The following is a 60948-nucleotide window of genomic DNA, read 5'->3' as shown; positions in this document are numbered from 1 at the left end:
AATGGAAATATACCACCCGTTTTGACTGGGTCTTTAATAGCACCCACAGAAAGATTAAGTCTAACGTCGGTCTTTGATCGTTTGCAGTCCTTGAAGTGCTTGTGTTGACCTTCTGTCGGTGGTAGTTTATTTGGGCCACCTGCGATCTGTTCTGATTTCAGTAATATTTTTTTCCACAGATCCTTTTTGATACTGATTGTAGCATTTTAATCTTACCAGGAGTCAGAGTAACACTAACATGATGATATGACATTATACTATTATGAGTGATTTAATTATATATTTTCTACTGGGGCATCAATGACTCTCCTTCGTCCACCAACACCTTAAAGCGGCATTGTTTTGTCTGAGAGTATAACAGCGATTGCTCTGTAAATAGCTATAGGTCCTCTTGCCACACGAGCTCGAAAGTGTATATCAACAACATATCGTGTAAAAAAAATCCATGCGTTTCAGCGAAAAGTAATAGATCGGATACAGCGTTGTAAAATCTAGTGGTGATATTTGCAGACCAGAATCAACATTTTAATCACGTCCCATGAATGTCATCAAACGATGATATGCACGTGAAACATGATTATTCTCAAAGTTCAGTATTATGTCCTCAGCTGGTTCTTGATGCCCGTTTATCCTTAATGGAACTTTAGTAACACCAAGTTTGTCAAATACCAATGAGTTCTGTGTTTGTGAGTTTACTCGTTCAGTATTTTGGAAAGCAACGAATATATGTCGCAGTGCAGAGAAACCTTGCTGCGACGCTATCTGCCATGAGAATAAGACATTAGTGTTACTTTGAACACTATCTGTGGTCATCGTTAACCATGATAATGTTGAATTACCACCTGAGTCCATAAAAGAGAGCAACCTTTGTTCTTCGGCGAGTGATGGTATTATTGTTGGCATCCGCAATGAAAGTTTTGTCAGCATTACTTTACCTGCATCACCGATAGGGCGCCAGATTTCATAATTTTTGGTAGCCTTTCTTACAAGTACAACTGTGTGCTTGGCTCCAAAAATAACCTTTCTGACAATTTCTGCAAAATCCAAAAATATGTGACAGTGGAATTACACATGAAAATCTTCTGCTTCCATCCTTCAGCATTGATCGACGTGCTGCGAATCCTAAGTTGAATTCTGGATTAGCACCATGAATCACCGGCCACACATCAGCGTCAGCGACGTCGGCATTGTTTGGTTGTCTTATATTTTTCTGTCTGTTGTCACTGTAGCCAGAAGAGTCTTTGGCAAACATCAATGACGGACCAGCTGATCTTGAATAATAATCGGAATATCTTGATAGACCCAATATCGTTGTGGCAACGTCGACGTCGTTCTGCCATATTTAAATTTTTCTTCCGTCAGTCGTGTATGTAGCACTGTTGAATAACGCCATAATGCCATTATTAATAAAACCAACTCTAACATCAGCTCCATATTCAGTATCATATGTTTTTACAATTTCACCTTCTACTTTAACAAATGCTTCAGTGGGTAAGAAATATCTACTTGTATCATGAACATGCAGTTCGATTCGTCCACGCTGATTTGGCTCTCATGCGTCATAAGACTAATATTGATAATCGCGCACCGATTCATCCTTGCGAACTGGCGAAAACTGGCGAACCCATGTAAAATGCTGGATTAGATACACGTTTAAACATTATTAATATTCATTATCATCTGACAAGAAGACCACTTCCTGCTATTAGACTAGCAGCTATATTAGTTTCTGTTTGTGACGGAGGTACACAAGTCAACTCTGCTAGTTTTTGATTAGCAGCTTGATTTATTATTTTGCTGACATTTGCAGGCATAGCTTCAGTGCTGGGTAATTTTACTGGCTACGAGTTTACTAGTGGCGGTCTGCCTATTAATCGTGCTAGTCTATCCTTGATTGCTGAGAATGCTTTACCAGCAACATCACTAACAGCACCAATACCTTTATCACGAACAGCGTCAATAGCCTTCATTACCAGTTGCTTCGCAATTGGTATTGCTATTTTGACTATCCTTTTAGATAGACCCTGAACAACATCACTGAGTCCCTCTCCATAGATCGCTTTGTATGTTGGTAATCGCGAATTTATCACCCTGACCATGATCGGTCCACGTTGATCATTATGTATAATCATCTTTTTTTCTTGTCACTGATTTAATTGCATACCCTCAATCACTGCGGTAATCATGAACGACTTCATCGATGAGAGACCGATAATTATTAATGTTCATGATACCGCCTGTAAATAATCTTTGACAAATAGCAGCTATGGTTTTTGGGAATTATTGCTGGCTCGTCTTCCGCCAATCAGAATTTCAAGTCTGTCCACGTCGGCAAGGACGTTATTGGGAAATGGAGTAATAAGACCACTCCCCCTGGTACCTGTACCAGGAGTGGCGATACCACTTCCAGTGGCACCGGGAATAGAACTTGCATCTTGCAATTTTTCTTTCTCACTTGTTGTTTTACCTGCGTTTTTAACTGGTTGTTGTGATTGTTGTTTTTGTTGTTGTAATAGTGGCGGTGGTTGTTGTAATACTGGCTGTGGTTGTTGTAGTTGTTGTTTTTGTTGTTGTTGAAACCGTGCAAGATATTATTTATTCCATCATCAAATGCAATAAATCTTGTATCATTAATTCCGGCCTGATCAACTCCATAGTGTATGCGAAATATCCATTTGTACCATGCTTCTCGATCTACAGCATCATCAGCGTTATTGGATTTCAAAACTCTTCCTCTTGGATCAAAACTTTGCACGTCAAACGCAGATAATTTTTTCACGCTGACAATTTTTTATGAAGGTAATACTTTCTTCGGTAAATTTATCATTCACTTTAGTTCTGACTCTTGTTTGTTCTTGATGTAGTTCTGGTTCTGGTATATGATCCTTTATATCACCTATTTCAGCACGAGCTTGGTCAGTACCTTCAAGTGCTTCTTTCAATGGTTGAAAGCAGCCAGCTATTTCAGCTGGAAGTTCTCTTAGAATCCTTTTTTCTTAGTTCTTTGTGCTATTTTTCCAGTTGCGTTAGCGGTTTGATCCAACGTGGGAAGAAGACTCACGGTAGCCTTCGTAACCTGTTTAAATAACTGTTCTCCTCCTTCTGTAAATTCCACCTGAGACTTCTGACGCTCTAGTAATTTTTGTTTGACAGAATCACGATATGGAAGATACTTTTTAATTGCATCTAGTCGCTGTCGAGCTAGTTTAGCTGTACGAGATTCCATGGTTAGCGTATATGATATAAAAATAATTTAATGACACCACCTTTTTTACACCCTTAACTTTGTCAGGTCACATACACGGTGACGACCCAGATAAATATATTTGACGCACAAAAAATAACCCGGTTAAGGGTGTCAGTGACGCTTATATTTTTTCACCCGTTGTAGGAAGGCTCTATCGCGCAAGTAAATCTGGTCTATTTTCCCTCCCTACTTTAGCGTATTTGACGCTTGTATTTTTTTTAACCTCCGTAGGAAGCTTTATTTTGGTCTGAAATTCTGGTATGTTCACCTGCTGCAACATGATAATTTGTGTTACATTTTAATAGGTCATGATTTTATCAGTGATTAGCTAAAGTCATTGATAATGTTTTTGAAAATATTTTCAGTAACATTATGGAAAGAAAAAGGACAGAGAGATACCTTTCATGACACGATGGATATAATCATAACCTGTGGCCTGTATATAGAGTAAACAGACATGCTTAATGTTGGGAAACTAACACCATCAATCAGTTTATATAGTTGATTGTCTTAGAGGTGATTAAAAGGCAAAGTTGGTCAGAGATTTAACAAATAGCACAGATAACTTTATTAACTGACATTAGCTACATTGAATTTGTGTTGAGAGTCCTTTCAGCTATGCTATGGGAGTGCCAATTAGGCTAGTTTGCATAGGTTAGGTGCACATAGAACAATCCAATTTGTCTTGGTTAAAGAGTTTTGTGTTGAAGAAATTTTTGTTGCTATCAGTGAGAATGTTTAAGTAATCCTTGTTAAAAGATATTTCTAGCTTGTGATCAGTAACGTTGTTTCTTTGAAGTCAAATTTGACTCCATATGTAATATAAAATGAACAACATGATCATTTCAGTAGCTGCAAAAGTGTGGAGAGTGAAAAGAAACATGCCTTGTAAAAGTCAACAAAGTGTTTATTTCTCTAGAACACAAAGTGAAATTAAAAAAAAAAACTTATGGTGTTGTGAACTAAATTCCAAAATAATCTAGAACGACAGACACAGGTCCTAATAATTTAATGTTCCGAATAAACTTTAGTAGAAATCCAAATGAAGTCCAATGTTGAAGGTGTTGATGTGCCTGTGGCAGTCTGTATTGTGTTGTTGTACCGACAGTCTTTTTGTTAAAACACAGTAATACAGTCCAAGAAGAAATCCTTGTTTGAAATTTCAGTCTAAATTCAAGTCTCTATTTCCAAGAATTTTATCAGAGTACTTTTGTATTTCCTGACAAGAAACATTTTTGAATAATACCAAATCAAATACTGTACACAACAATAACTTGATTCTGCTCGGTTTTTAAAGCACGAATGAATATTCTTTCCAGTGACAAGATTATATAGTCCTCTACTTGGCCTCAGGTAAAAACTAACATTTTCAAAAAATGTTACTTAACGGAAAATAACCTTATAGAAAGTTCTTAATGTTTACAGAAACAAATGTTAGTTATTATTAGAAATTCTGTTACTAAAATTATAATATATAACCAGATAATGTCAGGTACACCGGCTAAATTCTAAGGGAATCTCAATAACATAGACCCTGAACCAAATAAACATAATTCTATTAATAATGATCCTGATATTAAACCCTTACACATAGTGAATATTTTAGCTATGTATTAGTTGTCTACATAATAAAATAGAAAAATCATTCTGGTCAAGTAAACAATAAACTTGACTTTGTGTTATAGCATATAACGAAAAATAAAATAAATATAAAGCTAACAAACAAACAATGCAAATTAAATATACATAGCAACCTAACGATTGTTTGACTATAAAACAAAACAAAATAAAAAACAAATAAAAATACAAATTCGATATTTTCTGAATGTTGTGGGCAGACGGTGTTTAATTGTATTCATTGGTAACAATATTATATATCATGATCATTTAGACTTTCTCTCCTATTATTTTGAGTGCCTACTGCACAGGGACTAAAATATATTAATGACTACCTTTGGTTGATGTTTATTTCATTAATGACTACCTTTGGGTGATGTTTATTTCAATAATGACTACCTTTGGATTATGTTTATTTCAATAATGACTACCTTTGGGTGATGTTTATTTCATCAATGACTTCCTTTGGATGATGGTTATTTCATTAATGACTACATTTGGGTGATGTTTATTTCATTAATGACTACCTTTGGGTGATGTTTATTTCAATAATGACTACCTTTGGATGATGTTTATTTCAATAATGACTACCTTTGGATGATGTTTATTTCATTAATGACTACCTTCGGATGATGTTCATTTCATTAATGACTACCTTCGGATGATGTTTATTTCATTAATGACTACCTTTGGATGATGTTTATTTCATTAATGACTACCTTTGGATGATGTTTATTTCATTAATGACTACCTTTGGGTGATGTTTATTTCATTAATGACTACCTTTGGATGATGTTTATTTCATTAATGACTACCTTCGGATGATGTTTATTTCATTAATGACTACCTTCGGATGATGTTTATTTCATTAATGACTACCTTCGGATGATGTTTATTTCATTAATGACTACCTTTGGATATGTTTATTTCAATAATGACTACCTTTGGATGATGTTTATTTCATTAATGACTACCTTTAGCTGATGTTTATTTCAATAATGACTACCTTTGGATGATGTTTATTTCATTAATGACTACTTTTGGATGATGTTTATTTCAATAATGACTACCTTTGGATGATGTGTATTTCAATAACGACTGCCTTTGGATGATGTTTATTTCATTAATGACTACCTTTGGATGATGTTTATTTCATTAATGACTACCTTCGGTTGATGTTTATTTCATTAATGACTACCTTTGGATATGTTTATTTCAACAATGACTACCTTTGGATGATGTTTATTTCATTAATGACTACCTTTGGATATGTTTATTTCAATAATGACTACCTTTGGATGATGTTTATTTCATTAATGACTACCTTTAGCTGATGTTTATTTCATTAATGACTACCTTTGGATAATGTTTATTTCATTAATGACTACCTTTGGATGATGTGTATTTCAATAATGACTACCTTTGGATGATGTTTATTTCAATAATGACTACCTTTGGATGATGTTTATTTCATTAATGACTACATTTGGATGATGTTTATTTCATTAATGACTACCTTCGGTTGATGTGTATTTCATTAATGAGTACCTTCGGATGATTTTTATTTCATTAATGACTACCTTTGGATATGTTTATTTCAACAATGACTACCTTTGGATATGTTTATTTCAACAATGACTACCTTTGGATAATGTTTATTTCATTAATGACTACCTTTGGATGATGTTTATTTCATTAATGACTACCTTTGGATGATGTTTATTTCATTAATGACTACATTTGGATGATGTTTATTTCATTAATGACTACATTTGGATGATGTTTATTTCATTAATGAATACCTTCGGTTGATGTTTATTTCATTAATGAGTACCTTCGGATGATGTTTATTTCATTAATGACTACCTTTGGATATGTTTATTTCATTAATGACTACCTTTGGATAATGTTTATTTCATTAATGACTACCTTTGGATGATGTTTATTTCATTAATGACTACCTTTGGATGATGTTTTGTTCTTTAATGACAACCTTTGGATGATGTTTATTTCATTAATGACTACATTTGGGTGATGTTTATTTCATTAATGACTAACTTTGGATGATGTTTATTTCATTAATGACTACCTTTAGCTGATGTTTATTTCAATAATGACTACCTCTGGATGATGTTTATTTCATTAGTGACTACTTTTGGATGATGTTTATATTTCAGTAATGACTACCTTTGGATGATGTTTATTTCAATAATGACTACCTTTGGATGATGTTTATTTCAATAATGACTGCCTCTGGATGATGTTTATTTCATTAATGACTACCTTTGGATGATGTTTATTTCATTAATGACTACCTTCGGTTGATATTTATTTCATTAATGACTACCTTTGGATGATGTTTATTTCATTAATGACTACCTTTGGATATGTTTATTTCAATAATGACTACCTTTGGATGATGTTTATTTCATTAATGACTACCTTTGGATGATGTTTATTTCATTAATGACTACCTATGGATGATGTGTATTTCAATAATGACTACCTTTGGATGATGTTTATTTCTTTAATGACTACCTTTGGATGATGTTTATTTCTTTAATGACTACCTTTGGATGATGTTTATTTCATTAATGACTACCTTTGGATGATGTTTATTTCATTAATGACTACCTTTGGATGATGTTTATTCCATTAATAACTACCTTTGGCTGATGTTTATTTCAATAATGACTACCTTTGGATGATGTTTTTTCGCTTTGGTCACTTCAAAGTTGAAGCAAGTTACATCAAAATGCAAGTTGTGTAAGTAATTATACAGAGATTGATTATCTAATAATCGCACAAATAATGGTGTTGCTGAGTAATACTTTCGGATAGGAATAAAATTGGGTCATGCAACCAGGGTGCATGGAGTGTGATTAATGAGCTTAAAAAGCTCGTAGAACAACCCATCAATCCAATTTTATTTGAGCATAAAACTGGAAACACTGATATTTTGTTTGGCCTAATAGTACGACCATTAATTAGGTCCTTCCTTCTCTACAGTTTCATTGCTTGTTTTGGTCTGGTTTGCTTTCTGTAGGTTTAACACCATTTGTCAGCATACGATAGGCTATACACAGCGATCAGTATATTTGGTGGAAGAAGAACCAATGATCCACAGGAAGCTACTGGCAAGCTTTCTCACATAATCACAATGGCTAAGCCAAAATCTGAACTCGCATGGATAGATGTGAGATGTCAGTGATCTGTAAGGCAAAGGTCTTAGAACACTCAGCCATCTGGCCCCTTTCATTAGATGTATAAATTTGCTTTTACATGCTTACATTTGTCACTTATTTAGATGAATGATAACAGACCCATTTTGACCTCTTACTTATTTGTTTTGTCTACACAGCTAGATTAAGCAGCTGTTAGTACCATCGTTACAAGTCTTTGGAACGATTCGAACCCGCGACCTCCCGTATCCGAGGCGAACGCTCTAACCACTAGGCTACCGGAGCGGTCCAATAAATAAATACGGCATGTTAGATTTTAAATATGTGCGACGTTACTACTTAACTATATTATGAGTTTGTATGTGTGATGTTGGATAATAATCAGTCTTTAATTGTAATTGTGTGTGATAGTTACTTCTTATCGTTTGTCCGGTTTAAAATGAGATTGTATGCACGTATATGAATGTTAGATAGTAAAGGGGTACGTGTTCATTTTTTTTTTACGTGTAGGTAAGATCGACACCGTTAATCTGTTTTATTTGTAGCGGTGTGTTGGATTGTAACTGTAACGGTGTGTAACTATGTAACTATGTATAGTAGTGACCATCACTCAACTCCAACTTCCCTTTTTTCTTTGTATGTGTGGATGTTAGGTAGCCAGGGTTGGTTATTGATGGTCATTAGGTTTCAGCTTGGTAGTTTGTTTAGTGCCGAGGCAATTGGACCACGTGTGTCAGTTCTCACAACTGTAAAAGGGTGATCAGAGGTGTGCAGCAGTGTTAACAACCTACACTTTTATTGACTTCAAAAAAGACCTTTTTCAGGAACGCCAACGTTTCTAGAAATATATATGTAAAACTTTGCAAATTCCTTTTTAAAAAATTAAAAGTTATTTTTGAAATTTGTATACGTGGTTTTCAAAATTTATAATTTCAATATATTCTAAATTTCACAAACGTCGTTATAATATATATATATATATATATATATATATATATATATATATATATATATATATATATATATATATATATATATATATATGTGTGTGTGTGTGTGTGTGTGTATGCATAAAAAAGAGGGGGAGAGAGAGAGCCCACTCATTTTTCAGATTCCGCCAAACACGTCTAATTTAGATTTAAGTACGACTTTTAGTCTAAGCTATTTCTTTGATTTTATGTTTCCGACTATTTCCAGTCTCCGTTCAAGTCCCTATTAATTTGGGAATTTTCGGATCAATATTAGTCCCGAAAATATTTTTAATTTTCCAATCTTTTCATTTAGTCTCTGCTAATTTTCATACCAGTTTCAGTTTATAGTACGACGTTTGGACCAAGCCACATTTATAGTTATGGTCACTGATCTTTTCAGAGCTCAGCATTAAGAGGTTAGTGTTAGGACTCGTCGGCCCGGTGTCAGGATAATGCGACTGGGTGGGACATCATGCTACATGTCTGAGGCATGATGCCCCAGTGCTAGACATCACTATAAACTGCCACATTGCAGACATCGTAGCAATATGACTGAAAAATTGTTAAAGCTACGCTAAAAATCAAAATCACTGATCTTTTCAGCGTCAGCTACATTCTGGATATTTATTATTACTTTTAGTCTCGGAAATTTTATTTTAATTTGGCATGGGGAGGGGGCTTGTGTCCACTAAATTCTGTTGCTCATAATTTCAGCATTACTTCGTCAGGTTCATTTTAGTATCATTATTAGCTGGATTCCTTATAATCAGTACAATATATGCAAATTTACTGACACCGCCAACAATCTTAGATATATGTCATGCTTAATATATAAATCTCGGATACAAGCGTATATCCACCATGCAGCATTCTATCCAACGGACATCCTTTCCCCTGTTTGTTTTGTGAAAAGGACGAGTGTCTAACATGGGTATGGCTATTACCTACCCCCCCCCCCCCATATTTTTACAAAACTATCTGATTGCAGGTGCGATTTTTAACGAGTAGATATGGGTGCAGGTCAGAAAGATTGTGTGTTGGTCAGTGCTGTGGTTGCTGGTCAATAAGACTGCATGTTGATAGCAAGAGTTGTGACAGCAGGTATTTTGTGCTGGTCGTAGATGTGGGTGCTGGTTAATAACACTGTTGGTTAATAAACATGGGTATTGGTTAATAAACATGGGTATTGGTTAATAAACATGGGTATTGGTTAATAAACATGGGTATTAGTAAGACTGATTGTGGAATAATCCGTAGTCCATGACAATGTGAATTGGTTAGTAAGCGTGAATGTTAGTTGATACTTGATGTCCAGAAATTCAATATTAATTTCCCAACTTGCACAATAAGTACTACTCAGATTTTAAAAAAAAAGAGCTAATGCAATTGCAGCTTTGCTTTTGGGTTAATGCACCCATCATTCATTGCATACTACAGATATTTGGATTCTCATATTACGATAGTAGTTGTTGTTGTTGTAGGGTTTAACGCCATTTTTCAGCACAAGATAGGCTATACATGGCGGCCAGTATAATTGGTGAAGGAAGAACCCTGGAAAACCCCGGGAAGAACCACCGATCCACGAGAAGCTACTGGCAGGCTTTCTCACGTACCAACGTTAGCCGAGCCTGAGACTCGAACTCACGCAGACAGAGGTGAGATGGCAGTGATCCGTAACGGTGAGCGCTTTAGACCACTCGGCCACTCGGGGCCCCCATATTACGAATAGTTTATGTATCCCGTCAAACTATGCTGTACAGTTGTTATACTTTGTACTTTTTTAATTTGCAACATTGGCCGGTGGGCCATATTACTAATAAACTTGACATCTACGAGGTTCTTTTTGTATAAATATACCTAGTGTTACCATAGTATTTCTTAATTGCATATTACAAATGTATGGATTCTCATTACATTACGATAGTTTGTGTATCCTGTCAAATGATGATGCACATTTGTTATACTTTGTACGTTTATAATTTGCAACATTGGCCGGTGGGCCATATTACTAATAAACTTGACATTTACCTGGTTCTTTTTATATAAATATACCTGGTGTTACCACAGTATTTCTTAATTGCATATTACAAATGTATGGATTCTCATTATATTACGACAGTTTGTGTATCCTGTCAAATGATGATGCACATTTGTTATACTTTGTACGTTTATAATTTGCAACATTGGCCGGTGGGCCATATTACTAATAAACTTGACATTTACCTGGTTCTTTTTATATAAATATACCTGGTGTTACCACAGTATTTCTTAATTGCATATTACAAATGTATGGATTCTCATTATATTACGACAGTTTGTGTATCCTGTCAAATGATGATGCACATTTGTTATACTTTGTACGTTTATAATTTGCAACATTGGCCGGTGGGCCATATTACTAATAAACTTGACATTTACCTGGTTCTTTTTATATAAATATACCTGGTGTTACCACAGTATTTCTTAATTGCATATTACAAATGTATGGATTCTCATTATATTACGACAGTTTGTGTATCCTGTCAAATGATGATGCACATTTGTTATACTTTGTACGTTTATAATTTGCAACATTGGCCGGTGGGCCATATTACTAATAAACTTGACATTTACCTGGTTCTTTTTATATAAATATACCTGGTGTTACCACAGTATTTCTTAATTGCATATTACAAATGTATGGATTCTCATTATATTACGACAGTTTGTGTATCCTGTCAAATGATAATGCACAGATGTTATATTTTGTACTTTTTTAATTTGCAATATTGGCCGGTGGGCCATATTGATAATAAACTTTTGACATTTACGTGTTGTTGGTTTGTTGTTTGGGGTGTTTATTGCATACAAAATCTGGTCTTAGCAACAATATTTCAGGTGTCGCAGGTCGTACATGGTAACAAACAAGCACAAAAAATCCAACTTCCCAACTAGTCATCTAGATAAAGTTTATAGTTCAAAGCAAGTATGCCGAATTTCAAACTCGTGGTTGGTCATATAAGCAAAATACTGGTCGTAATTTCGTGGACCGCGACATATCGAGGTCATCTAGATACTTTCTAGACGACATTAATTAACTCCCTTTCTTTCCAGAGAGAGCGCTGGCACATACGGCTGGTGATTTTGGAGGCGATTTTGAGTTGACATTCCTCGTGTTCTTCCCGTACTTTTGTATTTACTAAATTTGGCACAATATATATTACTATTGAAATTAAATAAAATAAATACGAATGAATAAAAAGTGAGCATTTTTCCGTAAATAGTGAACTGATTTTCTTTTACAGAGAAATTGTACAAAATCCATTCAAGATACACTTTTCTTAAAAAAAATAATCTTGAACATCGACGACTGGTTAAACAAAATTACCAATAAAAAAAGCTGAATCATTATATGATAAATGTATAAAGCTAATAATATTTTTCGTGTACTTGTTTTAAAATTTAGTTTGAGTAGGCATAGAACCCAAGATTCTAATCTGCATTATACAAACCCGGTCAACACATGTCATTAAAAAATTAACGAGAGGTCCATTTTACAAAACTAATCCGTGCTACCATAACGTCTCGTGAATGGCCGTTCTTGGAAAAGATGGTAAGGACTTCACATCCTTACAACCGGCTCTCTACCAGGGGTATAATATGGGTCAGTCTCGCGAGAGAAGTCGAGTTAATCCATTACAACATATACAATGATACGTCATTCTTATGCATATGAGCATGCCCAGGAAAAACATGGACGATCGGAAAGTGTTCAGTTTTGTAATAGTAAGCATATCTCAGATGAAAAGCCCAAAATTGACTTCAAATGGAAGATTGCATCTATGTGCGCTGATGTCACGTCAATGTACGATATGCACGATGCTGTTATTTGTAGAAGACAATTTGAGAATCCTGACAAATGATTTGCCGACGATTATTCCGAGGTAAACTGGTTTTGGAATAGTGTGTCCAGATGCATGTTGAAGGGAGAAATTTATTGTCCAAGACAAGACATCCCTTTTTACACAGGTTGTAAATTTTAATACAAATGAGGTAAATCAGAAAATAAATATAGCGTGTGGTGTTGTTATACAGTGCTTAACAGGGGTTACACAATTCTGAAAACACAATTTAAAATACTACAAACAGTAGGTTACCTATATTCAAAAACATTTATCAACGTTAATAATAATAATAATAATAATAATAAGTTTCTTGCAAATTTGTATCCAGGAGTATTTGCAAAGGTATAAGCTGTTGCAGAGACGAGTACAGGTCATAAATTGAACCATGACTAAAATATTAATAAGATTCCATTTCAGCGTGTGTGTGTGTGTGTGTTTAGTAACAAGATTCTACAGTACATGCGAACTTAAAGGAACGACATAAACCCGACGAAAAAAGTTGAACTGATGTTTGCATTTATTTACTTGTATCGACAGCCGTATCACAACATGTAGCAATACTGCAAAATTTTGTTACAGTTTCCGACTTAAATTTTCCTGCACGAAATCGAATACTTGTAAGACACAGCCGCGTCAAAGTCATCAGTGATACCTGTGCAGGAAATCGAATAATTGTAAACAGCCACGTCAAAGTCATCAGTGATACCTGTGCAGGAAAATCTGACATATATAGGAAGCTTCATTGCTACAGTTAGTGCTACTTAAATAGGACTGTTGTACGATGTTACTTTCGACGCATTCACCCACATTGAAGTCAGAGGCATTCCTTACAAAAATGCCGGATGTCAGTGGAATGGGCCTTCCGTTGATGAATCTGAAGGAACCTGTACTGTTCTCATCGTTGGCTCCGACCCAATAGTGGCCACCCAAGCACGAGGCGCCTTCTGTATAAAAATAATAATAATAATAATAACGAAGAAATAGCTATGTATTCATAAAATATGGATACCCCGGACTCCCACTTTCCCATAATTGCCGTAATTAAAAAGTGTCGTGACTCTTATTGAAAACTTTGAAGACAATTGGCTGAAAGATACGCACATTTATTTTGACAATGAATATTCTGTGTGCCAAGTTTCAAGAAAATGAATAGATAAGCTTTAAATCAAGATTTGTCACCTATGTTCAGTTCAAGATATAGAGCTGCCGTTGTCCAGTGGTTCGTGTGCAGGAATCTCAATCAGTGCCAACACTGCTGTAGAATTTAATTGTATCGAAAATTTTGAATCTGCAGACAATTAACCACCTCGGTTTCAAAAAAAGGTGGACATCCTCCACCACATTACGTCTCCGTAATGTTTAATTTCATTTTCTTTTTTTTTTAAGTGATGTTAAAATGTGTGCCTTATTATTCACCAAGAACAATCTGGGTTGAATCAACAGTATCACTAGTTTGAGAGAAGAGGTAACGCATCAAGAACAATTTGCAACCGGCTGCCACCAGAGTTTAGCCTGTCATGACCTACTTGGATTGTAGGTCTGATCCTAACCATTGCACCATTTCAATGTCAATCAATCAATCGATCAATCAATCAAAACAGTACTCTAATAAAGACAAATCCCTAATGTTAAAAAAGTTCAGAATGTTGCGATTCCATCTGATCTATGCAGTGCGAAAAAGCCGAAGATATGTTTTTCGGTGGTACCAGTAATAGTCGGCAGGTCAATAGCATGGGCCAGTAAGTAATAAATCCGTCTCCAGATAGGCCAATCAGTGATATCTTTCACACAACAGTGACTCATCCCCATAGTAGTTAGTTTGAATACTTTCCTCTAAGTGCAGGGATTGGTCGGTAGCTTCGAATCATCAGCGACGTGCATCATGGGGGAAAGCGTGCGGAGATTTCATACTTTAAATATGGAGGTTAACAGTTATATTCGATTTCAGAACAGTGAAAGTACGATGCAATTGTCAGCGAAAATATGTCCCAAATGCGTGAATATTTTTAGCATTCAGTATGACCTGGTGTACGAAACGACTGACCTACTTAAAAACTTGTCCGATCGTTACAGGTGATTATGAACAGCACTATTTGCGCACAGTGGAAAGGTAGGCATTACTCGACAAGTCGGAGTATAGCGAGTGCATGTAGATTAATAAGCAGAATGTCCTAAACTCTGAAATAGCTCGCCTCTACAAAACTTGTAGTACTCTCTAACAACCATCGTTTTCTTGGGGGTTGGGGCTTGGAGGGGATAAATAATTGTTCTTGAAATCTGCTTTACAATCTACTATGTGCACCCCGAGAATTAATATTTTACTGTGTGAAAATCACACGTTTCGAGTGCCGTGGAGTGATAACCAGTATGACCTCTATTAAAATCGCAGCACATGCATCACCATGTCAGGAATCACATTGATTAGCCACTACTGCTGGGTCCTCACATTGTTACGTATATCTGATTTAATTCATATTTATTTTAATTTAATTGTTTGTCAATTTTAAAATTTTTATTCTATTATATGATGTTATAATGTAAATTTATTCACTGTAGATGATTTTTTTTTCAGAAAATTGTTTGAATTTGACTGAATTTGTAAACACCAGGTGTTGATCTAAACTCTGACCTTGTTTCAGAACTTGTAGCTACCTTCGTAAACAAATTCTGTTTTATTTTAAAATGATTGGTTGTTTCCAAGGTCATGATAGGACATCATGGTAAACAATTTTTTTTAATTTTTTATTTCTTGGAGTAAAATGATTGGTTGTCGTCAGGATCATTTTTGGTGTAAACACGATCACGTGACCCCCTCTTTCGATTTCGCAATTCCGGTTTTTCCATTACGCGCATTTGTTAGTTATAATTGAGATGCTTTGAGAGAGATTTCTCAATTTTGGGCCTTTTTACACTGAGATAAAGTTATTTTGTTGTAGCCAGATTTATAGTTCTAATTTTCTTCAGATCACTTGGATTTAAACAGGATTAATTCTTTTTTCTCTGGAACTATTTTGAGGAGTGCTCACACAAAAATTTTGGAATGACATTGCTTACAAATTTAATTTGGATTTCCAACACCGGAGTGCCATTATTTGTATTCTACAAGGAACTGTAGATAAGCACAGTACTGACTACAGCATACATCATTCATCTTGGATTTTCCATCAGGATTCAAACTTGAAATTATTAGAACATTTATTACTAGAACTTTTGCAATTTAGTTCATGGATTATTCTTAGAATTTTTTGGATTCGATTCTTGAAACAATAAGTTCTTCTCCTTTTTTCATTTTTACAAAAAATTTCCAGGAAAATAAATTATTTGTTAAATGTTAAAAAGCTTGTTTTCACTCTTTCTGTGTTACTGTTTATTCGAGCCTAATATATGAAGTCCACTCATCCAATTCCATCAGATACCGCACTGATGGAAAGCTCTACAAAATTAGGAGACAACAGGCAAAGACTAAGTTGCAGAAAGTGACCCTTTGTGATTTCCACTTTGTTGTTGACTGTTCCCTGAATGTCAAATCAGGGTCTGGGTCTGAGATACAACAGAAAATGGACCATTTTTTCTAAGAATGCCACAATTCTGGTCTCACAATCAGTATAAAAAAGACAGGTGATGCACCAAGAAAGCCTTAAGTATAACCTACCACCACAGTAAATAAATTACGAATCTAGGAACGGCTTCCAAAAGAAAACACTTTTCCTCCCGCAAATCCAGCAGAAGTCGTGATGCCCCGTCCTCATGAAGCTGACGAACGACTCGGGAAGGGAACTTACTGTACCATGGGTAAAGGTCCCACAAGATGTCTTGAGCCTTTTAGAATGAAATATCTCTGAGATAAAAACTGGAGAAGTGCATTTGGATCTCCGTCACATGGCATGCATAATAACGGAACAGTTTCGTTTATAAACATTGTTTGTGGCGACTGTCTTAATTTCGTGAGCCGAGATACGAAGCAAATTCATCGGTGTCTGGTTATTTCCAATATGCATAACAGACCACCCACTTTTTCTAGGACGACAATACGTTTCGATAAATCATCCTTACTCTCTTTTCCTCGTTGAGGACAGCACTTTAGAAAATCTCGAACAAGATTACCAAGGTCTGGGGACTTGGTTCCGCCCTGCTGTTTGAGACAAGCCACTAAAGTGGAGCTGTCGGACATAACTAGAACTCCTTTCCCATGCAGGTTCTCAAACCACCAACGAAAAGCTTTCAAGACGGTTTTCATCTCGAGAATGTTGAAATGTAAACAATGATCCTGAGGTGGGGGCACACTCCTCTGGCATCCCGAAATGGTAGCAAACTGGCTCCCCTGAGTCCCCTGTTTCGCATCCGTACCGATCGCGATTGCAAGAGGTTGTGCTTGCAGAGGTATCCCCAACGCGAGTCCAGCTCCAGATGCAACCTCATTGTGCAGATTGTGTAAGCTGATCCAATGGTCAAAGGTTTGGCCTCCTTTCTGACAACTCTTGTAACGGGACTAAAAGAAGGTTACATAGGACTAAGACGTACGCTGCCGCATTGAACACTTCCCATCAGGCGAGGAAATCTAGCAGGCGGATTGTTCTATATAGGCTAGGAGTCTACCATTGTACTAACTCAATTCTAGTTCCAGGGGGAAACACATCTGTTTTCTTGAATGTTTAGTTCCAGTTGACTGAAATCCTGAAAAGTTACGAAATCGGAGATGTCCTTGCTGACAAGACTGAGCATGAGAAGGAGGGTAACAAGTGTATTGATCCAAATTATAACTAGCCTTCTGTTTGTAGCCTGTTTTTGTAGCCGAATCACAGCATGGCATCGCACTACACTTGCAACACGCTACGAGTTAAATCCCGTTACTTCCAAGGTTTCGCTAAATAGGGGCTTGAGGATGCATGAAGATACATCTCTTGGAAACGAAGGCACCAAGATGGACATCGTACGCTGGAAGTGTACATGACATACACTGGTATCACTGACCGGAATCATGACATACACTGACGACATTGACCGGAATCTTGACATTCACTGATGACATTGACCGGAATAGCATTGTGTCAGTGCAAGACGTATGCCTAAAATTCTTTGACGTCCTAGCCAAAATCAGACCTCGTATGAAAATCCTCAAATCTCAGCCATCCATAATACATGGAAATCCAGAACGTAGCCGTACACCCGTATTCAAGTTTGGTGCTTCTAGAAGCAAATTTAATGCCAATAAGTGCAGCCCCTCTGGAGAAGCTTGTGATCTAATTGTAACATCACCATCATCCTCCACCACCACCCCACCCCATCCCACCAGAAACGTTCTTCAAGACAATCATAATTTTCTTTGCCTTGCTGTTCAGAGATGGGACATCTTGCCACGTTGTTGACGCCATCTCCTACATTTCCTATTGCCATGCTACAGGTAAGATTTTAATGCCCTTTCTCATCTTCCTGCAAAATATTCAAAGATATTTTTTACTAAGGGTACACTTGAACATTCTATCACATAATGAGGTCTGTGGAAACACAACTCGCTTGTTTCAATCGCATTAATTGGGCTGCAACATTATTCGTAGCTTGCTTTCACGACCGGTATGCATGTATGTCTTTACAGTAAAAAATTATTGTGTTAGTAATACTGCCTTAAGATTAATACGAGAACAAGAACCATTATATCGACTAATTCGTGAAGTGAATATAGATACTTTTTGGGAGTTAGACCATCCATGTGTCCGCTTCTTCGATTGTGGTATAGTTGTGTAGGTCCGTTGCTTATGTTCGTCTCACCTCTCACACAGGTTCGCTGCCGCGACCGTTCATGTTTAAAACAATTCCCTGCATACGTGAAGCCAGACAGGAAACCAAAAAATGTTCAGTACAGTTTAACAAGAGACTTAACATTTTGCAGTTCAGTAATTGACGCTGCACAGAGACCTGCTGTGTGACAGACTTGTCTTGTTATGATTCTTCGCACTGAACACAATTATGCAACCGACTAAATGTATTTATTTCTGTAGAACAGCAAACTTCGTTTCTTGATGACATCAGCGAAATCGCAGTTCAGCTGGGCTTGTCATTAATGTCTGAGGTAGATCCATCCTATCATTAATGTCTGAGGTAGATACATCATGTCATGATGTCTGAGGTAGATCCATCCTGTCAATGTCTGAGGTAGATCATTCCTGTCATGATGTATGATGTACACTGTTGGTCTGATCGCTTTGTGTAATCAACAACGATGTCTAGCTTTTTATTTCCTCCAACATTACTGTCGTATCAATGCCTCTTCATCATCGAGCAAAAGTACGGCAGCCAATTGAGGCTTAAAAACATTATGCACATTGTAACTGCAAGAAGATTCAGCGATTGCGACTATCTGCAGGATTCGTGCAAGAAAAGATAATTATTTTACTTAGCGTCAAGCTAACAATACACTGATTAAGTATTTTCCAGGCAGCTTTAAACCGCACAAAGTAAACAATCGATTTACGGCCTCTTTTTAACATCAGCGTTAGATTTCTATGTTTCCTCATAAGAAACAGTGGCTGATACTAAATTTATCAATCTGTCTTAAATATCTTTGATGATAATGGATTTTGCCACTTCTCGCTAGCTAGATAAGCTATTGTTTCAAATCGGATTAATCTTTTATGTGCTTATGTGATTGCCAGTAACCTCTTACAGAGCTGTTCTGTCAATAGGTCGAGTTCCTGCCTTTGGCCTCTTGTCTTGACATTTTTGGATCTATAGACTTCAGAATGAAGGGAACAACTTAATTAAAATTTAGAAATTAAAGACCACGAATCAAAAACTTTATTTAAAATTATATCACCGATTAACTATTCAAACATACGCACAAACATAACTGCACGTCTTAAATAGAAAATAATGCCTAGGCAGTTACATGAATTACTGGTAAAATAGTAATTTGTCATATCAATTCAAAAGTTTCAGCTAGAAGACCATTTTTGATATACTTCCCAAGATATTGCTTAAAACAAAGACGAAAAAAAAAAACTGAGAAGTACGGAAATGTGCTGGCATGGAAACTGATTAAATTTATATAAAAATGAATTTTTCAAGAGTATAAAGCCAAGAAATGAGTGTGTGTGTGTGTGTGTGAGATTTGGATTTTTAACGTAGCTTTAACTTGTTTCAGTCATATCGCTACTATGTCTGCAGTATGGCAGTTTATAGTGATTTCTAGTACTGGGGCATCATGCCGCAGACATGTAGCATGATGTCTCACCCAGTCACATTATCCTGACACCAGGCCGACCAGTCCCAACACTTAACCTCTTAATGATGAGCGCCTAGCAAGGCAGCTGTTAGTATCATTTTTATAAGTCTTTGATATAACTCGGCCGGAGATCTAACCCACGACCTCCCGCATTCGAGGCGGACGCTCTAACCGCTAGGTCACGGGAGCGGTCGAAGAAATAAATTGCTTATTCCATAGTGTAACCCTTTCATGTTTCGAAAATTTGAAAGCAAGTGTTATGCGGAACCCAGTGTCTCGTCAGTGTCTGTACGTTTGTCGGTATAACCCCTAAATCGGACCTAACCATACTTTCAAACGAAACTTTAACAGGATTGATGATAAATTGGAGTAGGCAACATACACAATATAGCAACCCCTCGCATATCATTGTATTAGCTTTAAAAATACAGGATTATTATCCTAAAGTTAGCTTGAATAAGGCAACTGACGAGAGATATGCGACTTTCAAACATTCGAAGATCATTAACATTTTTCACCATCGAAAAACTGGAACTAGCAACTTCAGACCAATGATATTAGAGAATTCATTTCAATGCATAAAATGAGTATTATTTTCAAAACCTAGAACGCAAAACGTCAATGTTGTTAAAGCCGTCGCCATTGCCGCCATGAAAGTGGCTACTGCATCTCATGATCTTTACGCATTTTTAGAAGCATTGCGACCATGTGAGATCTTTGACATTTGATCTCAACACTCCCTACTGGAAATATGACCAGTTTCCTTCTAAGAGCAACTTTAGGTAACTTCCTGTACGACTGGAGGTTTGAAACCGGTGGTGGACTTTAGAATTGAGATAACTATCACACTGAAGGAGACCTTGATCTTTGACCTTTAATAAATCCGCGAAAGACGCATCAAAAATGATTCCCAACATCTTGCCCCCTACGTTATGCAACTTACGTAACATTTCTAATGATACCAATTAACCTTCGTTCTACCTTGGTTTATGGGGTACTGTGTCCAACTTTGGCAGTTGATGAAGAAATTGTTCATTGTAAAGTGAAAATGACAATTATCATTGCCTCGTTGTCATTGGTATAGTGTGTGAGAGAGAGAGAGAGAGTGAGAGTGGTGCATATAAATGTACGTTTTGAATTAAAATTACAACATCACAGCCAATCCCGACAAAGCTTGGAGTAATGTATCGAATTTATGCGATGAATTCCCTCTAGAAACTAATTTTTCTTCACAGAATACCTTTTAAATGTTTTGTGGACACTGTTCACGATTTAGCAATGGCAGAAGTTAAATTCCAACATCATTATGTAAGGCATAACTTGATTATGTCAACAGAAAAGACATTATGTTCATACACGTCATAAAGCACGGATATTTGAGGTTTTCTAGGGGTTTTTGCTGGGATTGACTAAGATGTTACAACGGAATAAAGACGTACCGTCAGTTAATACGGTGAAAATTTTCTGCCGAAAATACTCGAAATTCTCTTCATTGAACACAACGAGATCCCCGCCTTCCGATTTACAAAATTCCCGGGCCGTGATCCAGTTCGCACAAGGTTCTTCTCTTAAGTCGTAGCAAAATGGGCCTTCCGATCCGGTGTACATATGGTACCCCTCAGGACATGTACCTTAAATAGAAAAATCAAAGTTTAAAACCTTGATAGCAACGTCCTCTCCTTTAACTTTTAAGTCACAATGCAACCAGGATATCACGGATCAAGTCTTCAGGTGATATTTCGATTCTGATTTATTTTGACAGCAGCTGAAGCTTAAACATCGATCTGCAGGCTTATTGTGACCGACCGTTTTCAGGTAAACAGTATCTGAAAGAGAAATATGAAAAATCGCAACGATAAAAAAGATAAAGAAATCTGGGGACAAAAGGCTCAACAGCCCATATACGATGGATATTTATAAAGTTTTGAATATTACTGTGTTGAAAAACAACGTTTTTATTAGCTAACAATTATCTCAGAAATATTTTCCACGCATCGACTCAATCTAAATATTCAATTATTAAATACCAATTTATATTTACCTTTGATCGTGCTATTCATAAACTAGAATACTGCGGCTGTAACCGTAAGTCGGATTTCAAATCATCCGGCTCTTAGAGAATCTTTAATTACGGAAAATCACGAAGCTAAACCAGGACTTTATGGAGGATGTGGCCAAGTCTGGATGCTGTGTTCCTTCACGCAGTCTGTCAAGGGTGCGGATTTATGCGCCGGTGCGCTGTTATGGAATAGGTAGTTGTCTAGTTTATGGTGGCACGGACGAGTGGTTCGGTAGTGTTCCCCCACATTTATCAAATCTTTGGAGGCATACAGATGTACAGTGTAGCTAGCAGTCAAGCATATATAACTGCCTTTTGCATCACATAATAAAGCGTTAAAGCGTGCAAAGGTGTCCGGACAGTGCGACTACGTCAAACGATTTGTAGTAGTTTTTTTCCGATCCAAATGTTATTATTTTCTCTCCAATCGAGTTCAAAAAAGTAAATCCATGTTACATCACCTGTGACAATCTCACTCAAACGTTTTTGGTCACCATTTACATTTTTGGCAAGTAGCTATTTCGTGATTTCATCAGTGGAATAAGATGCCAACACCATATGGTCCCTGCGTCATATGGAATACGGTAAATAAGATACCTGCGTCATATGGAATACGGTAAATAAGATCCCTGCGTCATATGGAATACGGTAAATAAGATACCTGCGTCATATGGAATACGGTAAATAAGATACCTGCGTCATATGGAATACGGTAAATAAGATACCTGCGTCATATGGAATACGGTAAATAAGATACATGCGTCATATGGAATACAGTGAATAAGATTCATGTATCATATGAAATGCAGTGAATAAGATACATGCATCATATGGAATGCAGTGAATAAGATACCTGCATCATATGGAATGCAGTGAATAAGATACCTGCGTCATATGGAATGCAATGAATAAGATACCTGCATCATATGGAATGCAGTGAATAAGATACATGCATCATATGGAATGTAGTGAATAAGATTCATGCATCATATGGAATGAAGTGAATTAGATACATGCATCATATGGAATGCAGTGAATAAGATACCTGCGTCATATGGAATGCAGTGAATAAGATACCTGCATCATATGGAATGCAGTGAATAAGATACATGCATCATATGGAATGTAGTGAATAAGATTCATGCATCATATGGAATGAAGTGAATTAGATTCATGCATCATATGGAATACAGTGAATACGATACCTGCCTCCATCATATAGATATATTGAACTGTATGCCTCCATCATATGGATATATTGAAAAACTCCATCATATATAATATATTGAACTGTATGCCTCCATCATATAGAATATATTGAACTGTATGCCTCCATCATATAGAATATATTGAACTGTATGCCTCCATCATATGGAATAGATTGAACTGTATGCCTCCATCATATAGAATATAGTGAACTGTATGCCTCCATCATATAGAATATAGTGAACTGTATGCCTCCATCATATAGAATATATTGAACTGTATGCCTCCATCATATGAATATACTGAAAACTCCATCATATGGAATAGATTGAACTGTATGCCTCCATCATATAGAATATAGTGAACTGTATGCCTCCATCATATATAATATATTGAACTGTATGCCTCCATCATATAGAATATATTGAACTGTATGCCTCCATCACAAAGAATATATTGAACATGTATGTCTCTATCATATAGAATATATTGAACTGTATGCCTTCATCATATGGAATAGATTGAACTGTATGCCTCCATCATATAGAATATATTGAACTCTATGCCTCCATCATATAGAATATAGTGAACTGTATGCCTCCATCATATAGAATATATTGAACTCTATGCCTCTATCATCATATAGAATATAGTGAACTGTATGCCTCCATCATATAGAATATATTAAACTGTATGCTTCATATATGGATATATTAAACTGTATGCCTCCAGTATATAGATATATTGAACTGTATGCCTCCATTATATGGATTATTTTGAACTGTATGCTTCCCTCATATGGATATATTGAACTGTATGCCTCAGTCATATAGAATATATTGAACTGTATGCCTCCATCACATAGAATATTCTGAATGAGATATCTACATATGTAAAATGCTGAATGCATCAATGAAACCGATTCACGCCAACATAAGCATTCCCATTCCGTATTTCGAAAGATTCACTTTTCATTTATAATTTTGTGCAAAAGAGCCAACTTTGGAGTGAAACTCGATGTCATCAGAGTTACAAAGTCTTCAAATTTCGAGGTAGACTTCACGTCGCACTAAAGGGGTATTCACGTCACACTAGAGGGGTATTCAATTTCGGCTTAGGTGACATAATTTGGAAATGAAAAATAGACATTGTAAATGCGAGGTATATTATGTAAAGAAATTAAGCAGACCTTGTTTTACTACAGGGTTAATGGTAAATATCTTAATGTAATAAGTTCATTTACGGTCAACGTCAAGACATCTTAATGCAATAAGTTGATTTAGAGCCAGGGACATAACATCAAAATGTAATAAGATGATTTACAGCCAAGACCATGGCGCCTTAATGTAATGCAGATGATTTACAGCCAATGACTTTATGTTCGGGGCATTTTGTTGTTTCGAAAGTCAGGTGACAGCCTGTGCATAAGTTTGAAGTTAACAAGTATACTTCGTTCCTATTTTAACATCTGTCAATTGAAATCAGTCTTTAAGTTGTGTTCATTTATAATTTGAGAGGGTTTATTGATTTAAATCGTTCCTCGGAACTACAAAATGCTGGTTATTCTTTCTGGACTAAATCACTTTTGGGGGATTATTATGAATTCACTCAATAACATTCTGGATTATATCGTTGTGATACATCAATATTGTTGGCACATGGGCACATTCCAGGCTATTGGTACATCGGCGCATTCAAGATTGAATTCATTCGCAAAACAACGGGAATTCATTCAGAAGACTCTACTGTTGGACTTGTGATAGAATCTTCAGGACTATTGGTGATTGAATCTACAATACTGTAAGTTCCTTTTAAATTTTCACTTTTTCTTATAGGAAAATAAATTATTTGTTGAATTTTTACTAAACTTGTTGGTTTCGATTTTTCTTTTACTTACTTTAGGACCACAAGAGTCGTAACAATCTTGTTAAAAGATGATACCCCAACTCGACCGGAAATTTTTCTTAATATTCTTTTGCATAATCAGCTGCTATGCATAGGTTGATTCCGTGTCTTGAAAATGATTTCTACAGTCCATTCTTTTATGATTGTGTTGATTCCCTGTCGTGAACAACTGTTTTACAGTCCAATATCTCATAATCTATCACCTCTTAACTATTACGTACAATATCTAGGCTATGTTCTATTTTCTCAAACGTGAATTTTCAATTATATATCAGCCCACCCTAACCTGGGCAGTTCTGACCATCATATTTTCTTCATATCTCTTTGATGAAACATGCATTTATTATTAAATCTGGGCCAGTTACATTCATTTACAAAAACCGAACACGAATTCATGAAATCTTAGGGGAATGAAGCCGTGAACGAGTCCAATACAACTAACCGCACATAGATATTACACGGACTAACACGCAAAGACGATCTGCTGAGGTAGGCTAGAAACCGGAACAATTCCACGAGTTAAACAAAACACTTTAAGAAACTCCGCAGCAACGGCTGGGAAAGGTGTAAATGTATTGAAGCAACGTCAATGTTGCATAACGCTCTTAATATTACTGAACGTGGGGTAAATTTTTTATGTTTACTGTAAATGGAATTATTGCATTAACCGATGAAGTTTATCACATTCCTGGTTGAACATTTATAGTCCTTATTATTATATGTGCGAGTGTTTATTACGTTTCCTGTTAAAAATTGTTTTACATGTTCTGTTAAAAATTGTTTTACATTTGCGAAGTGATATTTACAGGAAATATTTTACATTTACGGATTTAATAATTAGCTAAATGGATGATTTAAATACAGTGTTTAGCCTTTTATAAGGATCTGCTGTGACCATTACACTAAGAAGTGGCAATACTTGACGTATGGATTTTACAGTGGTGGAAACGGTACAACATTATATGATACTATAACGAGTACTGTCAAATCCATTGTTTGACGTAAGAAGGTGATGAATTAGAATGTGTGTATTTTATGTACATTTAACATATGTTGTGTATTTACATATTGTACCATGATTGTAAGTTTGTACTTTGGATTATGGTTACTTGTAAACAGGACCGCTCCTGTGACCTAAGTGGTTAGAGCCCGCCTCGGATGCTCGAGGTCACATGTTCGAACCAAGGCCAAATCATACTAAACACGTACAAAATGGTAGTTGCAGCTGCCTCGCTTGGCACTCAGCAATAAGAGGTTAGTATTAGGTCTGGTCGGCCTGGTGTCAGGATAATGTGACTGAGTGGGACATGATGCTACATGTCTGCGGCATGATGCACTAGTGCTAGACATCACTATAAACTGTCACACTGCAGACATCGTAGCGATAGGACGAACAAAATTTAAAGTTACGTTACCTTAAAAATCAAAATCACACACACACATACACACACGCGCGCGCATAAACAAAGTTTACGTAGCATTTGAGTTCAAGGAAAGTCTTATTTACAATAAGCAATAAGACTGGGAGTTTCAGTTGGATCGTTGTATATCCTGTTATGATATAGCTCACGTGAAAATGTGTATAAATAGGGATTTGAGAACAAATATCTCATTCCTGTTGTAGATCAGTCTGTGTGAATCAACTTATGATAAGAGTCCGCAGTTGTGTTGTTGAAATGGGACAAAGTTTGAGAGGAATTATTTTAAATATTCATTGGAATTACTAAAGTGCTCTGACTTTTGGATTTATACATTGCTTTGGATGTTTGTGAACTCATTCAAAAACGTTCGAGATTGTATCATTGTGTTATATCAGGACATTCAGTGCTATTGATTCAGAACATTATTTTTGGACTGTGATGGGACATTTTGGATTATCTGAAATTTATGTCTTTGAATTTTCAGTTTGTATTATAGGGAAATATATCGTTCGTTGTTGGTTTCACGTTCTTACATGTGTGCATTACGAAGTAGCGTTTTAAGGCACTGTAGCACAACAGTGGCTATATGGTGTCGATTAAAGATACAATTTGATAAATGCAAAAATAAATTGCACAAACATTTAGGGAGATAAGCCCTTCTAAATAAATGTAAACATCACTTACATGAAGATAATAAGTAAATCGTAAAGATGTTAAAATTATAAAATCGAAGATAAAGGTAACGAATAAACAATCCTTAAAATATATTCAAATTTTGTTATATAAACCATATTCCATCAACATAATCAATATTTTCTGGGGTGATACATAATCGTACAGTTTCCCTGTGCAATTCAAGATAAACTCATGTCTCACAGGGTTGTAGTCGACACATTCGACAAGAATGTGTTCCTCTGTCAGCGGACACTGGTAGGGTATGGAACTCTGGTCAATACTCACCCTTCAGGGGGTATGCAAGGAGTCGGGTATGGATGTCTAGTACTCAAAATGAAAATTTCCAAATTTTCTCCTCGATTTGTTTTCACCATTTATGGGTTTAATGTTTGCAAGTTTGTGGAGTTTATATTCCACATATTTTGCCAAGTATGGCGAAGGTGCAGAGTTATAGAATATTTGCAGTAGGTAGAGAGAATGTTCCATTCGAAAAGGGTGACCGCAGGGCAGCTTTGGTCCTTTATCTTTCCTTTCATTACCCTTCATACAAATGTGACTAGGTAGCCAGCAGTGCAGAATACTTTTCCCAGATTTTAAGAGCGCGTCATCCTTTTGTAATATCTGAGATATTAAAGGGTTGTAAGATTTAAGATTTTGCAAGAGAATAATGAAAATTGCTTTAATTATTTTAAAACAGATTTTTATTACAGATTTAAGTGGTGTTGTTGTAGGGTTTAACGCTATTTTTCAGTTGTCGAATGGTAAATCCTGACATCAGTGCATGAGTACTGAACACGAAAATTTGTCATGTAATTTACACCCCCAAAATGAGCCACAGTGAAACCATACTGCACATCGACACCAACGACATACCTAGCTTTCAAAAACAATAAACAATTAGATAAGCGGGACGGGGTGTTGAATTCCTAACACGTTCATATATTCGACATTTTTTCCAAACTTTCCATAAAATTTGGTCAGAGAAAGAAAAGTAAAACCTTATGCTTGTACACCAATCACATACATAGCCTACAAGACAACAATAAAATTAAATCAAGGTGAGCAGAAAAGGAATCAATAACAAGCCGAATTTTCATACCCTTTTTTTAAAAGGTTTCAGGAAATGTTCTCAAAAGAGGTTAATTGATAAAATGTAAAATCGTATGTATACCATATAGCTTGCCAACGATGTTTTATTAAAGTCCTCCAATCAGAACGGGAGGAGAAGAGATACAACCAGATGAGTTTAAGAATTAATGACGCCTAATAAAACTACAATTAGTTTCAAACTGTAGTAAGTAGGTAATTTTGGAGAACTGCCAATCTATGAATCCAATACTGTAAGCTAGCTTTTTTGTGGTGTGAAGGTATTCAAATAAAAACATACAATTTCAACAATCAATTAATCTTACAAATGCATTCATGCGCAATGAACTTATTTATAAGAAGGATCCAACCATGTAGTGCGCCGGCAGATCGAGATCTTTCCGGGTCGGTATGAGTAATCAGTAAAATACATTATGCAATGGCAGATCAAGGTCTATAGTGTTTCAAGTTGTACCAAGGTCTATAGTGTTTGCAGTTGTATCAAGGTCTATAGTGTTTGCATTTATTCGTTTTACGTGCGGGTAGAGAAGGTAATATAACCAGGACAGGCACTTTGACTGCCAATAGAAGTTTACTATTTATATGAAAATTACATATTATTTACATAAGGATTTGCATGATCTCTTTGAAAGGAAGAATTTATTATTTTATATCAGGAACCAAATATATTTTAATATCCAAAATGTATTAAAAATCCGAAAGCTTTAAAAGTACTGTACAGTACATAAGGTCATTCAGTAACAGTACATACAAGCAAAATTACTAGTTGTTGTAGTGTTTAACGCCATTTTGCAGCACAAGATAGGCTATACATGGCGGCCAGTATAACTGGTGGAGGAAGAATCCTGGAAAACCCTGGGAAGAACCACCGACCCACGAGAAGCTACTGGCAGGCTTTCTCACATACCCACGCTAGCCGGGCCTGAGACACGAACCCACGCAGACAGAGGTGAGATGGCAGTGATCCGGAACGGTAAGCGCTTCAGACCACTCGGCCACTCATTCATCACAATGCAAAGCTTTTCTTGAATGGGAATCGTGATTAAATGAAACGGTGTTTTCAGTGCAACACGTACCTACAACCTATACATCAAAAATATACTCAAGGAATGTGCAGATCTCTTTAAAAAACAAGGTGTTTAATTAAAAAAAATTGTCCGAATGTAAGGGTATGGAACTTGTTGCCAAAGCAGATAGAAATGTTCTAAAACACATTACTGAATATTTTAACATTAGAACTTCAGAGCAAAAGCTTTAAACGTTTTCTGAGTTGGAGGAGTCCACCGACTTTGTCTACCTAGTTACTGCCGACAATTCCAATGGAAAATTAAAAATCTGCTTGCAACCACATAACATAACCTAGGCTATACGCTTCATTCTCCAGACGAATAAAGAAATCCTTGTTCAGTTCGCTGGTGCAGATGCTTTCATCAAATTGTGCGCAAGCGGATTTGGAATATTCAGTTTGACGAAGATGGCTTTCTACTCTGCACCTTGTGGAGAGTCAGCATTTTGAATTTCCAGTTTACATGGAAAGTGTGTAGTCCCTTCATTGGTGCGGCTTAATACGTGACCAGGACGAATGGCAACACGATATGCGTATAAAAGTTTTGCTAAGTCAGGAAGGCCGGACTCGAACAACAATGATAACAAAATAGGATGAGCCTTCTAGGACTCAAGTTTCTGGATGATCTCGTATTAAACGTTGAAAATGGGTGTATCAAGTGCATGTCTATCTTTTGTATTCGGTGCAAGTAGGTGAAGTAATTGTATGCAATCATCCTTAGCAAACTTGTGTGTGTGTGTGTGTGTGTGTGTGTGAGAGAGAGAGAGAGAGAGAGAGAGAGAGAGAGAGAGAGAGAGAAGACTTACTTCTCTCGAAATCCTCGAGGCAATATTCAATCTGCTTCGTAACCTTTAAGACTTTATTTAGCTGGGCCAAAACGTCCTTCATAGGTCTGCTGTAGCTCTGTGCATTGTGGTGGGGTCTATGAGGTTTCATATTGTAATTGTAATAACTTCTGTCCTGCATTCGTTTATAGTCGTTCCCGTAGGTATACATCCACACCAGACTAACCGTAAGCAGGATGGCCGTTAACCCTTCTGATCCCATTTTCTCCTCAGAAACTGCAAGTATGTTCAATTCATACACATAAAATGTTACTGATATGAGATTGTAAAGCTCTTTTGCTCCAGAGTGCTTTAAAACTGCATTTTACTTGACAGGATGTCCGCCGAATGCTATACAATTCTCCTTGTCGCTTCATTAATTGTTTAAAAATTAAATGAAATTGTGACTGGAAAAGGAAAAAGGACATTGTGACCTTTTAAAGCTATAAATATTGATCCGTTAAATTCATGCATAAAATTGTATGACGGTACATGCATTTGAGATGCTGTATTAATGGACTGTGGCAAGTAGTACAATGTGAGTCACTTTTGTAAGAGGAAATTGGCACTTGTGAAGACGAAGTGTTTCTTAACTGCATATACCAGTTTTCCAGTTCCGTTCGATATGTAAACTAATAATAAAAACAGTAAAATAACTCAGTTTCATGAAAGAGAAAAACAAGGTAGAGTTGTATGAGAATTCCTCCAAGATAATGGTATTTCGATCACTAGTCGTATCACCACCAAATAGCAATATGACCTTTATCACATTTGTAGCTCTGTTTGCCTCAGCTTGTGATCTGTACGTGATAAGGTTACACATTTTGTATTCTTTACCGTCACATTTGAGAGACATACGTTTTCTATTGCTCTAGTTCATGTATAATTTTGGTCAAGATATCACTGAAACATAGCAACACTTTTTTAAAGGGGTCACTTTTGTCGGATTAGAAAATGAAAAGAAAAAATACGAGGTTCTCCAAACACGAAGCAGCTTTTAAGATGTAAAGCGGAAATAAAAAAAATCAGTGATATATATGCCCGTGACTTTGACCTTGATGATGGGACCAAAAATGTGGAATGAATTACATCTAATTGCTGTTGTTGTTTTTGATGTAGCGCAATTTCTTGGCGCGGGATCGACTATAAATGGTGGCCTGCATAACTGTTGGATTAGGAGCACACGAAAACTCCTATAACAACCACCTACCCACGGGAAGCTACTGGCAAGCTTTCTCACATACCCACACTGGCTGGCCTGAGACTCGAACCCACGCGGACCGGTGAGATGGCAGTGATTGGTAAAGGCGAGCTCTTTAAACTAACCTGCCACCCGGAGTTCCCAATACATTTTCTAACAATATACAAGTGTACCAAATTTCTTTCATTTATCTTATACGTTAGAAAGTGGAAGAGAAAATGCTATTGAAACCTAAAACATCGGCCCCTGGCCTTGACCATGAATATATGACCTTCAATGTGGTACATGAAAAATATAGCAAGTTTCATTTCTTAATCTCAAATAGTTCCAATGTCACAGAATGAAACTAAAGTTCGAAGAAAAACAACATTGACACAATATTAACCTATGACTTTGGCATCGAAGGTATGTATTATGTACAAGTATATGAAAACTGTCAAACGGGGAACAATTTATTGAATGCAAACAAACGTGTGATTGAAAACTTAGAGTATCAACACGTCACCATGATGACAAGTACGTCAAGTTGCATTTCTAAACTTGAAAGGACTCCAAAAATAAAAAGCGGACGGGAAAGTGTGATAAACACTTGCAGTAATGAGTCGCGACCTTGGCCTTAAAAACATGACCGTAATCTAGAACGTGGCACATCTTTTATTGATGTAGTACAAGTTAAACCTGATTTCATGTCTTGATCGCCTATTGGTATAAAGTTATAGAATGAATTGAAAAGTTTGAATAAAACTTAAAATACTGAACCTTAACCTTGACCTTGATGATAAGATCCCCAATGATTTAAGACTCACCTATTAATAATGATGCACAAATACACCAAGTTTCAATCTGAAACTCAAATAGCATCAGGTTATAGAGCGGAAAAATACGAGGAAAAAACCGATATTGAACCGTGACCTTGACGTTGAAGATGGGGTACTCAATAATTTTCGGGTCACCTTCTATTCGTGATTTGCATGTATAGCAATATTTATTAATATATTCCAAATTACTTGAAATTCGTAGAACGGAAAGGAAAGTGTGACGGAACTGAAAATAATGAAAGTGAACTGAACCTTGCAGAGAGAACTTCTATTGAAGTGCTCTTCGTTAAGAAAATTCCTTGATATTTCAAGACTTAAAAATGATTTTATCTAACAATCGATACCTTTGAAATATACATGATGTCTCTTGTTCGTTTTTCTTGCGAATACGCCGATCATGTACAGTAGTTTTCTTGCCAGGGCAATTTTGTTTTCCCATGACAGTTAGCCGTATTTCGACTGATAGACACTTGGAAATAAGAAGCGGTTTTAGCCGTATTTCGACAGATAGACACTTTGGAATACAAAGCGGTCTCAGCCGTATTTCGACTGATAGACACTTTGGAATACATATCGGTCTCAGACTATTGAGTAGACGAATTGAAATACCTATTATTGTAGCCCTGCTCCTATCAGTTTTGTGTGTGATGTGTGATTTGGATTTTTAACGTAGCCTTAAAACATTTCAGTCATATCGCTACGACGTCTGCAGTGTGGCAGTTTATAGTGGTGTCTAGCACTGGGGCATCATGCCGCAGACATTTAGCATCATGTCCCACCCAGTCACATTATCCCGACACCAGGCCGACCAATCCTAACACTTACCTCTTAATGCTGAGCGCCAAGCGAGGCACCTGCTAGTACATTTTTAAAAAAAGTCTTTTTCATGACTCAGCCGGGGTTCGAACCCACGATCTCCCGCATCTGAGGTGGATTGGACGCTCCAGCCACATAGGCCATCGAAGCGTTCCGTACCAGTTTTGTAAGAATTATATTTTATAAACTATTATAGTTGTTCCTTTTTGTAAAACTTCTCTTTCAATGACTGAAAAAGTTCAAAAACTTTCAACAAATAAGTCTTATTCTGCCCAGCAGAGAACAGGTTACAGTCCGTTCAAGAGAAAAGGACATGAAAGTACCGCCTTATCTACGTAAAAAAAGCAATTTATGAATTCATGTCATCGGATAACTATATCGATGCACCTGTCGTTTTGTTAGAATGTACATCAACATGATTTTACAACTTTATATTCTTGTTTTGAACAAATTGTCCAACAAAAAGCTTTGGATTTGCTTAAATTTAGCTGCATCTCAATGATCGGTTAAAATGAAAAGGAAGATTTCTGATTGATATGTTGATTAAACTGTCAAGTTAATAGTTGCCAAAGATTGGATAGAATAGTTGAGTTAAAACTTAGTAGTACATCACCTCCATCTCTATAAATTTTTTTTTTTTTTTTTTTACGTTTTCTTTTCTATTCTTTACACTATGACCTTCGCGAATGATAAAAGCAGGATAAAACCCGAGGGGTGCAAAACTTAACGTGGTTTAGGTGTTACCTGTCTCCTGGATTTCTCGAAAAGAGAAACAGAGCGCCACCTCGTGTCTAACTTCATTCTTTAAAATAATATTACAACAGAAATGTCCGATGATCATGCTAAATACTAAATACCATTCTTAAATAAAACAGATGATTCTATCAGACTGACATTTCACAAGTTTGATGCAAGTGGAAACAGCTAAGCCGCTTCCCAATGCATAGAGTTATTGAAAAGGAATGATCAGAATGGTAGAAATGTATGGTATGTGACTATAATTTCGATACAGGAATCATACTTCACAAGGCTAGAAATTCCTTAGTATGATATGGTGAGTCGTATGCTGGAATCCCGGGACAGAAATTGTTACCTCTGTCATTTTTTTTACCCTTAAATATGAAATATTGAGAAAATAATGAGCTGGCCGATAATTTCAGTTATTAATGTAAAATTTCATCAAAGTAGTTACCCCACATTTTCAAAGTATTTTATAAACGGTAAATACAAGAGAACTTTCATGGATTTGTTACACATGTTTAGCGTCCTAAACACATAATTTATTCACTTGATCAACTTCAATGGCTTGCATTAAGTAATCCCATTTTTATATAATCTCCTGGTGAAGTCTAATCTGAAATAGCGTAATTTTAAACTCTATTGTACCCACTACAGCTTATTCCACCCTATATATTCCTCTGCACTGACACTGACCCAGAGGTTATAACCCCGTGAAAAGTAGCCATTAGTTCGCAACTCACTCGCACTTGGTTACCACAGAAACAACTCGTGTACCGAATTAGGTAAATATGCATCCATCAGTTTAGAAGCAGATACTATTGCGAACAGACGGACAAACCTAAAGTATAATAAATCCCCCGACGCCAGCATCTGGAACCAACTACTGTACGAACTCGTCAGTGATTTTAGTGGAATATTTGGAGCAGTTATTTGTACCTCACATAAATAGAACTTTCCGGTGAATTACCACACAAATATTACTCACTAGACAACGATATGCTCATGCTAGCTAAGCTAGAAAGTTCTTGGTAAGTATCTGAACATATTAAAAGTGTTTAAACACTTACTTGCTTTCACGTTGGCGTTGAGGAGATAGACTCTGTATGGTGTACCTGGAGTTCTCAGTCAGAAATGCAGTGCACGCGCCTTACACCTTGCACACATTCCGTGCTCAAAGTGAATCAAAATCATTTGACAGCTTGGCTACACTTCATTGAATAATTTCTTGCATGGAAAAAAAATAGATACTACTGTCACCATGTACAACATCCAAAACCGTATGTACGTTGATGACACTGGACATATTCTTGTAACCCCGACTTAACGTTGGGAAACCAGTGCTTCAATACAATTTCCAGTGCGAAGTTGCCACTAATTAAGGACTTTTATCTGTGCTTTGTTATGTATTTCTTTTCCTTTTTTACTTCGTGAAAAAGATCACCACTGATACATATTCCTAATGTGAATTCTTAAATAGAAAAAAAATATTGTTATTATTCGCAATGCAATAGAAATGGCTATGTTGAAAAACAAGTTTCCAGGGATTCATTTCTTTTGTATTACCTCTGTAATTTTCTCAAAGCTGGTTGTACACTGGAAGTGTGCTACAGTGCATTTGAGTTCCTAATAAAATTATTTAAGGGGGATGTTTAAACGAAATAAAGATAAAATCTTCCAAAAATGTATGTATGTGGTAAATTTAAATGGCTATTTTACCATGTTAGAAATTAAATGCATATGGTTTAGTCTAATAAACTGATGTAAAATGGCAAACTCTATAAAATGCGATGGACGAAGATTGTTTTTTTTTTATGGAACAGTTATTGGAAGCTGCAATCATTGAAAATAAAAGAAGTCCACCCAGCCTAATCTGTCCAGAAGTCCACCCAGCCTAATCTGTCCAGAAGTCCACCCGGCCTAATCTGTCCAGAAGTCACCGGAAAAAGCAACATGTATATTTTGGTATCGGGTAAATGAACTGAGATGCGTACAATCTCAAAATCTCACCAACAAGCTCAGAATCTCACAATCTCACCAAAAAAATCTAAAAATTAGCCTAATATGATTTTATCTTCAAGTATATTTGAACATGTGGTAAATATTTGGTTCATTTACACATATTTGTTGCGTGTACAAATACATTTTATTTACTCACAAATGTGTATAAAACGTAGGTACTCACAAACATTTATAAAATGTAGGTACTCACAAACATGTATAAAATGTAGGTACTCACAAACGTGTATAAAATGCAGGTACTCACAAACGTGTATAAAATGTAGGCACTCACAAACGTGTATAAAATGTAGGTACTCACAAACGTGTATAAAATGTGGTTACTCACAAGTATGTATAAATGTAGGTACTCACAAACGTGTATAAAATGTAGGTACTCACAAACGTGTATAAAATGTAGGTACTCACAAGCATGTATAAAATGTAGGTACTCACAAACGTGTATAAAATGTAGGCACCCACAAACGTGTATAAAATGTAGGTACTCACAATCGTGTATAAAATGTAGGCACTCACAGACGTGTATAAAATATAGGTACTCACAAACGTGTATAAAATGTAGGTACTCACAAACGTGTATAAAATCTAGGTACTCACAAATATGTGTATAAAATGTAGGCACTCACAAACATGTATAAAATGTAGGTACTCACAAACGTGTATGAAATGTAGGTACTCACAAACATGTATAAAATGTAGGTACTCACAAACGTGTATAAAATGTAAGCACTCACAAACGTGTATAAAATGTAGGCACTCACAAACGTGTGTAAAATGTAGGCACTTCACAAACGTGTATAAAATGTAGGTACTCACAAACATGTATAAAATGTAGGTACTCACAAACGTGTATAAAATGTAGGCACTCACAAATATGTATAAAATGTAAGTACTCACAAACATGTATAAAATGTAGGTACTCACAAACATGTGTTTAAAATGTAGGTACTCACAAACATGTGTATGAAATGTAGGTACTCAATAAAAATGTGTATTTGTTTTGTGTCTGGTGCCGTGTAAACATTAAAACAATTGAATACAATCGTGCTTAGGCTTGTATAAATGGCTTGTTCCGGAGCGTAGCTGAATTGTATTTAAATAAGCCTTACAACTTAATTATGGGGTATCTAATTGTGGACAGAATATTTTGCACAATCTGAAAGAGATAAAATTCTTTCTAATATATCGTCCAAGTTTTTGTACAACAAGACTTGTGATGATTGTTATGATCCTGAGGTAAAACTGAATAAGTTGTTAGCGCTACTCGTTGACGTTTACCAAGGAACCAATACTGTCTGATAGTCGATTTTGACGATGTCAATAAAAACGACTAACCTAATCAAGATAGGTTTTGGTGGTAGATAATAATACAAAAGTACAACCCGGTAATCAAAGACTTGAGAATAATGTTAACGTTTTTGGTGGTCTTTTATAAAAACAATGAAGGCTGTTTCTGAAGAAAACCGTGCTATTTTGGACGAAATGAAAGGACAAACGAAACAGATGACAGAAAAATAAACTTTTAATGAACTTTCCGATTAAGAGTCACTGACGTCAACCTAAAACGTTGTTGTTGTTGTTGTTGTTGTGGGGTTTAACGCCATTTTTCAGCACACGATAGGCTATGTATGGCGGCCAGTATTAACGGTGGAGGAAGAACCCGGGAAAACCCCGGGAAGAACCACCGACCTGCGAGAAGCTACTGGCAAGCTTTCTCACATACCCACATTGGCCGAATCAGAGACTCGAACCCACGCAGACAGAGGTGAGATGGCAGTGATCCGTAACGGAGAGCGCTTTAAACCACTCGGCCCCCCCCCCAACCCCCACCCCCCCCAAAAAAACAGCGTAATGTTTATATGATGTCAACTTGCTTGCAGTCATATATAGATAATCCTTCTTTCCTCAATAACATGTAATATATATCATGACTTGCTGATTTGGGTATATTTATTTCCTATATTGGTACGTTTATTTCCTATATGGGTATATTTATTTCCTATATTGGTATATTTATTTATTTCCTATATTGGTATATTTATTTCCTATATTGGTATATTTATTTCCTAAACCTTTTTATTGCGATTGCAAAAACAATCTTTGTATGTCCTGAATTATAAATTCGTTTCGATCAAGTATTTTATTCCTTTTCAAACTTTCTTTTTGCTTATATGCCCGTTATAAAACAACATTTTTACTAATTTATAGAATATTCTAATTCTAATTTACGCTAACCGATATTCTAACACGTCAGGTATCTTTTATTCATTCGTGGAATGCCATAACCTCTGAAGTTACATTTCGAGTAAATGTAAACGGTTTATATATTTTTACGTTCTCATTAAGTCACCATTATTTGCTTCTCAGCTTTAATCAAATTTGTACATCAACCATTTTAAAAAATCTAATTCTGTCGTAAATTGGTTTTAATTTTATTGTTTTGTTTTTGAGACCAAGTAACATTAATTCCTTGTGAATATTTGTTCTCACAACTAATACATTTTAGCCATTTCAACAATTTATATATGGTATGATTCTTTACCCGAGATTTTCCATGTCAATAATAATAATTTGTTACCTTTTTCCATACTTGAATTCAGTTTAATGCAAGATTTAAGCAATGGAGACAAACAAGACAACTATGTGCATCATGGGTCAGTTTTAACTCTTACTGCATTTACAGCTCCCGAATTGACTTAGGGAATGTTGTATTTCTCTTTGTTTTCCAACATATATTAGAGTTTGGGTGCAATTGGCATTTTACCGTTGTAATCGTCAACCAGTAGTGTATTATGTAAAGGAAACAAATGACTATCATCCAGAATTCATTGCTCTCGAGCTTATGGTATTTTCTTCAAATAGGCATGAAAGTGTAAAGACTTTCCAAATTCACTTCCAGAAAGAAACCATTATGATATAGTCATTTGGTCTTTCCAACGGATTGTTTTCTGTTTTGCTAATTCCATACAGATTTCCCTTCTAATTCATTAGTAACACGTCAATGTCTGCTCAGATTCAAAGTTCTATACCGGATTTATTTAAATTTGCATCATGTGCTATTCCTGGACCACTCAGAACGGACCGCTCCGGTGGCTCAGTGGCTATAGCGTCCGCCTCTGATGTGGGAGGTCGTGGGCTGGATCCCCGGCCGAGTCATGCCAATAACTTACAAAAATGCCTAGCACTGGGGCATCATTCTACATGTCTGCGATATGATGCCCCAGTGCTAGGCATCCCTAAAAAGAATGTCACACTGCAGTTGTAGAGATAGGACTGAAAATTTTTTAAAGCTACGTTAAAAATCAAAAAATCACACACACACACACACACACACACACACACACACTCACTCTGAGCGTTTATAGTTTTTCAAACAAATATTCCTAAATTTCTAATTTAAAAATTTCTCATATTATGAATGTATCTTTTTTTTACCTTATATTCACATAGATCTCAACGTATGATGGCATATATAAACTGGTATTAGCCATTTGAGATGTTTGAATCATCCAGTGAGGAGTAAAAAAACATTTTGTTGTTGGTACAGATGTTCCATTTAAACCTTTTGAAGTCATTCGTGTATTCGGATGGTTAAATGTCTCACCTCAAATATTTAGACAGCGTATTTGTTTGTTCTAGGTCTCTGTACATTTTGTCACCACTTAAGACTTTGGTCAACTGTTATATAGCCTGTTCAACGACTTTAAAGATATCCATGAACCCTTCGTTGTCCATTTAACTTTTTTTTATTGTTCTTGTCTGACGAACCGATCTATACTGAAATCCTTCCTAATTGATATATATTTTTCGTCGTTGTTGGGTATGTCTTTTACCTCTTCCTCTGGTTCATTTTTACTCGTCTTCTTGCTGAATAGATCGCTGTCATACTGGGAGAAGTTAAGAAAGAATAGTAGTATGTATTTCGGATATTCAAAATTGTAATTGATTCTATTAGCACTGGAGTTATATGATTTCTTATTAAATGGTCATGTTGCGAGCTTCATTTGTAACAGATGAAAATTATATATGGATCTTTATCTGCGTTCCGTCGATTGGCCATCATGGGGTATATACAGTCACATTTATGGCTACAACGATTAATGGCCATCATGGGGTGTATACAGACACATTTAAAGTTACAACGATTAATGGCCATCATGGGGTATATACAGACACATTTAAAGTTACCACGATTAATGGCCATCATGGGGTATATACAGACACATTTAAAGTTACAACGATTAATGGCCATCATGGAGTGTATACAGACACATTTAAAGTTACAACGATTAATGACCATCATGGGGTGTATACAGACACATTTAAAGTTACAACGATTAATGGCCATCATGGGGTATATACAGACACATTTAAAGTTACAACGATTAATGGCCATGATGGGTGTATATAGACATATTTAAAGTTACCACGAGCATTGGCCATCATGGGGTATATACAGACACATTTAAAGTTACAACGATTAATGGCCATCATGGGGTGTATACAGACACATTTAAAATTACAACGATTAATGGCCATCATGGGGTATATACAGACACATTTAAAGTTACAACGATTAATGGCCATCATGGGGTATATACAGACACATTTAAAATTACAACGATTAATGGCCATCATGGGGTGTATAGACGCATTTAAAGTTACCACGAGCATTGGCCATCATGGGGTATATACAGACACATTTAAAGTTACGATTAATGGCCATCATGGGGTGTATACAGACACATTTAAAGTTACAACGATTAATGGCCATCATGGGGTGTATACAGATACATTTAAAGTTATAACGAATAATGACCATCATGGGATATATACAGACGCGTTTAAAGTTATAACGAATAATGACCATCATGGGGTATATACAGACGCGTTTAAAGTTACCACGAGCATTGGCCATCATGGGGTGTATACAGACACATTTAAAGTTATAACGAATAATGACCATCATGGGGTGTATACAGACACATTTAAAGTTATAACGAATAATGGCCATCATGGGGTATATACAGATACATTTAAAGTTATAACGATTAATGGCCATCATGGGGTGTATACAGACAACGTTACACCGATTAATAGCTACACGTTTGAAATATGCACTAAATCAAATTTAATATGAATTCATATACATACACACATACACGTGCATACAAACATGCATATTTACACTTGCATACTATATCTTGCAATTTAGATAATTCGAAAGATGATTCATGAAGACGGTTCCGTAGTAAAATACCAGAACTTTTATCGTCATCATTAAAAGCCTCCTATGTTATTTATTGCAATGGTTATAGTATAATCTTGCCGGATTAAGCGTACAAGAATGAAAGTAACACACCGGAACAGTTGTATTGAAGGCAGAAGAGCAATCGGGTCAGACGCCAAGTGTACCTTGTGTTGTATGCAAGGTGCTTGGTAACCAAATTTAATTCAGAATTATACATTCTCGTCAAGCACGGCCCTAGGATGTGCGGGGCCAAAGGCAGCAAAAGTGATGAGTGGGGCCCCAAGCAAAATAATTGCATTGAGGAGTTGATTTCCTGAAAGCAGTTGATGTGGTGCAAGCGATTTATTTCAAAGTCAGATTATGTACTGCTTGTTAATCATGTTAAAATTACCTGTACATCAACATGCTCCAAGTATTATTAAGAAGGGACAACAACGTGTAAACGCCAAATTAGTAGTCCCACCTACATATTTACGTCAGCCATACAGCATACTCATCCTATCTTAAAATCAAAACAATAATTATAAGATTTTCAATTAACTTTAAATGAGTTGCTGCAGATCTTTGTGTTTTCCTCCGTGCAGTACATTTTGGAAACAAGCGTTAACACAAATCTTCATCAAATGTGCAGTCTATCAAATTGTTCTTAGTACAGTCTAAATTAATTATACATGTTGCAGTCTATATATTTTTTGTATCTTTAACTGTACTGTATGCCTAACCTAACACGATTTTATACAATTGCTAATTATTTACAACAGTGTCTGGAGTAAAGTAATTACTGATTACAACAACCTTGCTGCAGTTGTCATTAATAGGTGGCATACATAAATTAGTACTTCACGGCTGTCTATGTTTTTCGCAAAGTGCCAAGGAATTTATATACCTGGAATACTCTAGTAAGACAGTATTGTCGCTGGCGACACGTCTTATCTCGAAACGAAAAACGACACTGCATTTACTTACAGTTTGATGTATTAAATTTGTAATTACTGTTTTCAGTTTGGATTCCTAATGTTCTCACCTCGGAAATAGAAGTACTACAGACAAGTATAATAATATCTTTTGTACGGTATTTTAAAATAAAACAAACTATAGCCTAGAAATTATGTTGTTTAGGAAGGTTTGCTGATGGAATCATTCATCCCTACACTAAGTAATAGTACAAAAGACCATTCATGGTATTAATTTTATAGTCACCACTCTATACTCCAGTCAAGAGAGCTGCACGTATTTTCATTCTATAAAATACGAGTGGTCTGGAAATATTCTCCAACAGGTATACTAGATTGCAAATTGCATAAGCATGTTGGTCCAGCCCTTTCAGCGTATATACTACTACTGATTTTATATCCAAATTATATCTTTCAACCACTTAACCATAACATAAAACAACGGAAGTAATGAATAGTAGTCTATTAGACTGGTATCATTTGTTTGATAGGCTTCTCCAGCTGACAAAACCCGTTTTATTATATTGTTCGTGCGTCTTATGCGACATTGTTTTTCCTTGCGAATTTAATGTCAGTTAAATCCCCAATGCCGTCGTCATGTGAAAAGCGCAGTATATACCAGATCATCTAAATAATGATGAATTTTTAATGATATTGGTCTCAAACATTGTTGGGTTCCACAGAAGTTTTATCTCACTATGAACCATGTAATTTCTTCCTCGAACTGAGAAATCCTACTAATTTTCACATGTGTACGACTTAATCTGATGTTGATCGGAACATCCGTGGGTCACCCGATTTCACTCGAAAGCTAGAACACAAGATTTGGTGACATTACCATTGTAAACATAAGAAGTCAACATCACGCTATGTCGGATTATCTTCATCCCAAGTTCGCGTTTCAAAGAATTTCAGCGCATTAGCTTTTTCTTCTCAGATCCGCTTAAAAAATATCGGGCCTGCCTCTCTTCATTCCCTCTCGAATCAATTTGTTCGCCATATGCAAATGTTGTTGTTATTAAATTAGTCAATAACAGAATTGGTCGAATGTATCACATCAAAACTTTCTGGAGTAGTCACAAACAAAACACGGAATTACGAGCGACTTCGTTTACTGAATTAAGAAATGACACCTCTTAATTATCAACTGAATATTTGAAAGTCGTTAAAGTCTTGATTATTTCAACAAAAACAAAACGCTTTATGTCAAGGACCGCTTTTAACAAATCATTTCCATCTTTCCAAACTTGAATATGATTCGATGAATGGTAATGGTGAAATTTATGATAAACGGAGGCATTGGGGCTTTAAAATTATTTATTTATATAATCATCCTGAGCTCCACAATTCTAGCAGGTCAAGAAAAAGTGAAAGTTTCTAGCGTTTAGTTATCGACATGAACTACACACGTGGACACTATTTACATACCGTTTATACTCACTTATAAGTCGAACCAAACTGCAAAACAGAAAGACCCTGATCTGCCGTAGCATAGGGGTCCATGTTATTTGTTCTACTGATTACTCCTAACAAACTGTACAGAGCCAATCCGCCTGCGCACTATAAGATGGCAGGTCTGAGTCTGAGCAGTTTGCAGATGGAATCGACTCATAAGCGGGTAAATACGGTATACTTCTGTCGTTAACATCTTACAGACCTCTTCATCATAAACGAAACTGGAGACAGATATCATCGGGCAAGAGCGGAAACGTGCCCATTTTTTAAGTAAATAAGTTTACAAAATAAAATATGACATACGAAGAACTGTGATATAAACAGAACAAGTTTAATATATGAATCAGACTTGCAACTGCCGTGGATTTAGCCGGTTCCACATAGTTTTGCCGGCAGACTAGTTTATGAATATTTGACACAGTGGATGCCCCCTGTCTGAGCAGGATGCCGATTTAATCGGCGAGTTCCCAATAACGTCGATCAGTGCGCAGTCGTAATCGCTGATCCCTTTGGGGTGGTACATAGACCATCTAGTGCTGTTGCTGGAGAAAACATTGCCTTTGACAGTGCGCCAGTATCCCTCAATATCTTTGTCAGACAGGCCGATCCAGAATTTATTCATACAGGCTATAAATAAATAAATAAATAAATAAATAAATAAATAAATAAATAAATAAATAAGAAGCAGTACAGAATATTATTTAGGTATAAATAATTATCCAAGTTTCTTTTCCAAGAAAAGAAGAGGACTAGGTGATGTTAAGTGCATGCGTGAGTAATGTTTCACATTTACTACATCGTTCAACACTGTCTTTCAGACCTTGGGATATGATTAGGGGGTGGTCTAGAGATATGCAAAATGTTTCGAAAAAATTCACTGGGGGTGGGTGGGTTGTTTAATACGAGTTCTATATGGGACTAAAGTATCAGTAAAATTGTTGTGTGATTTTCAAATCTAATATTAAGATACGTCTGCCGAGTCGTTTGAATGAGACACCTGGTTCATGCGATGTGGGCATCAAAGTATGGTCTGTGTGTCACAACTTAGAAATTATCGAGATCTTCATTCGCTAACAATATATACACTTACTAAGAGTGGTAATAAAACTAATTCAGATATGCAATATCGTTTAGTCCCTGCGTGTACTCTTATCGCAAAGTTGTTAGCGTGTTAGTCATAACTTAGAAACTTTCGAGATCATTACATTATAGCCATATATAAACTTTCTGGGTACGAAATGACTAATGCACCTGACATCGGCCCAAGGTCCATCCTTAACCTTTACTGAGTAAGCCGCTGGACCATGACGTTGATACTATTGAGATCGACAGTCTATTACAATATATACATTGACTGAATATACGAGAAACAATTTACACCTGCAAATGATATTGGTTCTGGCGCCCATCTTAACCCAACAACACTCCTGTAACTTAATCCATTGATGGGCCATAACCTGGAAAATATTGAAATACCGAACCTATAGCCACTTCACCCCACCTCCATACGTACAAGGAGATACAAGTCGAGGGGTTACATTGTTTGTCTTTTGCTCGGCAGAGTTTGACATTGGAGAAATAACGTAATCTGATTTTTCTTTGTTTCCTTGTCTCGGGTCCAACCCCTACTGTCATTACTTTTCAAAGTCGAATGTTTTTCAAAGAAAAACTAAGCCATATTCCATTACATCATTGAGAAACTTTGATATGAAATAGCGAAGTCATCTTTAGCGTTAGGATGATTATGAAGTCATACAAAATACGTCCTACTATATAATGCGTCTCAAAACTTTGACGAGAAGACCTATGACAACCGACCCGAGAGAGCCAGGCCGAAACAAGAAAAGTAAACGTCACAAAATTGCATATTTCTCCATCACTTAAGTGAGAAAATGCGGGGGAGCGTGGAGATCCACATAACAAATACTAGTTTTCTTTTCTTAATTGAGACAACTTATTTTAAAACGCAGCTGAGGTATAATTAAAACATACACAGACACATACATTCACAATAAGACATCCATTGCGTATGTAATGGTGACAACCGATGGAAACAAGTTACAAATAGGTCAATGCTGTATTGAGCTATTACTTGTCAAATTCATTTAAAGCACCCAAGATATACCGTCGAAATCCTGCATTTATCGCCCATGTATGTTCAAAATAAATGTTATGTAGAGACGTTGTTCTTTTCGTGACCTGAGGAACGATTCGAAGCAATGTAATTATCTTGCCTATGGTGAATATCAGTATCCCATAACATTGATATTCGACGTTAAGGCAAGTTGAAAATAGCAGTCCGCGTTGGGCACGTTCGGGCAAAAACACATGTTGTGCAACGTGTGAAATTTTTCCGTTTAAGGGAAGTTTATTAAATTTTTATTTAATTTTAACTACGAAAATAGCCGGAAGACGACCTACCTTTCAATACATTATTTGTGATTAAAGTCTTTGTTTTAATTACACTCTTGTAAATTAGTCAACTGACAGAGTTTGCTGCATATCTCTATAGTATCTTTCTATTTGGTTGCAACTATCCTATTCATCGCACACTTGATTTGCAGGCAAGTTGGACGTATGCCTATCAGTAAAAACGATGGCAGAAGTCTCCTGATGGCATAACAACTCCATTTAAAGTACGAAATAGAATATCAATGACTTTGCATTGACATCCATTTTCACTTCAAAACCGCATTCATTCAAAAACCTGAGTGAGCTTCTTCCCAAATTACAAACTCTCAAGTTTGTTTTGTAATTCAGACGCCTCATTTCAATTGAACCATTTAAGATGGAAGAGATTTTTTTGTTCAAGTACTCTATTCATTTTGGGTAGTGGGGTGGTGGTGGAAATTACTTACCATGATTGCTTAATGTCCTAGGAATAAAACTGGCGAAGAAAGGAATCGTATCCTCTCTTGGGCTGAGGAGGTCCCCGCCCTCCACCTGGCACGTCTCACGGGCCTCAGTCCAGTTAGCACATGTGTAGTCGAACTTGTAGCAGAAAGGGCCACCAGGACCGCGAAAGAGGCCATACGCATCTGGGCAGGGACCTACAGAAAGAAACGTGTTCATCGATAAGTCTTGAGCGTTATTTACAAATCAGATGCGGAATTTATTGTTACATATTGTTAAAAACTCTCCTTTGGGTAATTCGAACCAGATGATCCAAAATGCTTGTTAACAAACACGCCGAATTTTGTTTGCAAGTAGTTTACTATGGCATATCTCGTTTACATAATCCAGATTTCTTAAAAAATCCATGATATTCACTTGACAAATCATAAAATTTCTTATTTATTATAAAACAAAACTATCAAATAGTGTGGACGGTGGATACGTTCTACAAGAATTTTCTTTTGTTAGTGGACACATGCAATGTATGCACTCTTGTCTAAATTCGTCCTTTATGAGTACGTGTGTCGATCCTCAATCGGCACAATATCACCGCGATTTCTTTTATACGAGTGAAGCAACCTCCACTGATGGGTTTAAGCTTCTTTATGGTACTTTCATTCCGCATGTTTGGTCAAGAATAAAGAATTTATATACTATGGTCAAGTATAAAGAATTTATATACTATGGTCAAGTATAAAGAATTTATATACTATGGTCAAGGATAAAGAATTTATATACTATGGTCAAGGATAAAGAATTTATATACTATGGTCAAAGATAAAGAATTTATATACTATGGTCAAGTATAAAGAATTTATATACTATGGTCAAGGATAAAGAATTTATATACTTTCTTAATCCATTATATGAAGTCTTTGGATTAATGTTCTAAATAGATTGAGTATGCATATAATTTCAGCGATCCAAACGAAGGCTTTATCTGGTAACTGGCCAGATTGTTCAAGGGGATATTATATAGCCACGATGTACGCGGATTGCAGTCAATTTATGTGGGTAAAAACATTACTTTTTAGAAAGTTGGTGCGACGGTTTTTGACAATGTATATACAATCACTTTTGCCGTGCCTATTTTTGTAGAAAGGCGAACATAAAAGTAACTTTTCCAATGGCGAAAACAGGGTCAACAAAGTTGTCATGGTTTTGGTTAAAGTAATACAGATGTTTAGAATTTCTACACTAACAGAATGAAGCATTATTCTAATTTGTTAACTTTGGGGTTAATGTAATGGTGAAAATGCTTATATTTTCAAAAAAAATCCTTGATGGAGTTTGTTTCATTCTTTTCACGTTTTATTCATTTATGAATCAAAGACGGATCATTCTGCCACAGACTATTACCCTTACATATTCTCTCGCAGGCCAATAAAAGTAGAGCGACAAACTGACACGCTGGGGTACATGAAAAATGGCTTATCAAGCTCAGAAATACCTAAATCTTTGAGATTTGTGACAGAAAAATCAACACGAAGGCTCCATTATATATGGTGTGCCTTTCTTTGTATTAACTAGTTGCGAAACAACCCCTCATCTTGATGAAACAGAACAAGACAAGATGGAATGTATTTAAGCTGAATTGGAAGTTGCTAAGAAGCATAGGAAATGGTCGGGTATGACGAGCGATTGTACGGTAACATGCATAGTGTCAAAACATTCGATGTTTATTTTGAAGTTAGAATTTGCCTGGTGTCTTCATACCAATCTGCTCCAAATAGATCAGCTTTTAATAGATGATGGGACTCCCCATCATGCTAAGTCAAGGCCTAGTAGGGGAAGCAGACATTTAATAGCATGAAATATGTTTGTGTGCCAGTCTATCATATAACTTGACGTAAACACCAGAACTGTTATTTCTTCCAAGGGGGCACCGAGTGGCTGAGTGGTCTAAATCGCTCACCGTTACGGATCAATGTCATCCCACCTCTGCCTGCGTGGGTTCGAGTCTCAGACTCGGCAAATGTGGGTACGTGAGAAAGCTTGCCAGTAACTTCTCGTGTGTCGGTGGTTCTTTCCGGGTTTTTCCCGGGTTCTTCCTGAGGGTTTCCCGGGTTCTTCCTCCATTTATAAACGGCCGCCATGTATATAGCCTATCTTGTGCTGAAAAATGGCGTTAAACCCAACAACAACAACATTTCCTGCAAGAAAACTGTTTGAATAACTGCAAAACTGTTTCGCGATATTGATATGTAAACTTGAGAAAGTTAATTTCCATTTAAATACGTTTAGAAAAATCAATTGTGGATGACACTGACTTTCAATACAAGATATTGCACGGATAATCAGAACGGAATCATTTATCGTAGTAAATGAATTTAAGGGACCATAGTTGGCATTCACTGTTTTTGTCGGCTGCGCTAGTAAACTGTACAATACTCACGTGCCCAAGTGTATGCAATTAATCATTGATTTGAGTTTTTAGATTATGGATACACTAAACAGATTTACGAAAGTTGTTATTTCAGAACATTTGTGATATTTTTTATAGTTCTAAGATTTCAACAGGTTAGTTGTTATCATAACCTTTAAAAAACTATAAATGTTGTTGTTGTTGTTGTTGTAGGGTTTAACGCCATTTTTCAGATAAGGCCGCTGTATCGTCAAGTACTATTTTAAATTATTCAAGGGACATGTCAGATAAGGCCGTTGTGCCATGACGTACTACTTACATTTATTCAGGAGACATGTCAGTCTAAGGCTGCCGTGTGGTAATTACCAGTTTAAAATGTATTCAGGAGACTTGTCAGATAAGGCCGCCGTGTCATAAGTACTATTTTAACTTATTCACGGACATGTCAGACTAAGGCCGATATGTCATATGAATTATCTGAATTTATTCAAGCGACATGTCCCACTCAGATTACTCTGTTATACAATATATATAATAAAATCAGCATACCAGACTATTATTAGTATTACTACTTAGATAAAATTGAAATTCACTTGCAATATCGGACTAATGCCGCTTAAATATAATCAAGATACATATAACTCGACTGACCGTGTTCTTATTATTAAAACATAATAAAGACATTAACCGTCTAAGGTAGTTATGTCCCAGGTATTAAGGTTGGAGCCAGATATATTTTAAGGTTGATATAATTGATATATAACAAGGTGATAAACCAGACTAGTATATACGTATTATAAAAACACACCAAACGAATGACAACTTCACTGTACATAATGTTTAAAGAAATAAAAACACAAGGTAGACGAATTCAGTTGCACCACACGCAATATGTAAATAAAATACAACTGCATACCGAAATAATGACGATTTTTACTCGTTATGTCAGTAGTAGTTCAACAAAAGTAAGCATTACAGCTGTGTCTTATTTAAACTATAATGCATAATACATACAAAGTCAGGACTGTGAAAATTGCAAGTGACTAACATTCATCGATAATGACCAACCAATCGGCATATGGTATGTTGCATTCGTAGCAAACAGTTACATAAGAATTAAATTGTTGTAATCTGTTGTGCAAATTAGACTTCTGGAACAAGCTGAATTGTTCTACTAACTGAAACAACCAACTCCATAACTATTTGTTCCGTTAGGCTTTAATGCTGCTTTCTTCTGAATTATAGTAACAATCTTTACTAGTAGGCAAATATCCAGTACAAATCAGACGAAAACAATATTAATGATTTGCTTTGAGACTACAACAGGATAATTTAAATATTTGATGGATCCAAAAGTTTCAGATACAGATTTCTTGCAACAAGACATTTCTTATACATATATGAAATACGCAACACAGCATGGTGGTGGCAAACTTAACCATGAGAGAGAGAGAGAGACAGACAGATAGACAGAGACAGAGAGACAAAGAAAGAGAGAGAGAGACAGAGAGGGAAAGAGTATGTTGACTGGTTCTGTGTGTGATGGGGATACATAAATCACAAAAAGTGACCGCTTTCTCAGAACTGTGTTCAGGTTTAAAAAGTAGTGTCGTGGAACTTCGATCTTTCAAGCACTATCACGTATACTTGTGCGTTCTTTCATGCGCTTGGTTATAAAACCACTGCTTGATTGTGTGTGTGTGTGTGTGTGTGTGTGTGTAATTTGAATTTTTAATGTATCTTTAACAATGTTTCAGTCATATCGCTACAATGTCTGCACTGTGGCAGTTTATAGTTATGTCTAGCATGGGGCATCATGCCGCAGACATGCAGCATGATGTACCACCCAGTCACATTATCCTGACATCAGGCTGACCGGTCCTAACACTAACCTCTTAATGCTGAGCGCCAAGCGAGGCAGCTGTTAGTACCATTTTCGTAAGTGTTTGGTATGACTCGGCCGAGATCGAACCCATGACCTCCGGCATCCAACACAGCTTTATAGTATTTAGCACAAAGTTAGATCTAAAAGTTGCAACTGGTTTTTATTTTATTCCATGTTTAATCACACATATTGTCTGGTATTTAGATGGGAGATAATTCTTACTATTTTTAATGAGTGGAGAAAATTTACATTGCGTATAGGCTAATATGAAAACATTTAAATAAAGGAGTGTCCATTTTTTGTAGATGTGAATCTTCTTGTAATGCCGAATTTGGAAAGGTTGTCGACACTTAAAAATGAATTGTGTTTCAAACAGTCGCATTGGATTTAAATTGGATTTAAATTGGATTTAAGCAGACAAGTGGGTCAATACTTTAGTATTGTTCAGGTTCTCTTACTTTTGCACTGGCTGATGTATTAAGGGCGACAGGTCATAAAATTACATGCATGAAGGAACACGACACTTGCATACAGAATAATGAAAGTATCATGTTTTTTTCTGTCCCATCGAAAACTTGTTGTACTTACTAATGTCCGTAATTTCGTTCATTTTGTGCATTTCATTCTGCAATTCTTTCACGTATTTGTGTAATATCCGGTGGTAATCTTTCTTTGTATCCACGAGCAGAATGGTTTGTTCCACAATAACAAACAGTAGGAATCTGATGTTCATTATGGTGGCTTCTGGAATACAGAAAAAAAAATATACAGAGAACGTTATACAAAAAAACCAGTCAAAAGGGTTACTAGGCAACAAAATGGCAGCGAATGTGGGAGTACAGAGCACATGGTGAAACATTCTTTCAACATATTCTTTGTTATAAGAAATAGTTATGCTTTATTTCACGCCCAATAAAAGTCTACGAATGACTTGAAATATCTCAAGTATGTTCTGTATTGTGCTTAAGTATAATAAGTGTTTATAATCATGTGGTCACGTCCATTTGCAAAAACCACTTGTTCAACATAAAGAAGTATAAAGTAAAGGCAGTGGAGAACGAGCTATACAGGTTAGACCAGAAAGTTACCAATATGACTAGAACACAAACAAGAAACGAATACCACACATCCGCTTAACTCTGGACAAATTAAAATGCCTGCATAACTGTGAAACGGTTTCCATTTATAAAACAAATTCCTAGAATTAAATTGTTTGTAACAAAATATCCTTGAAAAATCTAGATATACGTTTTGCCTGCTTAGCAGAATCTATAGACAACTCTACCAACTTTCTCAAAAGTGTCCAGCAGCGCTGACCATCTGAAAGCAGTGGCGACGTTAGTATAAACTTTTGTCGCTTGTATTTTAACCAGATATCACGTCTTCAAAAAATGAACATGTTTGTTATTGAACGATTAGTATTAAATTTAAAAAATAAACGGCATCCCTCCCATTCCTGAGTAGCACTCAGACCAGATACAGGACGGACAAACTTGTCTGCATATATTCACTGATATTATAATAGTTTTCCTTTCAATTTCGTCTGTGAATAAAACTAATAACCTGTATGAGTAAATAAGACTACATTTTGTAGTCAGAAGCGTTAATATAAGTTTTGCCTCAAAAGCCGATTTTGTTCTTCACGAATGGGACAAGACTGAAGGTCTCTCTCTACAGGTTCGTACTTTGCACAGGGTTATAGTTTTAAAGAAAAAGAATTTCCCAGGTTTTCCTCAATGGTAATTCTGGTTATTACATGTCTTAGGCTCTGTTAAAAGGACATGCAATTCCCTTTATTTTGGTACATGATTGATGTGTGTAATTTGGGGTGGAGTTTATACCGCTTGGTTTAATTCAGATGTGATCATCTCATACGACTGCTAGCTCCGCTTATTCATTTTCATTTCCCCTGTTTTTAAGGTAAATTGCAAGAAAGAAAAACAAGCGGTTCACTTTTGTTCAATTTTGGTTTATATTTAATCTTATTATTCATTTAGTGCACTTTCCGAAACTTTGTTAAATTCTGCTGAGTCGTTTTTGTAGTAAAGGCGACCTGTTTTGATTGCAGATCGATATTATTCGTAAACGTTATGAATGGCCTTAATGTCGGAGTTAAATTTGTCAAATTTTAGCAAATTCTGCTTAGTTTGTTTTGCTGTTTGTTTGGTTGTTTTTTTAGTCGATCAGCGGTTTTCTATTTTTTAATTAAAAACAGCCATATTTATTGCAATATCGATCTAATTTTGTACAAAAGTGAAAGGTAAGATTCTGTCAAATACTGTCAAACTTTGAGAGGTGTTTGAGAATGTCGTTTAAAGGTTTTCCTTAGTACCGATTGAAAGCAGATATATTTAATTAATTCAGGAAAAAATAACGACAAAAGCAAAGGAAAAAGAAAGAAAACAAACTATAATACTTTGTGTTAAATTAAGATACATTCTGCTAATCGTTGTTAGAAGAAACTGCTTAAGGTTTGTATGCCGTCAGTAATGGCGGCAATATTGAAGACAAATGGGAATCATTTGTACAAGGTTAAAAGGCATTTATTCCAGCATAATGTCCCACACTTTGGTCCCTTCTATTTAGTCGTTTATTAGAATAAATGTATAATAGATTTTGAACACTTTAGTATCGGCGTCTATACCTAATGTTGAATTGCCATCATTTGTATAAAATACTTAAGAATCACTATAACAATATGCCTTAAATCCAATTTTCTTTTACTTAAGTGGATTGCTTTTCGAGAAGATATCGTTTAAACCTCATCCTATTTTTATTAACAGAGGACATATCTGTATTGTGATGTGATTTGGATTTTTAACGTAGTTTTAACAATTTTTCGGTTATATCGCTACGACGTCTGTAATGTGGCAGTTTATAGTGATGTCTAGCACTGGGACATCATGCCGCAGACATGTAGCATGATGTCCCACCCAGTCACATTATCCTGATACCAGGCCGACCAGTCCTAACACTAACCTCTTAATGCTGAGCGTCAAGCGACTCAGCTGTTAGTACCATTTTTGTAAGTCTTTGTATGACTCGGCCGGGGATCGAACCCACGACCTCCCGCATTCGAGGCGGATGTGTGTGAAGTTAGAGTAAATATTTGTTGAAAAAGAACCAATTGGAACCCAAAAATAGCCGTTTAATCACCGATTATACTTCCTCCGCTATTTACAAAGTACACTATTTCTTTCATTAAAATTTACTTGGTGGACGGAACAATCTGAATTCAGTGAATCGGGTCTGCGACTACGCCTGGAACGGGTTGTTAGCACCTTTTCGACATATGCTTTAGATATGTACGGGCTCATGGAACATGTCTTAGTTAATGAACGCCCCAACACTTCTTTGTATAAGAAATTTACTCTGTACACCAATGTGCTTTTCTTTGGGAAAGATCGTGTTACCATGGTACATTGATATACAAACAGTTGCATGATCAACACTAAACATGAATTGGACCTCAACGGAAAACTAAGTTTCCGATCGAACATTTCTCATCGGTGCACAATTTAGAGAAAATACATTCCCCTAAATTTACCGACTGGTAAAACTTGTTTTGAAAGAGAAATGGGCACAGGCTAAAGAAATCAACAACGTTTTTATGCCGATATCTGAATGGAACGATGTGGTTGATTTTTTTTTTCTTTCTAATTTCATCTAATGGGCTTTATTTACTTCTGGAACATAAGGGGTATTTGTTACCTTTATTTAAAAGAACCGATAACTTTACTAGGTTTTAGACATTATAAAAGTTGACAAATGCACTTTAAAAAGCTAAGAATGCTAATACTGTTAAAGTAAATTTTGCTATTTAAAAGTTGTTCTTTTTGCTATTTCAGGTACATTTCCCCAACACACATAAGCAGTCATTTTCATCCGCCATCCGCTTACTAACAGTGATCAAAACTAAATGTCAGTCCAATTATGTGAAATACGTGGCCTACTTCCAACGGTGCTCCCAGAACCGTGGAGTTAAGGCAGGTATAAAGGACCAAACAACTGCCATTCTTGCATGATTAAATTTAGGTTGTATAGATGAAAATATTAAACCCCATGCATCTGAACAATCCTCCTTAATAACTATCACGCATTTCTTCCTCAAAACAGTTTTGATTAGTGCCCAAGTCTCACAAAGAACCTACAAGTTTCTATATTTTGGCATATGAATAATGGTGTTGCTTTTGGTTTGAGAGTACATAGCTGGGTCTTCCTTATCATACGCATCTCAGAAAATTGCGAGCTCTCTGTGTCTGCTTATTTGGTTTCACTTCCCGAACGTAATAGGTTGTTATAAAATAGAGCGGATAGCATTATTTATTATATATGCTTAAAATTACACCAATGCACCTTGAGAAAATGTAAATGCCAACGCTGTAAAAATTTTTGGTTTGTTTTTGTTTTGTTTTTTAAGGACAAATGTAGTTTATTTGAGCTATTTCAGTTACATTTCCCCAGCACAGAGAAGCAGTACCTTGCATCAGCTGCCTGTGATACATACATGCATGCATGCATACATACATACATACATACATACATACATACATACATACATACATACATACATAAAAGCTAGCAATATGAATGAAAATTTATTGTTCATTTAGGTCATTACATGTCTTTTGGCCACGTGACTTCAAGAGCTACATATATTACAGTATTGTCTTTACAATACGTGAAAGTATTTAATGACTGCCACGAAAACCTGCCATTTTTTTAATTTTAAAACTTCAATAAGTGACCCCTTAAACATGTAGCTTTATTGCTGCTAAGGTTATCACCCTTTAGATCACTAACCTCTTGAATAAATGACCACTTTTGTGTGAGAACATCTGCACTCACGTACATTATTTTTTCTTCCAAATGTCTTATAGATGTTTTGTACTTGGTCATATTTTAGAGAAGTTTTAGAAACTAACAAAAAAAGATAATTTACTTGTTCTATTATTTAGCTGAAGCTAAACAAGTTACTCACCCAACTCAGTATATCCACAAGACTGTTGTTGACATAACAATTCCCAACGAGCTAGGAGAACTTCTATCAAATGACACGCAGCACGTGCGTCCTGCCGCACTAGCATAATTATTTCTACGGGTACAGATGCGTCATGTATAATATAAGACACTTCACTCATTCCATTTCAAAAGTACTCCTGTTCAACCAGATCTCGCGTGATTCTGAAAGATCTACGCCAACTGAAACGCTGACTAATGTATCAGCCAACTGGACTTTAGCAGACGTTTGGTAAGGCTTATTTTGGGCGTTACAATCGTTTGCGGATTACTGATACAATAACTTCTTAAGGGAAAGACTGCGGAAAGCTGATGCGGGAATTTACTATGGACCAAGGTACGGATTATTTATGCGGAAACTTACTATATATCCCTCCCCCCACCTCCCCTCCCGCCAGGAAAGAACGCACAAATCTATAGTACACCGCCAAATAAGCACTCGTAGTGATATACATCTATAACCTGCATACAGCATAGCACCAACACAACTACCCCCACCTTATAAAAAATACACTACACGCTTATCACATACGGTTTTCCATCAAATCTTATAAAAGAATGCACTACACATATATTACATGGGGCTTTCCATCCTGACCCAAGCAAGCTCTCGACTAAAACTTGTTTGGCCCTGAAAGGACACTGATTACACTGGACAACAAATTTTTACAAAAGTCATGTTACTGAAATAAAATTAGTCAATTCTTATCAATTTTTATGTGCTGAACACGAATATGACAGTCAAATTGCAAAATTGGCTCTAGTTTTTTTGTAATCTGCAAGAAATTAATGTTTACATAACGAAATGCATTCCAGTAGTAAAAGGTCAACTGTAATAGCCTACCTATAAAAAATCAAGTCATTGACTACATCTTAGATTTCTTCGCCTGTCTCTTGTACAGCTGTTCGGGAGCATCTCTGAGGAGTGTCCAGCAGTAGTCAGCCAGCATTGTAGTGGACCATTTTCCCTGGTATCTTTGTTCCATTGTTGCGATATCTTGATGAAAACGTTCGCCGTGTTCATCACTAACAATACCACAGTTGCTAGGAAAGAAATCCAAATGGGAATGAAGGAAGTGAATCTTTAGAGACATATTGCAGCCAAGTTTCTTATACTTCATCAACATGTCTTCTACTAGTTCCTTATAGTTTTCTGCCCTAACATTTCCGAGGAAGTTTGTAGAAACTAGGCGAAAAGCATTCCATGCTTGTTTCGCGTCACCTTCCAGCAAGTTGTTGAACCGGTCATCTTTGAAAAGCTCTCGAATCTGAGGACCCACAAAAACTCCCTCTTTAATCTTTGCTTCGCTGAGTCGAGGGAATTTTTCATGCAGGTATCGGAATGCTGGCAAAGTCCGGTCAATGGCTTTCACGAAGTTCTTCATCAAACCTAGTTTGATGTGAAGGGGTGGTAGCAAGATTTTCTGAGCCTCAACCAGAGCTGGGTGTTGGATATTCTTCTCTCCAATGGCTACATTCTGCCTGTGAGTCCATTCCTTCTTCATGTAGTGCATTTCCCTTGCTCGGCTATCCCACTCGCATAAGAAACACATGTATTTTGTATATCCTTGCTGCAGTCCCATTAAAAGGGCAACTACCTTCAAATCACCACAGAGGTGCCAGCTGTACTTGTTATACTCAATGGAATTCAGTAGCTGCCTTAAGTTATCGTATGTCTCTTTCATGTGGACAGCATACACTACTGGAATAGATGGAAGAATGTTTCCATTGTGCAAAAGCACAGCCTTGAGACTCAGTTTCGAAGAGTCCACAAATAGTCTCCATTCTTGTGGGTCATGAGTGATTTTTAAAGCATTCATGAGGCCCTCAATATCGGAACAGAATATCAGATTACTTTCCTTTCTGAAGAAAGGCTCCAATTGCTGGTGGCGCTTTCGATATGCAGTAATTGTGACATCTTCTTCTAGAAGATTCCATTGTTGGAGTCTTGATCCTAGCAATTCTGCCTTGTTCTTTGATAAGTCCAAATCACGAATCAGGTCATTTAGTTCTTCCTGTGTTATTCTGTGTGGGGTTGATGATGCACCACAGTGAAAATCTGGATCACTGCATGCTGATGGACCAGGAGAAGAACAGGTCGACTCACCTTTGTCTTCGTCAGATGAATCAAGAGAATATTCTGCAGGAGGTTCTGGAATAGGAAGTCCCTCACCATGTGGAACTGGTCTCAATGCAGACGGAATGTTTGGGTAGACTATTCTCGACTTCTTTCGCTTCGTTATTCCGCCGGAAAGAGGAGGAACCAAGCAGAAGTAACAGTCATTTAGGTGGTTGCTTGGCTCTCTCCACACCATTGGGACTGCAAACGGCATTGATGACCTTTTGCAATTCAACCACTGTGAAAGCAGTGTTGTACATGTAGCACAGCATATATGCGGAGCCCAAGGCTTGTCTTGGTCACCAACCTTGCATCCGAAGTAAAGATGATATGCATTCTTCACTTGAGAATTGATACTTTTCTTCTGGTTGGCAAATGTCACTTCCCCACAAATATAGCAAAAATTGTCCGCGGTATTAACACACTTTCGAGGCATTACTGTTCTTTATTGTACGTAAATGGATAAAATAATAAGTTTTATGTAACAGTAGCTTGAACTGTCTCGCACAACGTCTAAAATATTTTAAATGCTGAACCTATCTGATTGGGCTTTATATAGTACACTGCTTACGTCAGCTTCAGCAGCCGCCTGGCATTAGTATAATAGGCCTACACATGTATAGTACACTGCTGACGTCAACTTACTTCAGCAGCCGCATGGCATTAGTATTGCACTGCATCAGAAAATGATGCAATCAACTGTGGATGATGTGAGCATGATGGTATTATGCAATGTTACATCATTATTCCCGATGTTGCTGCAGTCCTACTGGAGAAATTTACACAGTGAAACATAGAAAATGAGGTATATGAATATCTTCAAAACGAGAGCCAATACAAATTTTTCACGGTTATATTCGTGTTCGGCACACCAAAATACTACAGATTAGGGCCTTTTCAAGTCAGTAATGATTTCACTGTTGACCAGTGTTATTTATTTTGGGGGTTGGGGTTTGTTTGTTTTTGCTTTTGTTTTTGCCATTTTTTTCGGGAGGTATTTTTTTTTTCATTCTACAAACTCACGGCGTTTAAATACGGAAGCAGGTTAGTGCCACGTTGAAATCAATTTTTATCTCGTAACTACGACATGCTATCTCGTAATTACTACTTACTATCACGTAATTACAACTTACTATCTCGTAATTACGACTTAGCTATCTCGTAATTACGACTAAGCATCTCGTAATTACGACTTAGCATCTCGTAATTACGACTTAGCTATCTCGTAATTACGACTTACTATCTCGTAATTACGACTTAGCATCTCGTAATTCCGAGTTTGCCATCGTGTAATTACGACTTAACAGCGACCGGAAAGATAATAATTCACGTGGTCGAAAGTTACAAGTAAGTCATACTGCGGTAGATAAAAGCGTTTGATCCCAAACCAAATAGTGTTAATTTAATCCAGACTTATGCATCCTTTCTTGTGATTTTGGATGGACCGTTCGAGAATATGCAGGTTTTAATTTACAGCATCAAGCACCAACTAGGAATAGGTTATTCAACGTCTTAGTTTTGTCTCTTGATTCTGGGAGCGAGAATGAGCTTAAACCAGATGGGCTGTGGAAGAAAAAGGGTTGGGAGACACGGTACCTCTTTGTCTATCTATCAACGAAGCCATCAGTATGTCTATCGAACGAACCATTTTACAGTCTATCTGCCTCCATATCTGTTAGCATAAATATACGTCATACAACTTTACAAAAAGATTATGATGCAATTAAACGTACAGATGAAACCATATATGGGTCATTGAATTACAACAGAAATATCACAGTGTGATTACATTTTATTTTGACGAAATGTATTCTTGTGTATTATTTGTCCTTGCATACTATGTACAAATTGTTGTTAACCATGAATCATAATGATCTATATGGAATGGTCTTGTCTACTACGTCAGCCTTTAAATGTTAAAACGGCATGATTCAAATCTCTTAGAAAACAATATCAACATAAATTCCTTAGCTGATAAGGTACATACGAGAGAGAGAGAGAGAGAGAGAGAATTTCTCTTGAACTTTTATTTCAGCATACATGGAACTAAAGATGAACGAAAGTAGTAAATGGGGTGAGATTAGCGACAATGGGAATTAGCATTACAGAGACCCCTGGGTCAGATTAGCGACAATGGAAATTTAACATGGCGAAAAATCGTGGGTCAGATTAGCGACAAGGGAAATTAACATGGGAATAAATCGTGGGTCACTCTAGCGACAAGGGGAATTTAACATGGAACTATAGTGTGGGTCTGTCTAGCGACAAGGGGAAATTAACATGGGGAATAGAGTTCGGGCTTTTGGGATTTTTTTTTTAAATTTAAATTTAAATTTAAATTTAAATTTAAATTTAAATTTAAAAAAGGGGTAGGCAATGGAAAGGCTATCTCTTTTCGAGAAATATGGCTGGCCCTGAAAAGGGCCTTTGGGTTTTCTTCTTCTGCTTCTAATTTCTTCTTTTTCTCCACCAAGTTCTTATTTTATCTCCAACACTCTTTCTCTTCTTCTCTTTCTTTTTCTCCTGCTCTTCTTTCTTCTTCTTCTCTTCCTCCTCTTCTTTCTTCCTCTTCTCATTTTCTTCTTCTTTTTCAATCTTTTCGTTCCATTTGCTTATTCTTATTCTTTCCTCTTCATCCTCCTTCTCCTCCTTTATCTCTTTCATGACACCACTAATCTTGTCCTTTACCTTTTTTAAGTTATTAATTTCCATCTTTACACGATGGGGACTATAGGAATAATGGTCTTCAACCAGTCTTATTAACATCTGCTCCATCATTCCTAAGTTGTCTAAAACGTCTTGTAATGTTTGTATTTTGTCCATTTGGTTAGAAGCCATCTTCTTTTTTTATTCTTTGCAGAATGGTTTGAACGACGAATACTATGGGTTCTTATACTTAAAGCGCGTACGTGAAGGAAAACATCCCCCTAAAACGTAAAATTGATCTTACCTAGATCATGACCAAACAACGCGCGAACGTGAAGGAAAACATCCCCCTACTTTTTCATTTCATATAATAAAACCCAAACTA

General features: G+C 36.3%; 2 protein-coding genes across 2 annotated transcripts; both read right to left on the bottom strand.

Moving 5' to 3' along the window:
- Positions 1–13400: 13400 nt before the first annotated feature.
- LOC149798605 (uncharacterized) lies at positions 13401–35136 on the bottom strand. The gene is made up of 5 exons (XM_089957424.1): positions 35027–35136; positions 30366–30620; positions 21560–21751; positions 13608–13845; positions 13401–13553 (listed from the first exon to the last, which is right to left on the bottom strand). The coding sequence occupies exons 2-5, from the start codon at positions 30604–30606 to the stop codon at positions 13544–13546; spliced, it is 681 nt and encodes a 226-aa protein (XP_089813550.1). The 5' UTR covers positions 30607–30620; positions 35027–35136; the 3' UTR covers positions 13401–13543.
- Positions 35137–43944: 8808 nt separating this feature from the next.
- LOC149798604 (C-type lectin domain family 3 member A-like) lies at positions 43945–55909 on the bottom strand. Its single transcript, XM_089956948.1, has 4 exons — positions 55761–55909; positions 51368–51523; positions 46493–46684; positions 43945–44261 (listed from the first exon to the last, which is right to left on the bottom strand). Exons 1-4 carry the CDS (start codon positions 55864–55866, stop codon positions 44032–44034), a joined length of 684 nt encoding a protein of 227 aa, XP_089813074.1. The 5' UTR covers positions 55867–55909; the 3' UTR covers positions 43945–44031.
- Between the last annotated feature and the right edge of the window lie 5039 nt (positions 55910–60948).

The sequence above is a fragment of the Sinohyriopsis cumingii genome, chromosome 5 (genome assembly GCF_028554795.1).
Source record: "Sinohyriopsis cumingii isolate HCF-2022 chromosome 5, ASM2855479v2, whole genome shotgun sequence".
Lineage (NCBI taxonomy): Eukaryota > Metazoa > Mollusca > Bivalvia > Unionida > Unionidae > Sinohyriopsis > Sinohyriopsis cumingii.
This window is presented reverse-complemented; position numbering and strand designations above follow the sequence as displayed.

What these genes read in the sequence shown, in the direction of transcription:
- LOC149798605 (XM_089957424.1), bottom strand. Translation starts at nt 30,606, where the DNA reads ATGGGATCAGAAGGGTTAACGGCCATCCTGCTTACGGTTAGTCTGGTG. An exon ending in CCTCGAGGATTTCGAGAGAA is followed by an intron (nt 21,752 to 30,365) that starts GTAAGTCTTCTC and finishes TTTCTATTTAAG; the next exon opens with GTACATGTCCTGAGGGGTAC. An exon ending in TTTCACCGTATTAACTGACG is followed by an intron (nt 13,846 to 21,559) that starts GTACGTCTTTAT and finishes ATTTTTATACAG; the next exon opens with AAGGCGCCTCGTGCTTGGGT.
- LOC149798604 (XM_089956948.1), bottom strand. Translation starts at nt 55,866, where the DNA reads ATGCTAGTGCGGCAGGACGCACGTGCTGCGTGTCATTTGATAGAAGTT. An exon ending in GAACGAAATTACGGACATTA is followed by an intron (nt 46,685 to 51,367) that starts GTAAGTACAACA and finishes TTCTTTCTGTAG; the next exon opens with GTCCCTGCCCAGATGCGTAT. An exon ending in TAGGACATTAAGCAATCATG is followed by an intron (nt 44,262 to 46,492) that starts GTAAGTAATTTC and finishes ATTTATTTATAG; the next exon opens with CCTGTATGAATAAATTCTGG.